Here is a 60,948-nt window from a genome sequence, read left to right as displayed (position 1 = left end):
GACTGAGAACACACATGATGTGTTACGAAAGGTAGCCTGTGAGTTATAACCCCTTTGTTTTGTCGGCGAAGGCCATCTATAGTGCACCCGGTGTAACAGGTTTCCTACTTCTTTCTTTTCCCTTTTTTTTTCTTTTGCTTTTTGAGTTATAATTAATCTTTTAATTGCTAAAAAAATATTCTAAAATATTCTATAAAATCTCAAACATCCAAATTGTTCTTTCATTTTGTTATTTCTCTACCCATTACCCTAGTCATGAACACTAGAGGCAATCCCTTTATCTGCACTCAAACTCCTGCTTTGTCAGAGCTATCTTATTGGGATAAATATTTTCAAATTACAACGTACATTAATAAATTTTAATTTAAAGAGTTTAATTTGCTACAACTATTAGGAAGAGGACGGAGGAAACTCACACACATGGGTATCATAGAGACTTGAATCTAGGATCACTTGAAAGTACACCAAAAACATCGGTCAATCCAACTAACACCCTATTGATATGTAATGTTGATTAATTCACAATGCATATCTATATATGTAGAGGCTTCTCTTCTAATTGCGTGTAGATTATAATATTGATTCTTAGAGTGCAATTATCATTAGACATGAATTCATATTAAACAAGAATAGTTCTCATTCTAGGTAAACATTTAGATTTTTTTTGATAAAAATGTGATAGCATTTTATTAGATGAATAAGGAAAAAGAGTACAAAAGACACATACTATAAAAGGAGAGATTTTCTATTTAAACCTCACATTTCTCTTAATTCACCCCAATTATTAAATCATTAAGTTGTAAGTTTTATTATTGTGTAAAAAGACAAAAAAGGTCATCCAACTTATTACTTAAACCTAGTACATCTATACACACACCCCACCATTCTTCATATTAAGTTTTAGAAAAATACAAACTCATCTACATCGTAATTGCCAAAGACGTATAACAATGACGAGCATGCCTCTTTAAAATCTGCGTGGGAGCTGATGGAAAGACATGTTGATAATGATCTTATTCTCTTCCATTTGTTGATTGCTTGGCTATTGATTGCTTTTGTTTGTTTTTTATTTTATTTTTTATACATGATGTTTTGATAAAGCTGTTCTCTTTCTCTAGAAAGTATTAAATTTTGGATTTGGGTTTCCATTTGTTTGTGTTTTTTTTCTGTTGGGAACAGTAATATTATTGTCACTTTTGGAATTCCAGTATGCATCTAAAATCATAATCATGCTGCTGCTGCTTCAATAGTTGGGTTATTTTTCTTATTGCTTTTCCACTCTGATAAAAGCTTCAATGTACTCTCCATTGATGGTCAATTAGATGGCCTACTCCTAGTGCAAAGTGTAGCAACCTCAAGTACTAGTTTTATCTCCTCTCACAATGAAATGCTAATGAAAATTGAATATCTCATTGTCATTATTAAATACTCAAGAGAGAAAATGATAAAATGTCTAGCAATTAGCATTTGAGCTTGCATAACGTACTTCCTCCGCTAAGGGTAGCTTGTGGGGTTTAAATAGAAAATTTCTTTTATTTCTTAGTTTTTTCAGCTTCGGGTGTATTTAATGGTAGTTTGGGAAGATAGTGGGGTTTTCTTAGAAATTGTGAAAATTTAAATTAAAAGTTGGGGTGAACTAAGAGAAGTGTGAGATTTAAATAGAAAATCTCTAAAAGGAGCCATCTCAATAGCAATATGATAGATATGGGTAAAAATTTCTCAGTGACTTGAGTTAGCTGAAAAGCTGAAATGGTATGGAGAGAATCACTCTCGAAAATAACTTTTCTATAACCCCATTCTACCGATATAGTTTCCCCAAATCTAGTTCAATGACATCAAGGACAAAACTGGCCGCTAACCGACATGACTCTCCTAAAGAGACTAAGAACAACCAACAAACTCAACTAAGTTTCTGATTTTATTGACCAAAAAAAGACAAAGATTCTAAAACAACGTCGGTAATCTTTATCTGGGGCATGACATAGAGAGCGCCACCTAATTGCTCTAACGTGCCATTCAACAATCACGACTAAGCAACATCTCAAAGAGCATAGATATGCCAAAGAAAGATCATATCGTCATAGATTAACTAGAAGTCAAAGAACCCCCCGTATCTGAAGCGCTCACTCTCTTAGTCTGCTAGGGGTTTTGGAGTAAACATATAGAATTTTGATATACAATATGTATCAAACTAACAAACAAAAGTCGTTAAAAAAACAAACAAACAAAATTATTAATAAAAGTCGTACACAATACGGAAACCCATGTATATATAATTGGTGCTCAATGAGTTTGGATGGAAAGGGAATAAGTTGCCTAAGTGGGGTTTGGACAGTTCTCCCTGTCTTGAAAGGGAAGTTGCCCTTTGAGCATGTGAAGTGCAATTAAGCAGCAAACATCCGTGTGGGTGGTCATGGCAGATATATACCAACTAATAAATTGGCCTTTGTTAGAGGTTAATGAATAATAATTACAAATACCTTAGTGTCTAATTCCTAATTATATCAGAAGGGGACGTGCAAGAAAGAAGAGCATGGACCATTGTCTATATGAACATTTGTAGTGGAATTGGAAAGGAAATGACCACCACATTATTATTTGACAGGAACTAGGTACTCTTGCAGGCCAGAGCCAATGCATTAAATTGAAAGCAAGCTAGCCTTTTATTAATGGATTTTGTACATGGCACACTAGCTACCTCTGAACCATTCACACCCATCGTGAGCACATATCCTTATCTTCTTCGTACGAATATATCTAATCACATTGTCCTTGAAACAACATTAAAAAACCAAACCCCCTTGAGGGTTAAATCAAGGTTTTCATGTCTTTTGGCCACCATGCCGAGTCGTCATGCTCCTATCGTCTTCCTACAGCTAGCTGTGAATGGCTGTGAACGGCTGTGGCCCCTGCATCAGTAGAGAGAGAGAGGGAGCAAAATGTTGTGCCAATAACAAAGTAGGCCTAAAAAAAATTATCTCACTTCAAGTAAGGAGGGATGATTTGAAGTGAGGCTTTTTCAACTTTGAAAAAAGAAGTATTATTAGACTAAAAATTAACGTTACGGATTTAGAATTAGTATGAATTCACATTAGTGCTTGCCTAATTTCCTAACACTTTGCTATATATGTCGTACTAATACAACACAAAGAAACACTCGACACGACACGAAACTATTGTTTTCCATTGATCCTCGCCTCCTCTCTAAAATCACTCTTCTAGACTTTCTTATGTGAAAGTGATATTAATATCTCATTTCACTAAAGCTGGTCAAAGACAAAAGCATGTGCAGAAAAGCTAGCATATATCCATACATTTTCAATTTGCACATGTACAGCTTACAGCCACCACAAACAATTTAACTCACGGCCTTTGGAAAACCTAAGAGCATTTACAGTAGGGAGATGTAAATTTGGAGTTGTAAAGTCACTTTTATATCCCTTTTACACCTTTTGGGAGTGTAAATATGTTTTTTTTTCTCTAATAGGGGATGTAAATTCGGGGTGTAGTGGATCCCGTCTTTTATGTTGATTTTTCTTCATTTTTCTTCTCTTTTCTCGGTGGGTCCTACTGCAAGGGATATAAAAATAGATGTAAATATAAATTTTATTTTACATCTCCATGGTAGTGATGTATGTTTACATCCATTTATATCTCCCTATTGGAGACGATTTCGATGACTTGTACATTTAACATACACTCCCATATACATCTCCCCACTGTAAATGCTTTAAAGACTCTTTTTTTTACTTTCCAAGCCAAAAAGGATTTGATCCCTTGCATACGCCTAAACTTTTTTGTTGATAATTGATCATAACGAAATAGGGCCCCCTACAATTCGAATTAGACGCACGTACATGGGGGAGGAGCCAGGAGGTGCATGTAAGTGTAACTGTGTAACCATCAGCAGCTTACCCAAAAAAGAAAAGAAAAAAGTAGCTTAGCTTACCCAGCTACTGTTAATTACCTGATCACTTTTCAAATTCCATAGGAGCAGGTGATGATGCCTAGCCTAGCCCTAGTTAGCCCTAGATAACCCTAGTTAATTATTTTGTATTCTCTTTGTTTTTTTCTGAAGATGAATTAATTATAAGTTATAACGGGTCTAAAAGTTGAAGGGGTTGTCAAATTCCCCATCAGTCCCCGGTTTTGTTATGGTGTATGTCCCAAACTAAGTGGCACAAACCCACACATCGTGCGCTTTCCATGTCCAGTTATCCATTAGCCCCCACTCTTGATATCTCTCTGCACACTCACTGTACGTTCAGGACTTTGCCCTGGGGATAACATTCTACCCAAGAAATAGTTGACCGGAAAAAAACAAAGAGAAAAGAACCAAAAACTCGTCCATCACCTGTCTCCAACACACTTATATTATTGCTTTTGGGTTTTTATCAATTCATCATCATCTCTCGGTCTCACTCACTCATAATATTTCATCCCCTTCTTTTTCCGAGCACGCAGGGATGCATATATATGAAGTTGCAGAGAGCGAGAGAGAGAGAGAGAGAGGGAGAGAGAGATCAGTGGCTCTGTCTGAAAAGGTAAAGTTTTGAGGAAGATATAAATGGGTATGAAGAATCTCTCTTAACAAAGATATATATTGTACAAGAAGGAGCTGTCAATTGATTTTCAAACCAAAAATCATGTTTTCATCTTGCAGTAGCAATATTAATAGTAATTCTGTAAGTCCTTTTCAACCTTACTTTCCCTTGTCTTCTTCAAATTACCACCCTCCTCCTCCTCCCCCTCCTCCTTTTCCTTGTGTGAACCAAGAGGCTTGTAGTGGAGACATTTTCCTTCACCACAATATTCAAGGGTACCCCATCTCTGGTCAATTTCCACTTCATAACAATGCCTTAATGGCACCTCCTCTTCCTCAAAGCTTGACCCATTTGGGAGTTTCATCAAACACTGTACCTCCTAGCATAAACGCTGATGATCATCATCACTACCATAATTACTATGGTGCCATTAACAATGATAATATTTTTCCTCATTTCCTTCATTCTTCTAGAGAAGATATAGTAGCGCCGCCGATGAAGAAAGATCGGCACAGCAAGATCTTCACTGCTCAGGGCTTGAGGGACCGGAGGGTTAGACTGTCCATCAATGTTGCCCGTCAATTCTTTGACCTCCAAGACCTGCTAGGGTTTGACAAGGCAAGTAAAACCCTAGAATGGCTTCTCACCAAGTCAAGAAGGGCCATCAAACAGCTTGGGACTCGGAACAAACACTTGACCTGCAGTACTAGTACTGGGCGTTCCAAGAGTTTGACTTCGAGTTCAGAGTGTGATGACGATGACGTCGATTCAGACACAAACGAGGTGGAAAACGTAGTAAGCAAAGAAAAAGAGGTGATGTTGATGATGAAGAAAAAGATGAAAGAATCTGAATCTGCTAATGTTTATGGCACGAAAGACTCGAGGGCAAGGGCAAGAGCAAGGGCAAGGGAAAGGACAAGAGAGAAATTAATGTGCACTGGGAGCAGGCCTCAGATGTTGAACCAATTGAAGTTATTCAATGAGCTTGATCACCATCAATCTAACAATAATTGTAAAACAATGTCATCATCTTCAGCAAAGGCCAATATTGGAGATCATCCTGAGAATCAGGAACTGGGCTCCCTCCTAGCTAATCAATTAGCTCATCATCATGAGGACGATCCGTCTGTTCATGTCATCAAAAGAAACAAGTTGAAGCAGTATTCATCAGTTTATTCCAATTATAATCAGCAAAAGTATCTCAATGTGGTGTCAGCAGAAAATACAGATCAGAGTTCCAACAGCCACATCCAATTTCCCAATGCATTTCAAAATTGGGACACCAACGGCGCCTTCCCATGCCCTAACATTCATTGTGCCATTACCAGCATCAATCTTTCTACCGGTATATATCTTTATATTGTCCAAAAGTATAAACCCTTTTGCTCTTTTTGTTCCTGATTTTAGATTTAATAATCATGATCTCAAATCTGTAGGAAATTAAATCTATGGCAAAACTTGGGGGGCAATTTGTTGCGAATTTATCATCGACTACATTGAATTATCGTCCAGATTTTTAACATTGGAGTGTAAGCTATATTTCTGTTCATGTATTTCTTTGTATGCTCATTATCTATAGATCTATATTGAGCCACCTGATCCACTGTGTTTACAGTTGGCCAGGAGTTACAAGAATGATCGAATTGAAGATGGTTTTACTTAACAATGCATGAGTAGTACTACTACTGGATCAAAGTTATATATACCACTTCAATTATGCATTCACTTATCATAACCACAAATGATGATCAGCATTTTTCACTTCTAATGGTAACATATTTTTCTGTTAAATTCATTGGCTTGGCTAACTTAGCCAGATACAACATATATAGGACACAATTTAAGCAGGGATATGTATATATGCTATATACAAAACAATCAGAACTCACTAGTAGGTCTGTCTTTCTGTCCAAGGGGAGATGTACACACACACACATCCATTGATCAAGGCTTTCTTAAACCATTAAGAAGCTGAGAAATTCAAGTTCATTCAAATTTCATCTTTGGATCAGGAAAGGACTAATGTCTTACCAGTTGTTTAAATTTGGAAAGGTTACTGATTTAATTTCCTTCTTCCTAGCTTCGTTATGTTACAGTATTCCAAGTTCTTGGTAAGTGAAAGGTTGTCCTATATAACATTGTGAAGCTGTGATGAGTTTATTAGGAAGTCTAGATCTCCATCAGAGGATGAGTTTTATCATAAATGTGGGGAGATTCTCCAATAAGTATTTTTTGTTAATGATTGATTACATACTTCTAATCTTGGCCGTTGAATTGCAATAATTAAATGTGTTGATAGATTAAAAGTATGTAACCAATCCTTGACTTAAATACTTAGTGGAGAATCTTCCCATAAATGTGATCGATCATATGACTTCTATCGATCGTTTCATAAGTTGATCAAGATGCCTTAGACTGATATATGTCATACCATATAAGGAGGAGATAAAACTAAGTGGGATAAGCCTGGAAATATGACTAAATATATATAAGCTTCTGCTAATGTGTGAACAGAAAGAGTCATCAAAGATAATGGTAAACCGTATGAGTTTCACTGACACTCAGAAGTTGAGATTTGTAACAAGAAGAGTATCAACATGTGTCCGGTAGACAGAGATAATTGAAATCTTCTAATGCAACTGCCCTACCCTAGCTTTCCCCATGGCCTCCTTCCCCAATTTACTCAACTTTTGTTCTACCTACCCCCAGAATTTTTAAGAAGTATGTCCTTATTTAATTTTTTTAGAGTCTACAGAGAGAGAGAGAGAGAGAGAGAGAGAGAGAGAGAGAGAGCAAGAAAAGAGGGTCGGTCTCGAGCAAATCTTTGCAAGTCATTTGAAAGAAAATGGATTGACGAAGCACTTGGAATTTTGTTTCAAAGAGAAGATATGAAAAAAAATCAAGGACACTTCCAGAACAATAAAAGTTAGAACAGTCAATTCTGATTTCAAAGCCACATCAAACTTTGAAACTTTAACAGACATAGGAAATGTACATTAAATTGGAGTCAAATTACGTCACCTGCAGATTGAAGAAGACTTGCATGGTCATGATTATTACCTCTCAAGTAGTAAATGAGCTGTTGGGTCGAGACAACAGAAGATAAAGTTCAAATCTTTTTATCGTTGTAATTAACAGGGAAGAAAAAAAAACCCAACAACATGCAAGAACTGGATCATCAATTAAAACAATAACAGAGAGATCTAGATTTGGAGACTTTCCAGGCTCGGAAAGTGTATAAAATGATTCAAGTTATGAAACTGAAGCTGACAACAGCATGCACCTTATAGAAAAAGGAAGAAAGAAACAGATGGATAAATTAAAAAAAAGGAGCCTCATGTTGCATAAACAGCCTTTGGAGAGAGAGAGAGAGAGAGTGCAAACATACATACCCACGGTGAAGTTGAAGAGCTACCTGTAACAGTGGAAGTGACGGCGGTGATGTTAACTTCTTCTCTTTCTCTCTTTCTTCTATATTTGTTCATTACATTTGTGCAGTGAGATATTTGTGTGCACTGTGAGAATAAAGAGGATCTTTACTTTCTACTTACAGACTGACGGAAGGTGTGGCTTATATTGGCCATGGCATGACGTATAATATAGATCCTGTACTGGTAATTTTCTATACGTATATAATACTGGAGACTGAGAGCTCCAGACAGTGACTGACTACTTGTACCTAATTATATAAAATATGGTGTACCAAATGGATGAACAGTGACTGATTTGTGTATTAATATTAATATAATTGCCGACTTTGTCAGGGAGGACATACCCCATATCCAATATAATACCCAACAGAATCTACTTCTTTTTAATTCCCCAAATGCCTAAAACAAGAAATAAAATTATTTAATACAATATTCAAGTATGGTGCCCTAGTACCTCTATACCTATTCTGTATATAGATAGAGATTGGCATAGGTCAGTCCTGAGTAATTTTCTTTATGCATGCATCAATAATAAGGATTGGGAAACCACACCCACCACCCAGAAGCTTTCAGTTTCATTTTGATCATGCCTCAATAATTATTGATGGCTGGGAATTATTTTCGTCCATCATGATAGCCCCTTATCATTTTCAAATCTTGCCTCTGTATTGTCAATGAGATCTAGCCCGGTGAAAAAAGGGTTTTAATTTACAAACTAGTGGTCTCAGAAATCGTGATATATTGACAGTATGTGTGAGAAAACCTCCTTTCATAATCAGTGATGGACCCATGAATCTTACCTCATAGGTCACAGTATAAAAGTTCAACAAAAAAAATATTTAGTGACGGCAGCACTATTGGCAGCAACGGCAATGGAGGAGATGGGGTTATGGAAACTGTTTTTATTTTTATTTTTAAAAGACCTTCGTTTTGGCCAGCTCGTTTGGGCTTCTTCCTTTAACATGAACCCTTTCTTTAGGCCAAATATCAAACAGGTGGAGGGCATTTCATGGGGTCGCACAGTTAGCTCAAGAGGACCTTCAAGCTTATTTCCATAGAGTCCATAGGGTCATTTGACCCCATTGACCCCACTGAACCCACTGCAGGTTCATCCCTACCCATAATACCACTTGTATGAAAAAAATAATATCATACCTTCACAGTATTACCATAGAAAACTATTGTTAGAACTTCAAAAAAGTTATCATACACTCCTCTATGAATTGAAGAAATGAATGCATGATGGCTTTATCAAAGTCACCATAAAAACTTCCTTATTTTGCCTCTTATGAGAAATTTATAATAAATCTGATTTCTTGCATTGAATTTATATATAAACCCTAAAACTTATAAATTGATGAAGAAAAAAAACCCAAAAAAGGCTAGCTGTAATTTTTTTTTAAAAAAATTTGAATGATGTGTGAAATACCATCATTATCCTTACATTATGATTTTTAGAAAGAAAAAAACCACTTATGGGATTGTTGTAATTTTTAGGTTTTTCAAGAGTTGTATGGTATATTTAGCCCATTTGAAAAGTTATATGGTTTTTTTTTTCCTTCTAAGATTTGGATATTATAGAGTTTTTCTATATTTTGGGCTCTATTTATAGGCTTACATGTGAAAAACCCTTTATTCGATAAATTTTCATATATATATGCATCCCCCATTTTGTTCAATCTAGGTCCGAAATTTCCCCCAAGTCCCCCTCATTATATAGGAAATATTTTTACTCACAACTTTAACTCAAGACGCATGCTCATCACCATTCTTAATACTTGACACGTGTCCATATACATAATCATGGTTTACTTTTTATTTTGATTTATGTAACTATGATTATGCTTATAGATATGTGTCAAGTGTTGAAAAAGGTGACCTTGGGTTAAAGTGGTGAGTAAAAATACTCCCTTATTATATAAGTTCCTTATGGGTTAACAATTTGATTGGTGCTAGTTGGTCTACAATCATTAGTCTCAATTGATATTATTCGCGCATTGTACTTAGTATTTTTCAAGAATAATACACATTTTTTAAAAATATTTTGTAGTAATACACTTATACAAATATAAAAAGTCAAAAGTAAAATACAAACCGAATTTTTCACCCTGTGACTTTAAGAAGAGTTTGAAAATATTACGACCAATCCCATATTTTACTGACTATGGTAATTACACAAGGGGCTTCATAAAAACAAGGGCTAGTACCAAAACCTAGCCCAAACAAGCAAACATGAACAAGTTTTAAGTCCAACTGAATCAGAATGAGCCCTTTTCGAGCCCAAATAGGCTCGTTGCTGAAACCCAATTGGCCCGACAAAAATTATTAATAAATAAAAAAGAATTAAAGCTAAGAGCGAAAGAAAAAGGGGACAAGACTCTCTTTCTCCTATTTATAATTTGTAGCGGAAGTCTGTAGACTCTATACAATACAATACACATTGCTTGCTGAGAAAGAAGAACAAGGAGGAGGAGAAGAGAAAGGAAAAATGGAGGCACCGAAGACAATAGAGCACCAAATCGGAGGAGTCCAAAATGATGCGCTTCGATTTGGACTTCAAGGCGTCAAGAGCGACCTCGTTGGCTCTCACCCTCTCGAATCTGCTTACGAATCGGTATTTCCTCTCTCTTTCTTGGGGTTTTGTTGCAGCGTGTTTAGTATTGAAGATATGTGGTCAGTTTTGGAGATTTGTGTTTAATTATTCGTTGGGTTTAGGCAAAGATGAAGCAGGAGCAGATTAATAGGAAAGTCTTGGGATACACTTATGGAAGTGCGTTTCCACTGAAGATGGATCTCGAAAGGCAAATCCTTTCTCGGTATGAAATTCTGACTGCTGTTATGAATTGTTGTAATGGATTACTCTAAATTGTTATGATTTACAGTAGAAGAAAATGTGTGTGCTATGTTGGCAAGTTGGGTTTTTTTTTTAAAATATATAATACCATGGTTTCTAACGCCCAGTTATGCTAAAACCCAGTTGAATTAATAGTTTTTTTGGGGGTCCTTTGTGTGATTTTTGGTTGTTGGTTATGTATAAGGGTTCTTGAGTAAGAAATTTCTTCCTTAGAAGTTTGTTAGTATTTTTGTTTTTGTTTTTGTAGGTGGTACTCTCTTTATACAGTTTGTGTGATTATTGGTTGTTGGTTATTTATAACGATTGTTGAGTAGGAAAGTTTTACTTTAGAAATTGGTTATCGGTTGTCTTTGTAGGTGTTGCTCTCGTTATACAGATTGCGCTCTTAGGTAGTGCCCTGTCTGCATCTTTATATCTCACTAATCAGCTGAAAATTTAATTCTATTAGGGATGAGCCGACAATTTCCATCTCTGCATTTAACATATCTGTTTTATTGAGGTGAATTTGAACTGGATGAATGATGTTTGCCATGCTCGATAGCATTCAAGCAATACCATATAGATAAGGAAATCACCTACTTGTTATAAGTTTGGGGTGTTTTTATATATTCATTGTGATTACTTAGTTTTATTGTTTATCCATACTGAGTATGAGTCAAAGATCTTATAGAATCGTTTGATTTGAAGTTTGAGTTTGTTCTGAAGTCCATATACTGCAAACATATCTGGAGGCTATAGCATCAATCAAATCTTTGTTTGTGTTACATGCAGTAATGCACCATCAAACATTGAGTGTTTATTTACTTCTACTTCAATAAATGTATTAACTCGGAGTTGCATTTGAGCCTTCGTTTTGTATTTTTTTCTTTGAACAATTACAGATTTCAGAGGCCTGCTGGAGCAATTCCTTCATCAATGCTGGGTTTGGAGGCTATGACTGGAAGGTTAGATGATTTTGGCTTTGAGGATTATCTGAATGGTAAGAAAACACTCTTCATAAACCAACTTAATGGTATTAGTTTTGTAAGTTCTAACTGTTCAGTGTTATCTCTTTGAAAAGTTTGTTTAAATTCGTCTAATGTTTTCATAAGTTGGAGTCTTAACAATTAGGGATCAGTAAGTAATAAATTGAAAATTTTTCTTGAGTAAAAAATGTCAAATTTCTGCCCTAAACTAGTGAATCTTTTTATCTCTAGAACTGGATTATGTGGTTTTAATTTCATACTGCCCTAGTCTGATTTCCCCAGAGTTCAGTTGGTAGACATATGTTTTGAATTTTCATTTTAGGGTATGCATATAAAAGCTAGATTCTAAGAAGGGGTATGCATATAGAATCCAAGAATCTTGGACCAAGATTATAAGAAGGTTAAATCTTCTTAATAAAATATGGGACGGGAGCACTTCAGTTTATTGCAAATTTCTTAAGCCAATCACATTTTCTTGAACAATGCCTAAGAGAAGTTTGGTGCTTCGCTGTTTTGCCCCATTAACCTTTTGGTTGTGTTGGTTTTTATATGTTTCATTGTGCTAATTGCAGACCCTCGCGAATCTGAAACCCTCCGGCCTGTAGACACACATCATGCAATGGAAGTTCGCCTCGGGCTGTCAAAGGGTCCAGTCGCCCCAAGTTTTATGTGATCCTAGTACGTCATTGCCGAAAGAAGAAGGATTAGTAACCTTGTGATTGTTATTCATGGATTTATACTTCTGTGTCAATGTTGTTTTTAAAATGTGATTGGCAGTCACCCTGTGAGTTCAAAACTAGTTCATGGATATGTGGTGTTACAGATACTTTGTAGTAGTCTTGGGTATCGTTATCTAATTACATTCTCGTATTTGATATTTTGATTTTATTTTGAAAATTTAGCTTGATATCTTTATCTCTCGTGTAGCATGTGTTCTTAAATGAGGCAGTTTGCTTATGGATACAATATCAGCACTGAAAATTTTAGGCTAACTTTGGATTCACTTTGTTGTTGGAAACAAGCTTTCTTCACATTTACACAATGTGAAACTTGGTTAATATAAACAGTATAATTTTTAAAAAAATAAAAGTATAGTTTAAATTATACAAGGAGGGAATTCAAACCTGTGTAAGGGACTGACAATGAGGGACTAACTCATTGTCACGATGAACGGGTCTAACCCACGTCTGAAAAAGTATATTTTTTTTAGATAAATGTGATCATGTACATAAAACATGCAATCATCAAATGATTAAAATTATATTCCAAAATTTTGGAAGAAAAAATGTAGTGGGTATCTTTGATGGGTCATCATCAAAATACGTATAGCCGTGCGGCTATACTAATTTTAAAAAATTAAAAAACCTGCGTATAGCTGTGCGGCTATACTATTTATATAATACAAAAAAATTGACCCTCTTTGCGATCAGGGTCACGAGTCAAAATACGTATAGCCGCGCGGCTATACTATTTAAAATAAAAATAAAAAACCAATTATCGCCGTGCGGCTATACTATATAATATAAAAAGTTGACCCGCCTGGAGAATATACGATTTAAGAAAAATATAGTGAACCGAGTATAGCCGGCCGGCTATATTATTCATATAAAACGATGATTAGCGGTCTCGTGTCAAAATAGTACAGCCGAGCGGCTATACAATATATATAAAGATGGCCCTCCTTGCGATTGGCTCTACGTGTTAAAATCAAATATGGCCGCTCGGCTATAAACCCTTTTTAAGAATTTTGTAAGAAACATTAATATATGAGGAGAGAATTCAAATATGTGTAAGCGACTAACTCATTGTGACACGATGAACGGGTCTAATCCATGTCTGCAAAAGTATTTTCCTTTTTAGATGAATGTGATCATGTACATAAAACATTTAGGCAATCATTGAGCTTGTCCAATATAGATCCCTACATTTTCTATTTCCTAAACATATACCAATCACTCTATAAATCTATGTATAAAACCCAATTTCAAATTTAAATGACTAGTAGGATATAAGAGGTTGTAGTATTTCTATGTTTTTACATCATTGCCACCAAACTTCATATTTTATTTATAATTTATTTCAAGCATTTCATTAACTACCATAATTGTAATTAATATACTCTCTATTAATAGCATATCAACCACCCCATTTCTTTTAGTTATCATTCCCTTTCACATCTCGCCCCCTAAAATTACAAAAAATAAAAATAAAAAATTTGTAAATTACATATCCAATAATGTACCTATGAAATATAATATAAATATATACATATAAAATATAGGTATATTATTTACCCAAAAAAAAAAAACAAAGTCAGTTACTTTGTAATTGCGTATATTTTTCATAATTAAAAATAGGTACACAATAATTTAAATAAAATATAGGTACATTATTTACCCACATGTAAATTATTTTACAATATACCTGTAAATGTGTATAGGTACATTATTTGGAATAGATAATTATGTACACTTTTCATACTAGGTAAATTATGTTTTTCATAAAACAAACAAGTAATAGGTACATTATTTTTTCAACATAATTAGTATGTACAGTTTTATTCATAAACAATTATAAAGTGGATTATTAGTCATGTATAATTCATAAAAAGAAAATAACATAAACATTTTATTAAACAAACCGATTACCTAAATTTTAATTTATTGTTAAATTTTTTTAAAATGTTTCAAAATTAATTCCTACATCTATTACAACCATTTGGAGATTTTCCAAATTCAACATCTGTCATTATATACAATCAAATTAAAAACTGTTTTCATATTGATTCCTACATTAATATACAAAATGCAATGATGCCTTAGTTGAGGGTATTTTTGGAATCTGAAAAGTACAATAAATCAGATTTTATGCTTAATTAGGTAGCTTGCTGAGTTGGATTCTAGTTATGAGTTTTTACTTATACAAATTGGGTATTATTTATAGGAACAAAAAGTGAAGGGTTTTAGGTATAGCAAATTGAATTTGAAGGGTGTAAGTCAAATTTCAAATGATTAAAATGATATTCCAAAACTTTGAAAGAACGAATCTAGTGGGTATCGTTGATGGGTCATCGTCAATGACCATGTGTCTAGTGCCTAATGGCAGGAGCAACCACAATTGTTGTTCTTACTTTCATAATGATAATATACAAAATATAAAAAATCTGAAAACGAAAGGGAAATTGGCACTCTTCTTCTACTCCTTTTTAAAAACGTGGGTCTCTCTGTCTCAGCGTTCTGCATTTTTGTGAACAAACCCCCCTGCTTTTCTCTCCACACCCCAAAAACCCACTCTCCATACCCCAAAAACCCTCGGTCCAAGACTGAAAATTCCCATATGGACATTCGCCGACCTCCGCGCACGGTCAGCGACCCGAAGGTCCGACAAGTGGGGTTCTTCTCCTCGCCCGAGCCCATCGCCGCCTCCTCTCCTCCGGTCTCTCACATCTCCCCCTCCGGTAACTCACTCTCTCCGGTTATGATCCCCCCGCCACGTCACTCCGATGCTCCCCGTCCGGTTCCCTTTCCTGCGGTCCCCGCCTCTCCGGTCCGCCGAGACTCCATACCCGCCGGGAGTTACAACAACTCTTCTGATTTCTTCCCCGCCTCGCCTCCTACGGCGTCGTCCTCGTACGGAATGGTGATGGGCAGTGGTGAGTTCCTGAACGACGTCGTTATGTCGCCGGGTCGAGCACTCAGGGGCAATTCGGTAAGAGCGGCTGCGGGCATAACGACGTCGTCTTCGTTTCCTGGCGGAGGCTTCGATCTGACGGCTGCCGTGAAGGCGAGTAGTGTTCCCGCGAGTGGCTTAACGACGGTCTCCGTGGTCAAGATGCCCATTGCTGGTATTTCTGGTAATTTTCCTATTACCATTTGTTTTGATTTCACCAGAAATGTAATTTAATTTAGTTTTATTTTATTTAAGCAATTTACTATACCAAAAATTGAAAAAACGCAGAGAAAGGTAGAGGTGCATCAGTGGAAGCGCAGAGCGAGCGAGATGGGAATTCGAAGCCTCTCAAAGAGAAAACCACGAAAGCCGAAAGGCGGGCTCTTCAAGAAGCTCAAAGAGCAGCTAAGGCCGCAGCAAAAGGTACACTCTTTCTAGGCTTTTATTACATTTCGTGAATCACAAACAATTTTTAATAGTAATGTAATTGAATTCAATGAATTTTATTTTCTTATAGTGATTATGAATGTCTACCTTGCATTGTGTTATTAGCTGACGGAAGTAAAACACCTTCTGTTGCTGCTACTGTTACTGCTTCTACTTCGGCAGCAGCGAATGTGAAACCGTCCAAGGCCACGAAACTCGTGTCACAAACATCTGTGGCGGCTTCCGAGAAGAAGGGTGGTGGTGAACGCCTGCCGGAGAAAGAAAGAAAGAAGGAAGTTCCTCATCCACGAATGCAATATGATGATACCAGTCGTGTAGAGAAGGCGAAAAGGCGTTCAGTGGTCAAGCAAACTGAGGCCAGGAATAGGGTTGAGCTGTTCAGGCATTTGCCTCAATACGAGCATGGAACCCAGCTTCCTGATCTCGAGTCTAAGTTTTTCCAACTTGACCCCGTGCACCCTGCTGTTTATAAGGTACATTATATCAGCTTGTTATGGTGTGATTATGACAGAGATCAAACTGTGAAATTATGGTTCTGTCTAATTTTTACTTTCTGTATTAATGTCAGGTTGGGTTACAGTATTTATCAGGAGATATATCTGGTGGGAATGCTCGTTGTATAGCCATGCTTCTAGCATTTCAAGAGGCCATTAAAGACTATTCAACACCACCTGAGAAAAACCTCAGTAGAGGATTTGACAGCAAAAATAAGTAGTTATGTTTCATTTTTTATCGAGTGCAGGCCGCTTTCAGTCACCATGGGGAATGCAATTCGGTTTCTGAAGAGCCGAATTGCCAAGTTACCTTTGTCTATGTCTGAGTCAGAAGCAAAAGCATCTCTCCAGTCAGATATTGAACGGTTCATAACGGAGAAGATCATACTTGCAGATAAGGTGATTGTAAAGCATGCAGTTAGCAAAATCAGGGATGGTGATGTTCTTCTAACGTATGGGTCATCCTCTGCAGTTGAAATGTTACTGTTACATGCCCATGAGCTTGGCAAACAGTTTCGTGTTGTGGTGGTAGATTCTCGTCCAAAGCTTGAAGGCCAGCGTTTACTTCGTAGGTTGGTGGGAAAGGGCCTCAGCTGTACTTACACTCATATAAATGCTGCTTCCTATATCATGCACGAAGTTACTCGAGTTTTTCTTGGTGCTTCTTCAGTGCTGTCTAATGGAACAGTTTACTCAAGGGTTGGGACTGCCTGTGTTGCTATGGTAGCTCATGCATTCCGTGTACCCGTGTTAGTATGTTGTGAGGCATATAAATTTCATGAAAGGGTACAGCTTGATTCTATATGCTCCAACGAGCTTGGTATGCACTCCTAGCATCAAAAAAATTTATGGTCATTCTGACAGTTTTTGATAAGTCTCCTGCTCTTCTTGCTTGAATTCTCGGGTAATTGTTCCACATCTTGCAGGTGATCCAGATGCCATTTCAAAGATTCCTGGCAGGGAGGAAATCTATTTGGATGGTCAAGCTAATTGTGAAAATCTTCAACCCCTAAATCTGATGTAAAGCGTTTATCATTTTAGTGATGTGCTTGTTATTGGCAGTTATGACTTATTTTGACCTGTTATTGATTTCCCCTTACTAACTGTGCAGTCCTGTTTTGACTTCTTAATGGCAGTTATGACGCACTTCCTTCAGATTATGTTTCAATGATAATCACGGATTATGGCATGGTAAATCAATTTTTTCTTCAATTATTGTTGTAAGACCTAAAGAGCAGACAGTGTTTCACAATTCTTTATGTTCCAAATTTTGAACTTGCGTTCTAGTTCTTTATCATATGCCTGATGGCTCATGAGATTTCTTTTGTGGATTATCAGTTTCACCACTTTATCTGGGAAAAAGACTTGATTATTTTGTGGTTATTTTAGGTTCCACCCACAAGTGTGCCTGTCATTGTGCGCGAATACCGAAGAGAACACTTATGGATGTGATCATGAAAATGCCTCCTCAGAAGTGGATCGTGATTCGTGAGGCTTCTCCAAAAATTTTTGTGCATGCTGAAATCAGTGATTCAGTGTCAGCAGCATTTAACAAACGATAAGAGTCTAAGACTAGAGCCAGAAGTTTCTTTTTAGCTTTTGATCTCTCACTGGATTGAGACAATTTCTTTTTTCTTCTTTGGCCATAGATTGAGATACAAGTTAGACGCTTAAGTTCTTGTGACAGAAGTTTTGTATGCTGTACTTGCGTGTATATGCACCATGCTTTGCTTTCGCTGGGATTATTATGGGATGCATACTCATGGCTTCCATCTTTTATTCATCTGTCTTATTTTTTATTTTTTATTTATTAATGGTTTGGGATCTGTCTTCCTTTCGCTAGCCACCAGATCATGATTTAAAAACAAAAGCCCAACTCCCAAATCTGCGAGGGTAGAATTGTTTAATGCGGGCAATGAAGTGCCACCGTGCGGAGACATGTCAATCGATCATTATTCTTGTACAATTTTACAGGGCAAAACAGAAAAATATAAAGGCTATTGCAAGAAGCTTTTTCTAAGAAGAAAAAGGAACGCCCAGGTTGATTTTTTCTTTTTGGTCAATAAGTTGATGTTCATAAGCCAGAATATTCTATGGACCAAAGAACAAAGAGGCCACTTAGCTTAGTGGAAATGTTTGTTTGAACAGGGCACGTTCTAGGTGCAGATGAACACAATGGAACCCGCCAAGGCATGAATAATGAAGACGCATTGGGAAAAGAAAGATGATGTGAATTAAAATGAAGAACAAACAATGAGAAAGGAACGGAGCTTTCTTCAACTCTAATTGAACAAAGGGAATTGTTACTTTAATACATTAATCTTTTGACAATAACAAAATCCTGCAATCCATATATAGAGTAAAATTAGGTCTGCTTGTGAACTATAAGACAGTACAATTGTGCTTACTCTATTGATCCTCTGAGAACGTCGCTTCTATTATTATTGGTGGGAGTAATAACAGCAAGAATCACAAAACCTCCCAGCACAACGACCAATATTCCGAGAGAATTCACCAGCAAAGCCTCAGTTGAATAGCGTGAGATTATGTGGTTGGTTTGAAGGAATGTGGCTTTTTCTAAAATACCAGTAGTTACAGTAACAACAGCAAGGGCGTAAGTATAAATACCAACAAACACATGCCATGGCAGTAAGGTAGCTCTGCTATTTTTTGAGCCACCTGGGTACCAATATGTTACAAAACCAGCAGCCCACTGTGCAAAAGAAAATGGGGGTGAAAACCAGATAAAAGTAATTGTAGATAGAAGCTATCTTCTAAGGTTAAAAAAGAAGAAGAAATAGTAACTATGACGGTACCTGGAGGGTGAAGAGGAATAGGCAAGCTAGACCCAACCATGAATGCAGGCTGTAGAAATTGTCAATGCCCTTATCATTGTGGAACTTCAAAGCAGCCCATACGCCAATAATACTTAAACAAAAGGCAAGGAATTGTAGCGTAAGATGAACAAGTTTTTTGAAGCTTTTTGTTCCTGAAACTGTCTTGTATGCTAGCATGGCTGCATCATTGTAGAGATGGTTTTAATTCATAATCATTTTCGGTAAACATATAGGTAGTCCATACAAGCAAAGGAAATAAAGCTATATGCTATCAAGAACAAGATGCACTAAAAATCTACATAATGCTCTCTCATAACTCTTAGAAAAAGCAGGAAAAGAAAAATATCTAAATACATCTAAAACCCACCAAGAATAGTTCTAACATTCAACTATAGTTACGGAAACTCTTGTAAGTTCAAAGGCAATTGACTAAGAAAGTCTGTGAATCAAATTCTTCAAGTGTAAAAGGTCACTTAGAAACTATATGTGACCTTCACTAACAGTTCGAAACTCATTCTTATAATCCTTAGCATGCTTTACTAAACTCATTGTACTGGCGTATATAATCATCTAAGGCAGTCACGTCAATTTTAAGTCAAGATTACTGGGAGAGAGAGGAATTATGAAGAAATCAGTAACTAGATACTGGGCCAAGCGCCATAAGAACAGAAAATTTACCTTCTCCATTTAAGAGTATCAGTCCAATCACCATCAACACAGGATGGACCTACAAGTGACAAAACAACCATAAGTTCATGGAACACTAAAAAGTTAAACAATTTAGATAGAGAGTAATGCTCTATCCATTTGTCATATGGGAATGAACCAAATGCTTAATTTACAAAGAGGAATTTCTCCTAGATCAAAGAAGCATCAATTTCCAGCTCAAGATGATAATGAACTACATAAATTCTAACGTAACAAGTTAAAGATACAAAGTTGTAAAGAACAGAAACATTTTTGCATATATTGACAGTAATATGAGCATTATGACAAAGTAAGTGATATAACCAGTACCCAGAAGAAGTGAGCTAAATAACCCATCAACCATTTCCGCCCAAAAAATAAGCTTCAAAATGAATTCCCAATAGATATAATGACAATATATGAAAAATCAAAATTAAAACTTTAAGGAAAAGAAATTGAAAGAAGAAGAGGATTGGGAAGAAACGGACATTGAAAATGAGATCTTTGTTGTCTGAGATGAGAGCCAACCCTCCGCGGAAACGTATGGTCCAGATGAGCACTAGAGCAGCCACTATCACTCCTATCACTCTCACTGCCCTGAAGATCTGGAAGCGGACCACTGGAATCGCCCCCATTACTTCTTCTTCCTTCAGCTCTGAAATCTTTCAGAGATAGAAAATTTAGGGTTCTGGGAAGAAAACAAAAAGGGTTCCTCTAGATTTTTGGGATTTGGATCTGTTTTACTCTGCGGGCTGCTTCTTTAGGGACGACGGTGAGGGCGGACGAAAGAATTTCAGGCTTTCAACTTTTTCAACTGATTGACCAACCCAAAAAAAAACAAATAAACTGTAAAACTAGGAGGTGACGCGTGGCACTATTAGTCCACGTCGGACCATACTGCTTTCCTCGTTTATTTAGACTGCTCTCTTGGTTTCCCTGTGTGTCCATTTTGTTGAGTTTCTTTATGATGATTTTATTGGCACTCCATTATTTATTTTTGGGAGTGCATCCACACTATACTATATTTTAAACACACCCAAAAAGTTGAATTTTGGGTGTGTTTCTAAAATAGGGCTTGGGTTTTTTTTATAAATACTGTCTATTTTATTTTTGTATTTATTTTTTGCATCCTATACTAATTTTAAACATTAATAACCTATTTTATTTTTGTACATAATTACTGTTAAGATAAAAAATATTTAAATAAAAATTAAATTTGCTCACTACACCCCACATATGTTCCTGCAACCCTAGTTAGACTTTTTTTTTTTAATCAAACCATCATATTCTTACAACCCTAATGAGGTTTGTAAGCTTATATTAGTGAAAAAATATCTTGTATTTATTCATGAAGGGTGAGCCTGAAGTTAGAGAGGCTTTGAATGAGGTATGAGTTTATTTTTTGGCGTTTTTGAAGTTTAAGATTTCATGATGGTCGCTAGTTGCGTTCTTTACACCAGTACCGAACGCGATAGGCAAATTCTTGGGATCCCACTGAAACATTGCACTTATTTCAGCTGTGTTTGACCGGCCATTAACTTAAGATGCGGTGGAGATCCATCATAACATAGAACGGTATTCGGTGGTTTATTACCGAATTTTTACCTACAATTCAGCGAGAACGAACCAAAATATATTTATTTTTTCAGTAACTTATTGTCGACTACAAATTTAATGCAAGCTATTTTGACCTTACTCCTATTGAATGAACAAAAACAAGGTGGCACCCCTACTGAAAGAAACAATGTTAGAACATAATGTGTAATGGATTTGCACCATTCTTTTGTTGGATGACCATGCCTGATATAGGGCATATTATCACCACATGTTATAATGTGGTTTTAATTCTTCTAAGCATGCGTTAATGTCTTATATTTTTTCTATTCTCAGTTCAATCAAGTGAAACCAAGCTACATGAGATTGCCATTGGTTTTGTTGATGATGATCACTATGTCCAGGTATGAATTCATTTGTTTACTCTACATAGTGTAATTTTATATGCTATGCGTATATTAATGAATTCTTGTTTTGTAGGTTCATTTGTCTCCAGATCATCCTATTCCACCAGTTTCTAGAATGTGGCATGAACAAAGTGATATATGCAATGTAACACATTTGTACTCAAGGTATCAAGAGCGTGTGGATGCGTTTCAACAACTTTTGGGAGTGGAGAATGTAACTACTACAGATACAGTCATCCTAATTGACTGACGAAAATGCGCCCACTATAGAATTGAGATTATAAATATAATAATTCTATTTATTTTCTTATATATATATTTTTTTTGGTGGGACAAACTTCATAAGGATCTGAATGAGTTCTAAAGTTCCAAAGTTCCCTGAGTTCTAATACAAACATGCAATAACTAATCAAAACAACAAAAGTTATATGAGTTCTAATAGAGGCATGCTAGCAAGTCAGTTAGCCATGACGACGTTGATATGTCATGGTAGACCGTATGTTTGTACCCTCTAAAATCTGCTGCAAGGTCTTAATTGCTTGATAAACTTAGGAAGGTCTTGTACACAATGCAACTGTTTCTCCTAATGCCACGTGTGAAACCCCGTATTTATAAAATTATATAGGTTGAAGATTTAATATTTTGCCATTTAATTTATATTATATATATATGTTGTTATATTCATTATATATATGTGTGCAACTTTCACTATTAGTTTTTATATATATATATATATATATATATATATATATATATATAAGAACCCATATTATTTGCATGGTAGTGTGCACGTTGAGTGATAGATTTGAATAAATCTATCTTATCATGAATTTTATTTTATTGAAACCTTAGGAAGTAAGTCTTAAAGGATATTTGGTAAGAAGCATGAGGTGTTGGATCAAGAGTTTGATAGCTAGAGTTGGTGCTACCATTCTTGCTAGGTGGCGGGACATTGCAAGATTAAAGATAACTTCAAAGTTGTTGTTATCCTATATTGTTGCCGCTAAGAGTATTAACCAATGATAGAAGGATAGTTGCCGACTTTATTCTAGTATAAATAGGAAGCTTACAAGTTGTTTTACTACTACTTCCAAATATAACAAACATGTAGAGAGAGAGAGAGAGAGAGAGAGAGAGAGAGAGAGAGAGAGAGAGAGAGAGAGAGAGAGAGAGAGAGAGATGATGATGATGATGATGATGAAATTCTTGGAGGAGATATAGGGCTTAGCTTGTATTTTCTTAAATTGGAGCAATGCTTTGGAATCGAGGTAGGGATTTCTTGAGAAGCCTTTACGGAGATTGATTTAATTAGATTTCGTGAGCTCTATAATTGTATAATGTTCTTGATATGATATATTTACGTATTGTGAACTATTTAAATAATATTGGCATAATTATATCATGTCATAGTAATTGGTTGGAGTTGTTGGGTTGAGAAAATAATGATGGAAAAGAGGGTAATGAGAATGATCTTTTGTGTAGTTGAGTCTAACCATTGTAGGAACCAAGTCTAGGCGAGCCCGTGTGCACAGTAGATTAGGAAATCGACGGTATAATTGTCGATTGGGTGATATGGGCTTGGAGATCAATGGTGTAGACAAGATGACTAGCAAAAGGGGAATTACGGGATGATTGAGATGGGTGTTAGTTCATATAAATGGGCATTCGGGACCAAGTGGTATAAGCATGGTATGGGACGTGCTGGTCTGCTTGTCTAGTTATATGAATTAACGGGAATAGATGAAGAACATTCATGCATTATTATTAATAATGTGATATTTGGTTGCATGATTGCATGTCACTTAATTTAGTTATTTCAATCTACTGTGGTAAGGTCCCATGTCCCTACTGAGCTGTGGTTGCTTATCCCTCACCCTGTTTAACTTTTCAGATGAATTAGTGGACAAGACGAGGACTAAATCGATTGAGGCTGAATTAGATGAGAGTAATAGGGTTTTATTTATTTCCTGTAAAGTTGTAAGCTATTTTTATAAGAGAAGTTTAATTTTAAACCCATCTTTCGGCTTTCTTTTTATTTTATTTACTCACGCATTTCCACCTACCCCCGGGTCCGGGGCGTGACACCACGAGCGGCCTAGTAAAGGACAACATACGCTCGTCATGCTCTTGTAATGAATTTGAATTTAATGCCTTAGTAAAAATGACAAAATTGAAAAGTGGAAGTCATAACAAATTTATAATTTTACCTCTGTGAGTCCTCTTCATATCTAAAAAACAATATTAAGTACAAACTCAGTAACAAATTCGATAGATGATCATTGAAACAAGAAACGAATTCAGTAGACTACCACTGAAAAACGGAAACAAATTTGATGTACTACCACTGAGAAACTGAGACAGATTTAGTGAACTACCACTGAAAAACGAAACATATTCAGTGGACAACCACTGTAAAACAGAAACAAATTTGGTGGACTCCCACTGAAACAAGGTAAGTTAATAAATAGGGTCCATGAGGGTAATTTAAGAAGAAAAATGGAGTGTAGTGAGTAATTTTAAATTTTACTAAGATTCAGTGGGATATAAAGAAAATGTGGGGTGCAAAGAGCAACTTTTATCTGTTTTTTTTATTTTTTATTTTTATTTTATAAATGAAAGATTTAACTCCTCATGGATCTTCCTGTAACCATTAACCAACATGATTATGATATAATTATTTGATTGCTTTTTGAAAAACTTGAATTTTAATCTAGAAAGACATTATTCCACATTTTCCCAAATTGGGCGAGTGCACCCCATTATTCCACACCATAAAAAGTAAACTATCTGCAGTGGAAGAGCAACTGAGAAAAGGCAAAGTTCCAAATTCCAATCATTAAAGTTCATATTTATACTACAATAAGAGACATTTATATATATATATATATATATGTACATTGCTCAAATTCATTATCTTGGAAGCCTAAGAAGCAATTACAAGAACTGATCAATCTAGATAGACACAAACCTGTTGATTAAAATACCAAATATCTAGAGTTGATTGATCACTATACTATTTTGGATGTAAATCTAACTGTTATTATCTTCACTTTTTATTATGGTTTCTGGTGTGAGACTAGAGTGTGAAATTGAGGGAGTGGAAGCTGAAATTGGGTTTCTGCTTCTTAGCTCCACATTTTTCTGGCCAATTGATGCCCCACTGATTCCTTCGTAGTCTCAGGTCCATAGACCAACACTCCAATATCAGATCCACCTGTCTCATCTGGAAACTTTGCAAAGATATCCGCTGAATTCAACAAATGTTAGAAACATATCCTAGTCTTGTATGCCAGAACAAGGAATTTTTAAGGGTTTGGAACTTGGAAAAGATTTCATGGATAAAAAAAGAATCCAAGTACCTTCAAAGTTAGGCCTGCCTCCAAAATGGATTTCATGTTCCTCAAGAGCATCACTTGCTTGTGTTGACCCTTTTTCTAAGCTTTGCTTTGTTTTTGGGGGGTAGGACGAATCTGTTTCTTTAGCCTTCTCCATCTTATAACAAGTGCTACAAAGATGCTGCAAATTAATGCCAGAATGAAGGAAGATATGATAAGAAGATCTGCAACCCAAGATGGAGTCTTCTCCTTGGTGGGATTTTTCTGGGAGGGAACAAAAATGTGGTTGAACATAATGAGAAAGATGAGAAACAGGATAGCGGAAATTCCAGCTATGGCAGCCATCCAAAGTGAGTTTTCGAGTTCACTGATTGAAAAATTCAAGAACTTTGTGCCAAAGTTCACTGTTTGCACTTGAGAAAACTCGTTTACTAGTTCTCTTACTGTTGCATCAGACTGCTCTTCTTGGGTCACAAAGACTTTAACTTTCAGAAGGCATTTTTCTGCTGGCTGGCCAAATATTAGAGGTGAGATTGAGTTCAACAGACAAATGTCTCAACATATATAAGCTGCATTCTTGGTAGGAATTTGTTTATGCCGCCGTTTTGGGACGAAGCAAGTTCCTGTATGATGCTCAGAACTGGGGTTATTCCAATTCCTCCAGAAACAAGAAGTAGACTATCATATCTGCACAAGATTTCAAATTCATGTTCACCAGATTTTGAGATGCTAATTGATCATCACTAGCAGTTTAACAATATATATTCTATAATGAAAAGTTAATTTTTTATGCACCTTAGGAAGTCCATAGAGACAGGTCCATAAGGGCCTTCTACTGCAATAGGTATGTACTTCGTCTGATCGCCATCCGACTCTTGCCTAGTTTGGATCATATGGGAGAGAGAACTTGTCCACGATCCTTCGGATTTGATCATTATAGATATTGTGTTGTCATCAACCCTAGAGCTGGAAGTAATGCTAAATGAGTGCCACTCATATTTGGATATACTTGGTACCTTCACAAATATAATGCTTGTTGGTGTATACTTGGGCCCTGCAATTAGTGGAATGTGATGTTTCATATGATTTCTCCAATTTTAGAAAACTTCGGGTTAGTAAACAAGGTCTAGAAAAATTACCTGGATCTTTTGGTAGAATAAGCTCTATAGCTTTGGAGGGGAAGATTCGTGCTGAAAGAATGCATGTTTCGCGTCTGGATTGTATGATCAGAAGGAGCTTGTCAAGGCCAAACAGAAAAATTCCAGGGAAAAGGAAAACCATGTAGAAGTGACGGTCTCCAGCATGAAACAAGAAGAATACCAGAAAAACCATGTAGAGATGGTGTGTGTAGTAAAATATTTCAAACTGTTTTCTCCTTATTTGAGGAAGTGATGTGATCCAAATCACTAACCCTGTGACCAGACAGATCTCCCCAGCAAGGTACATCCGCCCGCTTTTCTGCCATTCCCATATCTGCGATTGAATGAATTGCACCAAAAAGATCAGCAAAACTAAATAATGCCAATACCAAAATAATACGGCAGAGTTAACACCGAACAGAAAACCAGATGATTGAAATGATCCAAATGAAAAAGGACAAGGATTTACCTCCTCCTGGATAAAGTGGCTGAACCCCCAAATGAACAAAGTGCTTGTACCATGGAAAGTGGCAAAAAATATCATTGCAGTCCCAAGCCATATATGGTATCTTACAAAAGCTTCAAACTGGATGCCAAGCAACTGAAACAAGGCCAGACCTCGTAATATAGGGAAAAGAAGAAAAGCCAGGCAGACTTCTGCAAGCAAACCAAACCGAGTTTCCACCTTTAGGTACTTGAGTTGCCATCTGAGATACAGTTTAAGCGTCAATCATGATGAAGTTCTTGTTCCAAAAGTTCGAAATAGAAAACTTTCGGATTTAGAACTCACTAATTAAGCATTAGTGATTTAGCAGACTTCAAGTTCTTGAAATCATTTGAGATGCGTGCATAAAAATTCCAAGCTAAGAACAGGATAAAGAGGAAGACTGCTAGTATTTCTAGAGTGGACAAAACACCAAGAAGGGTGTTCACTACCAATGGATTTGAGAAGCCAGCAGTCAATTTCCAACCTTTTCCGCTATCAAAATTAAAGCACACAAGCAGAAGTTAAACTGGCATCTTGAGTGATCATAACCCAATGACATAATAACATGCACTACCTTCTTATTGACTCCCTTGGCTTCAAATTCAAGTAGAATGATCCTATAATAGCCAAAGCAATAGGAGGAAATGTATACACAGCAAACTTAAGACCTGCAAAATATTCAGTATAGTGTTTGTCTGCAAAATATTCAGTATAGTGTTTGTCTTTCCCCCCATTGGATATAGCAGAAAGCAAAACCTATAAATCCAAATGAATCTCAATTATGTACCATAATATCCAAACAGTATAGCCCTTGCTTTATCTTCAGCCGCCTTCCATTTTCTTGTCCATAGCTGGTGGTAACTCCATGTGAATAACCAAGTGATGAGAGAAAGATACTCTCTTATGAGAGCATATAATTCCCATGTTGAGGTGTTCCACTTTCTTGCCGGAAATTGGTGTTCACCAGTGTGATGTCTAAAGAGCGAGACTTTCCGCTGAAGTTTTAATTTCACTTCGATGCATGGAAAAGGGTGCAGATCCTAGAAGAACAAAATATTCTAGATGCAAAGCTACTGAAATCAGTTAACATGCCTGAAAGCCAATAACTGATTTGTATTTCAATAACCTACCCCGCCCAATCAAAAAGTTGTCCAGTCATGTTAAATCTTGACCAGTGGGTTAGTCAGCCATGCGTCAACTATCTTAGAAGTCCGTACCTGATACAATTTTGAAGCAGGAAAATTTCCAATCATGGTCTGCAAAGTTGCCTTGGGGAGATACAATAGTTGCCTTGGGAAGAATCCCCATCAAACCATAAACCCTGAAAACTCTACTTTCTTAAGGAACAAATCATCCGAGTCAAAGAGTAATTGTTAAAAATAAATAATTAGATAAATCAAAGCTGCGCCTTTTTCAGAAACAATTAGCGTACCAGTTAAGTGCAAGTGCTGCACATTGTCCTTACAGACAAAAATATATATATCTCTAGCTAATCAACCCATATGCTGGATGTAGAATGTAATAATATAAACAAGGCAGAATGCCCCATTCGCACAAGCACTCGTCTTTTATTCTACGAAAGTACTACCTGCACGACCATTTGCAGAGGATGCATGCAAGAATACCTGCCCAGGCCGCCTAGATCACCCCAGGCCGCCTAGAGCCGCCTAGATCCGCCCAGGCCGCCTAGCTCGTCTTTTATTCTACGCAAGTACTACCACTAAGAAGTCAGAATTGTAACTACTAAGAAGAATACCCGCACGACCATTTGCAGAGGATGCATGCAAGAATACCTGCCCAGGCCGCCTAGACCCGCCCAGGCCGCCTAGAACCGCCCAGCCCGCCTAGATCACCCCAGGCCGCCTAGGCGCCGCCTAGCTCCCTTATAGCACCAGAGTTGTTATCTTAGTGGAAATTTCAAGAGCTGAATGACATTTGATGGCCGCCCAGGCCGCCTAGACCCGCCCAGGCCGCCTAGAACCGCCCAGCCCGCCTAGGCGCCGCCTAGATCACCCCAGGCCGCCTAGTGCCCCCTAGGCGCTGCCTAGATCCGCCCAGGCCGCCTAGCTCCCTTATAACATCAGACTTGTTATCTTAGTGGAGATTTCAATAGCTGAATGACATTTGATGGTTTTCATAGAGAGAGTCCAATCCAATCCAATCAACGCAGCAGCCGAAACGAAAGAAAAAAAAATCGAAGCTTGAGTTAAGAGAGAGAGAGAGAGAGAGAGAGAGAGAGAGAGGCTCTGTGAAGTTTGTAAGCGAAATGGCTGTGTGACTGCGAGTGCAAGCGTCGAGTTCGTCTCGAATGAATTTAAAGAGTATAGCCAATTGGCTACACCTTTAAAATATTCGGATGTATCCAGAGAGTGGAGCCGCATGGCTGTACCATTAAAGTAATATATTTAAATAATATAGCCGAAAATATACAATTTTTTCATGTTATTTTAGGGTTTTGAGCTAAAATACCACTTTTGCAAATTAGGATAGAGGTATTTCTTCAATTATTTTATTACAAATTTATAAATAAACCCAATTCTAGACATGTATTTATAAAAAAACCCAAGCACTATTTAAACATAGAAACACACCCAAAATCAATAATTGTATATTTTTTGGGTGTGTTTATAAATGAGTTTTGAGTGTGTGTAATGATGGGCTTTGGGTGTGTTTATTAAGTGTTTTGGGTGTTTGGTTTTTTTATAATTTCAGCTCCCATTTTGGGTGTTTTAGTGAAACTCCCTTATTTTATTTATACTAGTGATGTTGGAGAATGAGAATTTAAATCCTTTCTAATACCTCTCATTCTAATGATTTCCAGCTACTAGCTCATTAGGCAAGAATAAAAAATGGATTTTATTTATAAGAAATAATACGGGTTAAACCCATAAATACAACAACAAAAAATACAGATCCACCAACATTTTGGGGATAAAAGAATCTTGAATTTCATGGTATAATAGAAACACATTCGGTGGATAGCTATTGTAAAACAGAAACAAATTCGATGGACTCCCACTGAAACAAGGTAAGTTAAGAACTGAGGTTTATGAGGGTAATCTAGGAAAACAAATGGGATATAGTGAGTAATTTTAAATTTTACTAAAATTCAGTAGGGTGTAAAGAGAATGTGGAGTGCAAAGAGCAAATTTGGGGGTGCTAATAAAATCACCCTTTCTTTTAATCTTTAGTTATTACAACTACATCCAAATTTTTATTAAAAATTTAAAACTTCTTTTTTTGTTTTTGTTTTTGTGAAAAAAATTTAAAAGTACTTGGAAGTGACTTGTGGAAAACACTTCTTAGGGTTAGTCAGAATTTCATATGGTGAGAAGTACTTTACATGTGCTTGCTTTATAAAATCATTTAAACCACTTAAAAGTGATTCTCTATAAAAGTGATTTTTGATACATCTAAAATCATTCTCAAACAAGCCATAGGCTAGAATTACTGATGTTAAGAAAATACCGGGTAAAGCCTCTCGACTATACTATTTTTTTTAAAAAAAATAATGGAAAAACATGTATAGCCACCATGCTATACTAATTAGCACCCTGGACATAAATTTGTTTTTGTAAAGCTATATAAACATAATATTTTAAACGTAATTACATTATTTAGTAGTTATGTTTTAAGTTATTATTTACTTAGTGAATCATTAGTATTTAAGTATTTTATTAAAAAAAAAAAAACCAATTACTATTTATTAAGTAATATATTTATGAATTTAATTAAAACATTTAATACTAATTATTCACAAAATAAATGATGATTAAAACATAATTACTAATGAAAGTAATTAAATAAGGCTAAAATTTTATTGAATTTCTAAATTTAAAATTTAAAATAAAAATTTACTAACCTGAAGATACTAAGCTTATACTTATTATTTAAAAAAATCTCTCTCGATGAACTTTCGTCGACATAGGTCTATCTCGCCCAATTCTACTGGATTAGACCTCTCTCTACGACATTTCGTCGGCATAGGAAACTTTCCTCAGAGAGGTCTAATTCGCAAATAGTTTCCGCACAGACTGCGTACTAAATGCCGTCGCGATTGGTACTCTTTATGTATTTATTTTTAAAATATAAAATTAGTTTCTTTACTTTTATTTTTTGCCCAACTTCCTTAATTTAATATATATACTAGGCAGGATGCGCTAATTGGTTTTCTTTTTTTCTCTTTTTTATTTTACTTTTAGAATAAAAAAAAGATAATATGGGCAGTTATGTTCCATAAAAGTTGAATCTATTATTTTGTTTTGTTTTTAATTTTAATTTTTTTAATATAAAAAAGTGAATTTACCATATTATTCGCATTTAATTAATAATTTTAATTCTTAATGTTTGAATTAACCATGGGCATTTTCTAGTATTTTGAATGTTTCACAATTATCTGCCGTTTGCTTTATATATATATATATAGATTAAGTAATATCTTAGCCTTTTTTAATTACTTCAATTAGTAATTATATTATTATTCGAATATAGACGTGCCGTTATGCTTTTTAAATATTCGAATATATTTAGGAAATATGACACGGGGCACTTGAAAGATAAGCAACGTCATTATATCACTTCTCATACTTGTGCAACACATAAACAAGGCATAAATTTATCTCAACCCTAAGCGCACACAGAGGAACAAATCTAGAACATAAACACATACCATGTCTAATTGATTCATTATCTCAAGGCTCATCTTTGCTATAGAGAAATCCAGATTCTTGTTGTTATATTTAAAAAGTATAGCCGCTCAGATATACTCGCAAAATAGAATATTTTAAAAGTTCAGCCGCTCTGCAATACTCTTTAAACATAACATTTAAAAGTATAGCCGTTCGGCTATAATCCATTAACAGAATATTTGAAACGACATGTTCGTTTCCACTGACTTCTACTCTTTTTTGTATCTATTTTTGACATTTGGTCCATGTAGTTTTCTTCATTTTTCTGTGCTCAATCCAATCATATATAGAACACAAAATTTGCGTAATGGGTAGAAAACTTAAAGGTCAAAAAATGGACATATGGCAAAACTGAAAAACAAAGGAAGTGCATAATTTGTTTCTGTCTAAAAAGCAATAAAATGGTAATACCTTGGTGATACAGTAGCGATATAGTGGTGATAAAAGGGTGCTAGAAATTGTTGTTACAGAAGCTTCAAACTGGATGCCAAGCAACCGAAATAAGGCCAGACCTCTTAATATAGGGAAAAGAAGAAAAAGCAGCAAACCAAACCGAGTTTCCACCTTTGGGTACTTGAGTTGCCATCTGAGATACAGTTTAAGCGTCAATCATGATGAAGTTCTTGTTTCTAAATGTTCGAAATAGAAAACTTTCGGATTTAAAACTCACAAATCATTTGAGTTTCCACCTTTAGCAGGCTTCAAGTTCTTGAAATCATTTGAGATGCGTGCATAAAAATTCCAAGCTAAGAACAGGATAAAGAGGAAGACTGCTAGTATTTCTAGAGTGGACAAAACACCCAGAAGGGTGTTCACTACCAATGAAATTGAGAAGCCAGCAGTCAATTTCCAACCTTTTCTGCTATCAAAATTAAAGCACACAAGCAGAAGTTAAAATGGCATCTTGAGTGATCATAACCCAATGACATAATAACATGCACTACCTTCTTATTGACTCCCTTGGCTTCAAATTCAAGTAGAATGATCCTATAATAGCCAAAGCAATAGGAGGAAATGTATACACAGCAAAATTAAGACCTGCAAAATATTCAGTATAGTGTTTGTCTTTCCCCCCATTGGATATAGCAGAAAGCAAAACCTATAAATCCAAATGAAATCTCAATTATGTACCATAATATCCAAACAGTGTAGCCCTTGCTTTGTCTTCAGCCACCTTCCATTTTCTTGTCCACAGCTGGTGGTAACTCCATGTGAATAACCAAGTGATGAGAGAAAGATACTCTCTTACGAGAGCATATAATTCCCATGTTGAGGTGTTTCACTTTCTTGCCTGAAATTGGTGTTCACCAGTGTGATGTCTAAAGAGCGAGACTTTCCGCTGAAGTTTTAATTTCACTTCGATGCGTCGAAAAGAGTGCAGATCCTAGAAGAACAAAATATTCTAGATGCAAAGCTACTGAAATCAGTTAACATGCCTGAAAGCCAATAACTGACTTGTATTTCAATAACCTACCCCGCCCAATCAAAATGTTGTCCAGTCATGTTAAATCTTGACCAGTGGGTAAGTCAGCCAGTGGGTTAGTCAGCCATGCGTCAACTATACCAGTGGGTTAGTCAGCCATGCGTCAACTATCTTAGAAGTCCGTACCTGATACAATTTTGAAGCAGGAAAATTTCCAATCATGGTCTGCAAAGTTGCCCTGGGGAGATACAATAGTTGCTGCACGCTGAATATTCCTCTTTTGCTTATCGAGTCAGCAAGTTCAACATTCATGCATGGCATCATCCATAAGGAAGAATCCCCATCAAACCATAAACCCTGAAAAGAACCCAAAAGATATGAGAAGAGGCTAGGAGGTGAAAACTCTACTTCTTAAGGAACAAATCTGTTGAGAATTAACCTACTCACTGAGCTTAATAAGAAACTGCAGATGACAATCCTGCAGATTGTTCCTGAGAAGAATGAAGAATTGAAGAACTTTCCCTTTTGGGAAGTAGCCGTTAGCTACTCTAGCTATTTTGGGATAATTTCTACAGCTGTTTTTTTGTCTGTTTCTTAGCTGTACTGTGTTAACAGACTCTAGCCTAGGTGTAAGAATCGTAGCCTCCAATCATTATGAATGGTAGGAGATGAGTCCTTGTATCCTAAAATTTAGGATCCTGATTTTGGCACCTTATGTCATGCATATGAGAGCAGGTTTTTGCTCAGACCTGAATATAGAAAAATACAGAACATTTTCTCATTCTCTCTGGTTTTTCTTCTCTCTTCTGCATAAACGTTTTTCAATATACCAAAAACCAACCTGTATCAGAGCTCCTCGTCAATCCGAGAGGGGCGTGAGTGTGAGAGAGAGAGCTTTCCTGAAAAATTCCCAAAAGGGATAAAGGTTGCTCTTTTATTGTTTGGTTCACTAAGACTCACTAGGAAAATGGTGGGATCAGGTTCTTCAGGTGGAGATCTACGAACTCCACAGTTTGATGGTGCAAACTATGATTTTTGGGCTGTCAAAATGGAGACCATCCTCATAGCACATGATCTATGGGATGTAGTTGAGGTCGGAGTACAACCTCAGCCAGTTATTGAGGAGGAAGAAGACTCTGGAGGTGAAGGAAGTGAAGCTGAGCAAATTCCAGCGAAGCACCTACTATCTCCAGAGAAGACAGAATCAAAAATGCCAAGGCACTGAGTCTCATTCAAGGAGCCTTAACTGATGAGCTCTTCCCTCGCATCAGAAATGAAAAGACTGCAAAAGGAGCTTGGGATGTCTTGAGGAGAGAGTTCAGAGGAGATAAAAAGGTAAGAACTGTAAAACTTCAAGCTGTTAGAGCAGATTTTGAGTATATGAGAATGACTGATGGTGAAAGCTTAGATAGCTATTTGGCTAGATTTTTTGGAACTGTGAATAATCTGAAATCTCTTGGTGAAGATGTGACTAAAACAAGAATTGTGCAAAAACTTTTGATGAGTCTAAGTAGAAGATATAAATCCATTGTGTCTATTATTGAAGAAACTCGAGACCTTGATGTTCTTAGAGTTGAAGAGGTCATTGCCTCTGTCAAAGTTTATGATAAAAGGGAAGACTTGCATGATGAAAGAGATAAAGTGGCTGGAACTGAGAGAGCTTTTAGTAGCCTCAAGGTTGGAAATAACCAAGTTCATGGCTCTAATAAGGGCTCACAGAGTAGACCAAATCAAAAGTGGCAGGGACAAGACAAAAAGGGATCAAATTGGTCTCAAAATAACAATGGCTCAAGCTGGAATAACAATGCTGGAGGAAATTGGAACAATAGTTTCAATTATCAGAACAAGCAAGATAGCAGCAGTCAAGGAAGTGTGAAACCACAATGCCAAGTCTGTCAAAGTATCATTTTGGTGTGTGCAGGCACAAAGGCAAACCTAGATGTGGAAAATGTAATAGGTTTGGTCATACTGCAAAAGACTGTGAAGGCAACAAGCAGGTGGCTAACTGTGCAAAGGAGGAAGAGGTAATCACAGGCACCATGTTCTATGCTTGCCACTCTGCAAGTGTGAAAAATGGAAGTGTATGGTTTGTGGACAGCGCCTGCAGCAACCACATGACTTCTCAAGAGTCTGTGTTAATAAACATTGACAGGACTGTGACGTGCAAAGTTAAAATGGGCACTGGAGATCTTGTACAAGCAACTGGAAAAGGCACTCTAGTAGTTGAAACTCAACATGGGAGAAGGTATATACATGAAGTGTTGCTTGTTCCGGGCTTGGATGAGAATCTATTGAGTGTAGGCCAAATGATGGAGCATGGTTACTATGTCCTATTTGGGGGTAACATGACAGTTATTTTTGATGATGGCAGCCTCAACAATGTTGTAGCTAAAGTGGTCATGGGAGGAAATAGATGCTTCCCTCTCTCACTAGAATCTATGACACCTGCAGCTACAAAAGCATCAGTGATTGAAGATTCTTGGATTTGGCATAGAAGACTTGGTTGTGAGTGAAGGTTGTGTTTCAGGAAAACATCACAGAGAGAAGTTTGACAAAGAGGGAGCATGGAGAGCAAGCTGTCCACTGGAATTAGTGCACACAGACTTGTGTGGACCAATGCAAAATGAGTCAATTGGTGGAAATGGTACTTCATCACATTCATTGATGATTTTTCAAGAATGTGCTGGGTATACTTTCTCAGAAACAAATCTGATTCCTTTAATGTGTTCAAGAAATTCAAAGCCTTTGTTGAATTGCAAAGTGGATTTAGTTTGAAAAAACTAAGGAGTGATAAAGGTGGTGAATATACCTCACATGAGTTTCAAGAATTCTGTGCAAGCATGGGAATGGAGAGGCAATTAACCATTGCCTACTCTCCTCAGCAAAATGGAGTTGCTGAGAGGAGAAATAGAACAATATGTGAGATGGCAAGATCCATGATGACAGAGAAAGGAATCCCTGTGATTTTTTGGGCAGAAGTGTAAGTACAGTGTGTATCTCCAAAACAGATGTTTTACAACATCTGTGCTAAGTAAAACACCATTTGAAGCATTCACAGGAAGAAAGCCAGGAATCAAGCATCTGAAAGTGTTTGGTTGTATCTGTTATACTCATGTTCCATCACCCTTGAGGCAGAAGTTTGATGACAAGGCTAGAAAGGGAGTTTTTATGGGATATGGAAGCTGTGAAAAGGGTTACAGAGTGTATGACTTGCAATCTAAGAAAATTGTGCTATCAAGGAGTGTAATTTTCAATGAGGACAAGGCATGGAATTGGAAGAGTGATCAAGAGGAATATGTTCCAATACCATTCAACCTTGGAGGAAATGAAACAGAAACTGAATTTGGTGAAGAACAAACTGAAACAACTCAGTTTGATAATGGTGGCAGCTCTCACTCAAACACAACTGTTGGTGTTTCAGTAGGAAATAACAATCAAGCTTCTACACCTAGCTCTACTCCAGTGAAGTTGAGAACTCTGGAAGACATATATGCAAGATGCCACATGTGTATCATTGAACCAGAGAACTATCAAGAAGCAGCTGGTGATTTAGCTTGGCAAGAAGCTATGAATGCTGAGTTGGAAATGATAGAGAAGAACAATACCTGGGAATTGGTTGAGAGACCAGCAGATAAACCTGTTATAGGTGTGAAGTGGGTGTTTAAAACCAAGCTTAATTTGGATGGAACAGTTCAAAAACATAAGGCCAGACTTGTAGCAAAAGGGTATGCACAGAAACCTGGAATTGACTACAATGAAACCTTTGCACCAGTTGCAAGGTTAGACACAATTCGAACTCTCATTGCTCTTGCAGCACAAAAGGGATGGAAGTTGTTTCAGTTAGATGTCAAGTCAGCATTCCTAAATGGTGTGCTTGATGAGGAAGTATATGTAGAGCAGCCTGAGGGTTTTGAACTGAAAAATGCAAGTCACAAGGTTTACAAGCTGAAAAAAGCCTTGTATGGACTTAAGCAGGCTCCTAGAGCCTAGTACAGTGAGATTGATGCATATTTATCTATGTGCAAGTTCAAAAGAAGCATTAGTGAAGCTACTCTGTACACTAGATCTGATAATGAAGGAGGTTTAATCATTGTCTCAATCTATGTTGATGACATTGTTTATACTGGAAACAGTGAGAGGATGCTTGCTGAGTTTAAAAGGGAGATGATGCAGAGATATGAAATGTCAGACCTTGGACTCCTTCATCACTTCTTGGGCATGGGAATACTACAAACTGATCAAGGGGTTTTCATTCATCAAAGCAAGTATGCCAAATCCTTGCTTGTGAAGTTTGGGCTTGAAGATTGCAAACCAGTATCCATTCCATTGCCTACTGGTGAGAGACTCAAGAAAGTGGATGGAAGTGACTTAGCTGATGAAGGACTATACAGAAAGATAGTAGGAAGTCTACTATACTTAACAGCAACTAGACCAGATTTGATGTATGCTGCCAGTTTGCTGTCAAGGTTTATGACTAGTCCTACAAAGAAGCATATGGGAGTTGCAAGAAGGGTCCTAAGATATGTGCAAGGAACTCTCAACTATGGCATTAAGTATGTGAAGGATAAGTCTGCAATTCTCATTGGATTCTGTGATGCAGATTGGGCAGGTAGTGAGGATGATAGCAGGAGCACTTCTGGCTATGCATTCAGCTTTGAAGTGGAGCATTCTCTTGGGCCTCTGTGAAACAAAATACAGTGGCACTATCAACAGCTGAAGTGAGTATGTCTCGATCGAGGCAACAAAGGCTATATGGTTAAGGTTTGTCCTTGATGATTTTGGTGAAATGCAAACTGAGGCAACACCTCTTTTCTGTGACAATATGTCAGCAATTTCTATGGCCAAGAATCCAGTTTTTCATCAAAGGACTAGACACATAAACAGGAGGTATCATTTCATAAGGGAGGCTCTACAAGAAGAAGTGATTGACATGAAATTCTGCAGAAGTGAAGAACAACTTGCAGATATTTTTACAAAGGCACTGCCTAAAGACAGATTTAATCAACTAAGGTTGAAACTTGGAGTTAAGCCAGTAAGCAGCTTAGGAGAGGCTGTTGAGAATTAAGCTACTCACTGAGCTTAATAAGAAACTGCAGATGACAATCCTGCAGATTGTTCCTGAGAAGAATGAAGAATTGAAGAACTTTCCCTTTTGGGAAGTAGCCGTTAGCTACTCTAGCTATTTTGGGATAATTTCTACAGCTGGTTTTTTTGTCTGTTTCTTAGTTGTACTGTGTTAATAGACTCTAGCCTAGGTGTAAGAGTCGTAGCCTTCAATCATTATGAATGGTAGGAGATGAGTCCTTGTACCCTAAAATTTAGGATCCGATTTTGGCACCTTATGTCATGTATATGCGAGCAGGTTTTTGCTCAGACCTGAATATAGAAAAATACAGAACATTTTCTCATTCTCTTTGGTTTTTCTTCTCTCTTCTGCATAAACGTTTTTCAATATACCAAAAACCAACAAAATCATCCGAGTCAAAGAGTAATTGTTAAAAATAACTAATTAGATAAATCAAAGCTGCGCCTTTTTCAGAAACAATTAGCGTACCAGTTAAGTGCAAGTGCTGCATATTGTCCTTACAGACAAAAATATATGTATCTCTAGCTAATCAACCCATATGCTGGATGTAGAATGTAATAATATAAACAAGGCAGAATGCCCAATTCGCACAAGCACTCGTCTTTCATTCTACGCAAGCACTACCCGCACGACCATTTGCGAGAGGATGCATGCAAACATACTGCCAGCCGCCTAGGCGCCGCTTAGATCACCCAGCCGCCTAGAGCCGCTTAGATCCACCAGGGCGCCTAGCTCGTCTTTTATTCTACGCAAGTACTACCACTAAGAAGTCAGAATTGTAATTATTATGAAGAATACCCGCACGACCATTTGCGAGGATGCATGCAAGAATACCGCCAGCCGCTTAGACCGCCAGCCGCCTAGAACCGCCAGCCGCCTAGATCACCCCGCCGCCTAGCTCCCTTATAGCACCGAGTTGTTATCTTAGTGGAGATTTCAACGGTGAATGACATTTGATGGCTGCCGGGCCGCCTAGACCCGCCTAGCCGACCTAGGCGCCGCCTAGATCACCCAGCCGCTAGAGCGCCTAGGCGCTTAGATCTGCCAGCCGCTTAGCTCCTTATAACATCGAGTTGTTATCTTAGTGGAGATTTCAATAGCTGAATGACATTTGATGGTTTTCATAGAGAGTCCAATCCAATCCAATCAATGCAGAAGAAACGAAAGAAAAAAATCGAAGCTTGAGTTGAGAGAGAGAGAGAGAGAGCTCTGTGAAGTTTGTAAGCTAAATGGTGTGTGATCGAGTGCAAGCGTCCAGTTCATTTCGAATGAATTTAAAGAGTATAGCCAATTGGCTACACCTTTAAAATATTCGGATGTCTTCAAAGAGTGGAGCCGCATGGTTGTACTATGAAGGATTAGTCAATCAAATAATAGATAGTAAATGGGTCGGTTTGAAAATAAATGAATTGCTAGTTGTAGAATATTACTCTCGTCAGACTTAACCATAACTAAAATAACAAGGGTTCGGGCAATTTTGCCCCCTTCATTTTGGCTTAAGTAAAGGGACCCGGGGTAAGTAAGGTAAGGCCGAAAATATACAATTTTGTCATGTTATTTTAGGGTTTAGGGCTGAAATACCACTTTTGCAAATTAGGATAGAGTTATTTCTTCAATTATTTTATTTATACCAGTGATGTTGGAGAATGAGAATTTAAATCCTTTCCAATAACTCCCATTCTAATAATTTCCAGCTACTAGACCATTAAGCAAGAATAAAAAATGGGTTAAACCCATAAATACAACAACAACAAATACGGATCCACCAACATTTTGGGGATAAAAGAATCTTGAATTCATGGTATAATAGAAACACATTCGGTGGATAGATACTGTAAAACAGAAACAAATTCGATGGACTCCCACTGAAACAAGGTAACTTAAGAACTGAGGTTTATGAGGGTAATCTAGGAAAACAAATGGGGTATAGTGAGTAATTTTAAATTTTACTAAAATTTAGTAGGGTGTAAAGAGAATGTGGAGTGCAAAGAGCAAATTTGGGGGTGCTAATAAAATCACCCTTTCTTTTAATCTTTAGTTATTACAACTACATCCAAATTTTTATTAAAAATTTAAAACTTCTTTTTTTGTTTTTTTGTCAAAAAAATTTAAAAGTACTTGGAAGTGACTTGTGGAAAACACTTCTTAGGGTTCGTTTGGGAGTCAGAATTTCTTATGGGGAGAAGTACCTTACATGTGCTTGCTTTATAAAATCATTTAAACAACTTAAAGTGATTCTCTATAAAAGTGATTTTTGATACATCTAAAATCATTCTCAAACAAGCCATAGGCTAGAATTACTTATGTTAAGAACATACCGGGTAAAGCCTCTCGACTATACTATTTTTTTTAAAAAAATAATGGAAAAACATGTATAGCCACTAGGCTATACTAATTTTTAAATAAAATGAGAAAAAAAACGAGTATAGCCGCTTGGAAGTACTATTTCTAAAATAAATTTGGAAAAAACCGATCGGCTATACTATTTTTTGAAAAATATGAACCACCGTTCTAACCTTTCTAAGAGAGCGGATTCATCTTCATAGGAATCTTTGGATCTACCATATGAACCACCTTTGGCTACGATATTTTCTCTTATTCTTCCTTCTTTTTGTATAAAATTTGTATTTTATAACTATTGTGCACGAATTGTAATAATTTGAGAAAATTTTGATAAATCACATCAACATGTCATGTGGATATGTACACAAGCAATAAAATAACTTCTCAAGTGAGTCAGCGAAATACTAGAGTATTTTCATGATCACACATTTATTGATTCAATTTAGCACCCTGGACATAAATTTGTTTTGGTAAAGCTCTATAAACATAATATTTTAAACTTATAGCCACACGACTATACCCTTGAAATATCATAATCTGAATTTCTCTTTTTTAATTACATTATTTAGTAGTTATGTTTTAAGTTATTATTTACTTAGTGAATCTTTAGTATTTAAGTATTTTATTAAAGAAAAAAAATTAAAAAACCAATTACTATTTATTAAGTAATATATTTATGAATTTAATTAAAACATTTAATATTAATTATTCACAAAATGAATGATGATTAAAACATAATTACTAATGAAAGTAATTAAATAAGGCTAAGATTTTATTGAATTAATAAATTGAAAATTGAAAATATAAATTTACTGACCTAAAGATACTAAGCTTATACTTATTATTTTAAAAAATCTCTCTCGATGAACTTTCGTCGACATAGGTCTATCTCGGCCCAATTCTGCCGGATTAGACCTCTCCGACATTTCGGGCATAGAAACTTTCCTCGGAGAGGTTTAATTCGCAAATAGTTGCGGCATAAACTGTGTCGATGAAATGCTGTCGAGATTGGTACTCTTTATGTATTTATTTTTAAAATATAAAATTAGTTTCTTTACTTTTATTTTTTGCCCCACTTCCTTAATTTAATATATATACTAGCCAGCATGCACTAATTGGTTTTCTTTTCTCTTTTTTATTTTATTTTTAGAATTAAAAAAAAAGATAATATGGGTAGTTATGTTCCATAAAAGCTGGATCTATTATTTTATTTTGTTTTTAATTTTAATTTTTTTAATATAAAAAAAGTGAATTTACCATATCACCCTCATTTAATTAATAATTTCAATTCTTTATGTTTGAATTAACCAATGACATTTTCTAGTATTTTGAATGTTTCACAATTATCTGCCTTTTGTTATATATATATATATATATATATATAGCTTCCATTGAGGGATCTCTCAAATAAGCTTATTTGATGGACAACCCTTGTAGGGCCCATTCCGGATTGTATTTCATTAATCCAAACCGTTTATTTTGTAGATCCACATTTAAAGATCATCTCTACAAAAAATCACTTGAATCCGATATCATTTCACCATTCAATTGAATAATTGAAATTTTAGTACTTTCTTGAAGTATCGTGTTCATTGATTTTGTAGGACACAATTGGATGTCGAAACGGTTTCCGATTTGTCTAATTTTTTATAAGGATGATCTATGAATGAAAACTTAAAAAATAGATGATTTGGATTATTGGAAAAAAACCCTAAAGGGCGTCCCTCAAATAAAATTATTTGAGGTATCCCTCAATAGAAGGGGACTGATATATATAAAGTAATATCTTAGCCTTTTTTAATTACTTCAATTAGTAATTATATTATTATTCGAATATAGACGTGCCGCTATACTTCTTAAATATTCGAATATATTTAGGAAATATGACACGGGGCACTTGAAAGATAAGCAATGCCATTATATCACTTCTCATACTTGTGCAACACATAAACAAGGCATAAATTTATCTCAACCCTAAGCACACACAGAGGAACAAAGCTAGAACGTAAAAACATACCATATCTAATTGATTCATTATCTCAAGGCTCATATTTGCTATAGAGAAATCCAGATTTTTATTGTTATATTTAAAGAGTATAGCCGCTCGGATATACTCGTAAAATATAATATTTTAACAGTCCAGCCGCTCGGCTATACTCTATAAACAGAACATTTAAAAGTATAGCCGCTCGGCTATAAGACATAAACAGAATATTTTAAAAGAGAGTATAGCCGCCTGGCTATACTGCATAAATAAAATATTTTTTGAAGAGAGTATCGCCTCTCGGCTATTCCGTTTTCTAAAACGTTCATAAAACAATTCGAGACCCTTCCTTGATATGTAGTTGAAGCGATGAATGTCCATATCAATCTCAAAGTAGTTAGGACCCGGCATGTGAGAGAGCTTGATAAAGTCAAACATGGTTTTTATGTGTCATCTTCTTAACACTCAGCAACATAAATGTTGAATGTTTACCTTGTAAAAAATGTGCTGGGGGCATGAAAGAACTGGTTTGTCATTATATACATATACAAGCTTCTTCTCAGCAGAACTCGACCGATATCCTGAGGAGTTACCACCCCAGCCAAGATCTTTAGTCTTTCTCTAAAAGGAACAGTGGAGTCCTTTGCAATTCCTTTTAACTTTTTCTATCTCCTCTTCAACCATTTTCTAGAAGCAATCAATTCTTTCATCATGAGACTTTCAGTAATTTATGGCTTAAACGCTAGGCCAGTTAACCAACTTAACACTTGGAAATTATTTGAATCAAAAGGATGACACACGGAGGTCTCTATGTTTAATAAGTATGGTGGCACTATCAGAAAGCACCTTGGTTAGAAGCGACTGTTAACTTGAAGCACTACACTAGTTATTCAATCAATTTGTAGATGAAAATTTGTGCAATCATCATAAAAATCAAATGTCTAATTCAAACCTTCACAAACAAAGTGGGATGTGTCTTTCCCAATCCCATAGATAAGCCACTTATCTATATTAAGCCCCAAATCTTTAGTTCTGAATCACTAGAACATAAACATGACTAGAAAAAAGAAAGATAGTACAACCACCTCAAGAACAACTCAACAAAACCTTAGTCCCTATTATCTATCTTAAGCCCCAAATCTTTAGTTCTTACTCATGTTTAATTAATTAGTACCTTTCTCTTAAGTAGTTGGTATTTGCAAAGTAAATGGGAGCATCAATCTCAAGTATGAGAATTCCAAGAACATTGTTTGCATTGGGACACTGCTCAACATTTCAGTAAACCCTGAAATTTGGCCTTGCCACAAACAAGAGTACCCTGATCACAAATATTGCAACCTACACAGAAGAAAAAAGAAATATTAGTTATAATGCGTAGTTTTAAGTTGTTAGATCTGGAGTTACCATCACACACAATAATGATACGTACCGCTAAGACTATTCCAATTTCAACGTTGCCAAAAACGACGCCGATAAAGGCACTTATGTAGACAACAAAGTGAAACTTGTCAACCTTCCAATTGCGGTTTTATAGTCTATGACAACAGGCAAAGCCCGACTATATGTTTCAGTGTCTGTATATTCCTAAGTCTGATTCAGTCAGATTTCCAACTACTCATCCAACTTAGGCCGAACCAGATTCCTAACAATTACGTACTACTTTTACAGGGTAAAATCTCTATTGCTCCCTCTAGTAATAATTTTTCGACCACAACTTTCTCTTTTTAGGATGCAAAACACATAATCAAAAGCCAATTTTCGTATAGCGGCAATCATAAATTGAAGTGAGTTCATAATTTAGCCAAAGTCGGAAAAAAAAAAAAACAAAGGACCCATCTATGGCCTAGGCCGATTTTTTCAACAGCCTAACTGAACAAAAGCACAGTTGATAGGTTTTGAGCTCTAATTATGAACATCATTACCGAATTTAACATTACAAAACAAAATCCACCACCTGTTCTAGATTTCTATGGGTCATAGATTTTCCAAAATAAGGAAAATATAAAGATAATTTAGTTAAAACTGCAAGTAATCTCAATGCATTCCACTAAAAAGCTGGAAGCAGAGTAATTGGAGACTGAGCTTAGTGAAAAGAAAAACCTCGGGTTGAAGAAACTATCCCACTAGCCAGAGTCTGCGGCTTTAGGCTCAACTGGAACCAAGCTTAAGTTTTTCTTTAGTTTCCTATCTTACTTGCTTTTTTTTTTTTCATTTCTTGGAAGGCGCCATGAGAGCTCAAACGAGCTATTGCCCACCTCTTTTTTGGCCGTGAACTTAAAGACTTTGATGGGAAGTGATTTAGTGAAGCGAGCCAGGCAGGGAGGGAAATATAAGGGTCGTATAGCCATTTTTGAACTGTTTTTATAGTATAGCCGAACGGCTGTACTGGCACTTTTTTTTCCCCCCTCCCGATTGTCGTTTGTCATCCCTTTGAAGGAGTGTACAACAGCACTCGAGAAGCATGTACTTACAGACGCCGCATCTCATAAATTAGACACAGAAGAATCAGAGGTAATCTCCATGCCTGTTTATACATTCCATTTGCAATGGGAAATTGGACTGAGGTGATGATCCATTTATTAAAGCTATACTCTCTTCTTCTTCTTTCTCTCTGGAACTTAAAGCTTTACTCCATTTATTTCCTTATCCATAATGGGTTGGCAGTTTTTGATTGGTCCTGCATATTTTATATGAAGAAGCGTGAAATATCTGGCTCAGGAAATGAAATTCTGACGAAAGACATCATTCTTGATCAGATATCAGAGTGTTCATCCTATGGGATAAGCAGAAGAGACACCATAGAGGCTGATGGTGAGACGCTTGAGTTGTGGGAAACCACTGACCAGGATGCCAGCATTGATTTGATGGTTGGCAAGGGCCAGAAGGCGGACGCTGTACCAATTGACCGCAGTCAGACTGAGGCAGTAAAGGAACACAAGAATTATCCTCTTTTTAGCCCAAAAAAAAAAAAAAAAAAAAAGTAAAATAAATTGAATTAGACTTGGCTCCTCCTTTATCTGTTCTTTTTTTTTTATAAATGAAAGATTTAACTCCTCATGGATCTTCCTGTAACCATTAACCAACATGATTATGATATAATTATTTGATTGCTTTTTGAAAAACTTGAATTTTAATCTAGAAAGACATTATTCCACATTTTCCCAAATTGGGCGAGTGCACCCCATTATTCCACACCATAAAAAGTAAACTATCTGCAGTGGAAGAGCAACTGAGAAAAGGCAAAGTTCCAAATTCCAATCATTAAAGTTCATATTTATACTACAATAAGAGACATTTATATATATATATATATATATGTACATTGCTCAAATTCATTATCTTGGAAGCCTAAGAAGCAATTACAAGAACTGATCAATCTAGATAGACACAAACCTGTTGATTAAAATACCAAATATCTAGAGTTGATTGATCACTATACTATTTTGGATGTAAATCTAACTGTTATTATCTTCACTTTTTATTATGGTTTCTGGTGTGAGACTAGAGTGTGAAATTCAGGGAGTGGAAGCTGAAATTGGGTTTCTGCTTCTTAGCTCCACATTTTTCTGGCAAATTGATGCCCCACTGATTCCTTCGTAGTCTCAGGTCCATAGACCAACACTCCAATATCAGATCCACCTGTCTCATCTGGAAACTTTGCAAAGATATCCGCTGAATTCAACAAATGTTAGAAACATATCCTAGTCTTGTATGCCAGAACAAGGAATTTTTAAGGGTTTGGAACTTGGAAAAGATTTCATGGATAAAAAAAGAATCCAAGTACCTTCAAAGTTAGGCCTGCCTCCAAAATGGATTTCATGTTCCTCAAGAGCATCACTTGCTTGTGTTGACCCTTTTTCTAAGCTTTGCTTTGTTTTTGGGGGGTAGGACGAATCTGTTTCTTTAGCCTTCTCCATCTTATAACAAGTGCTACAAAGATGCTGCAAATTAATGCCAGAATGAAGGAAGATATGATAAGAAGATCTGCAACCCAAGATGGAGTCTTCTCCTTGGTGGGATTTTTCTGGGAGGGAACAAAAATGTGGTTGAACATAATGAGAAAGATGAGAAACAGGATAGCGGAAATTCCAGCTATGGCAGCCATCCAAAGTGAGTTTTCGAGTTCACTGATTGAAAAATTCAAGAACTTTGTGCCAAAGTTCACTGTTTGCACTTGAGAAAACTCGTTTACTAGTTCTCTTACTGTTGCATCAGACTGCTCTTCTTGGGTCACAAAGACTTTAACTTTCAGAAGGCATTTTTCTGCTGGCTGGCCAAATATTAGAGGTGAGATTGAGTTCAACAGACAAATGTCTTGGGACTTCTTCACAACATATATGAGCTGCATTCTTGGTAGGAATTTGTTTATGCCGCCGTTTTGGGACGAAGCAAGTTCCTGTATGATGCTCAGAACTGGGGTTATTCCAATTCCTCCAGAAACAAGAAGTAGACTATCATATCTGCACAAGATTTCAAATTCATGTTCACCAGATTTTGAGATGCTAATTGATCATCACTAGCAGTTTAACAATATATATTCTATAATGAAAAGTTAATGTTTTTATGCACCTTAGGAAGTCCATAGAGACAGGTCCATAAGGGCCTTCTACTGCAATAGGTATGTACTTCGTCTGATCGCCATCCGACTCTTGCCTAGTTTGGATCATATGGGAGAGAGAACTTGTCCACGATCCTTCGGATTTGATCATGATAGATATTGTGTTGTCATCAACCCTAGAGCTGGAAGTAATGCTAAATGAGTGCCACTCATATTTGGATATACTTGGTACCTTCACAAATATAATGCTTGTTGGTGTATACTTGGGCCCTGCAATTAGTGGAATGTGATGTTTCATATGATTTCTCCAATTTTAGAAATCTTCGGGTTAGTAAACAAGGTCTAGAAAAATTACCTGGATCTTTTGGTAGAATAAGCTCTATAGCTTTGGAGGGGAAGATTCGTGCTGAAAGAATGCATGTTTCGCGTCTTGATTGTATGATCAGAAGGAGCTTGTCAAGGCCAAACAGAAAAATTCCAGGGAAAAGGAAAACCATGTAGAAGTGACGGTCTCCAGCATGAAACAAGAAGAATACCAGAAAAACCATGTAGAGATGGTGTGTGTAGTAAAATATTTCAAACTGTTTTCTCCTTATTTGAGGAAGTGATGTAATCCAAATCACTAACCCTGTGACCAGACAGATCTCCCCAGCAAGGTACATCCGCCCGCTTTTCTGCCATTCCCATATCTGCGATTGAATGAATTGCACCAAAAAGATCAGCAAAACTAAATAATGCCAATACCAAAATAATACGGCAGAGTTAACACCGAACAGAAAACCAGATGATTGAAATGATCCAAATGAAAAAGGACTAGGATTTACCTCCTCCTGGATAAAGTGGCTGAACCCCCAAATGAACAAAGTGCTTGTACCATGGAAAGTGGCAAAAAATATCATTGCAGTCCCAAGCCATATATGGTATCTTACAAAAGCTTCAAACTGGATGCCAAGCAACTGAAACAAGGCCAGACCTCTTAATATAGGGAAAAGAAGAAAAGCCAGGCAGACTTCTGCAAGCAAACCAAACCGAGTTTCCACCTTTAGGTACTTGAGTTGCCATCTGAGATACAGTTTAAGCGTCAATCATGATGAAGTTCTTGTTCCAAAAGTTCGAAATAGAAAACTTTCGGATTTAGAACTCACGAATTAAGCATTAGTGATTTAGCAGGCTTCAAGTTCTTGAAATCATTTGAGATGCGTGCATAAAAATTCCAAGCTAAGAACAGGATAAAGAGGAAGACTGCTAGTATTTCTAGAGTGGACAAAACACCAAGAAGGGTGTTCACTACCAATGGATTTGAGAAGCCAGCAGTCAATTTCCAACCTTTTCCGCTATCAAAATTAAAGCACACAAGCAGAAGTTAAACTGGCATCTTGAGTGATCATAACCCAATGACATAATAACATGCACTACCTTCTTATTGACTCCCTTGGCTTCAAATTCAAGTAGAATGATCCTATAATAGCCAAAGCAATAGGAGGAAATGTATACACAGCGAACTTAAGACCTGCAAAATATTCAGTATAGTGTTTGTCTGCAAAATATTCAGTATAGTGTTTGTCTTTCCCCCCATTGGATATAGCAGAAAGCAAAACCTATAAATCCAAATGAATCTCAATTATGTACCATAATATCCAAACAGTATAGCCCTTGCTTTATCTTCAGCCACCTTCCATTTTCTTGTCCATAGCTGGTGGTAACTCCATGTGAATAACCAAGTGATGAGAGAAAGATACTCTCTTATGAGAGCATATAATTCCCATGTTGAGGTGTTCCACTTTCTTGCCGGAAATTGGTGTTCACCAGTGTGATGTCTAAAGAGCGAGACTTTCCGCTGAAGTTTTAATTTCACTTCGTTGCATGGAAAAGGGTGCAGATCCTAGAAGAACAAAATATTCTAGATGCAAAGCTACTGAAATCAGTTAACATGCCTGAAAGCAAATAACTGATTTGTATTTCAATAACCTACCCCGCCCAATCAAAAAGTTGTCCAGTCATGTTAAATCTTGACCAGTGGGTTAGTCAGCCATGCGTCAACTATCTTAGAAGTCCGTACCTGATACAATTTTGAAGCAGGAAGATTTCCAATCATGGTCTGCAAAGTTGCCTTGGGGAGATACAATAGTTGCCTTGGGAAGAATCCCCATCAAACCATAAACCCTGAAAAGAACCCCATCAAACCATAAACCCTGAAAACTCTACTTTCTTAAGGAACAAATCATCCGAGTCAAAGAGTAATTGTTAAAAATAAATAATTAGATAAATCAAAGCTGCGTCTTTTTCAGAAACAATTAGCGTACCAGTTAAGTGCAAGTGCTGCACGTTGTCCTTACAGACAAAAATATATATATCTCTAGCTAATCAACCCATATGCTGGATGTAGAATGTAATAATATAAACAAGGCAGAATGCCCCATTCGCACAAGCACTCGTCTTTTATTCTACGAAAGTACTACCTGCACGACCATTTGCAGAGGATGCATGCAAGAATACCTGCCCAGGCCGCCTAGATCACCCCAGGCCGCCTAGAGCTGCCTAGATCCGCCCAGGCCGCCTAGCTCGTCTTTTATTCTACGCAAGTACTACCACTAAGAAGTCAGAATTGTAACTACTAAGAAGAATACCCGCACGACCATTTGCAGAGGATGCATGCAAGAATACCTGCCCAGGCCGCCTAGACCCGCCCAGCCCGCCTAGAACCGCCCAGCCCGCCTAGATCACCCCAGGCCGCCTAGGCGCCGCCTAGCTCCCTTATAGCACCAGAGTTGTTATCTTAGTGGAAATTTCAAGAGCTGAATGACATTTGATGGCCGCCCAGGCCGCCTAGACCCGCCCAGGCCGCCTAGAACCGCCCAGCCCGCCTAGGCGCCGCCTAGATCACCCCAGGCCGCCTAGAACCGCCCTAGGCGCCGCCTAGATCACCCCAGGCCGCCTAGTGCCCCCTAGGCGCTGCCTAGATCCGCCCAGGCCGCCTAGCTCCCTTATAACATCAGACTTGTTATCTTAGTGGAGATTTCAATAGCTGAATGACATTTGATGGTTTTCATAGAGAGAGTCCAATCCAATCCAATCAACGCAGCAGCCGAAACGAAAGAAAAAAAAATCGAAGCTTGAGTTAGAGAGAGAGAGAGAGAGAGAGAGAGAGAGAGAGCTCTGTGAAGTTTGTAAGCGAAATGGCTGTGTGACTGCGAGTGCAAGCGTCGAGTTCGTCTCGAATGAATTTAAAGAGTATAGCCAATTGGCTACACCTTTAAAATATTCGGATGTATTCAGAGAGTGGAGCCGCATGGCTGTACCATTAAAGTAATATATTTAAATAGTATAGCCGAAAATATACAATTTTGTCATGTTATTTTAGGGTTTTGAGCTAAAATACCACTTTTGCAAATTAGGATAGAGGTATTTCTTCAATTATTTTATTACAAATTTATAAATAAACCCAATTCTAGACATGTATTTATAAAAAAACCCAAGCACTATTTAAACATAGGAACACACCCAAAATCAATAATTGTATATTTTTTGGGTGTGTTTATAAATGAGTTTTGAGTGTGTGTAATGATGGGCATTGGGTGTGTTTATAAAGTGTTTTGGGTGTTAGGTTTTTTTTATAATTTCAGCTCCCATTTTGGGTGTTTTAGTGAAACTCCCTTATTTTATTTATACTAGTGATGTTGGAGAATAAGAATTTAAATCCTTTATAATACCTCTTATTCTAATGATTTCCAGCTACTAGCTCATTAGGCAAGAATAAAAAATGGATTTTATTTATAAGAAATAATACGGGTTAAACCCATAAATACAACAACAAAAAATACGGATCCACCAACATTTTGGGGATAAAAGAATCTTGAATTTCATGGTATAATAGAAACACATTCGGTGGATAGCTACTGTAAAACATAAACAAATTCGATGGACTCCCACTGAAACAAGGTAAGTTAAGAACTGAGGTTTATGAGGGTAATCTAGGAAAACAAATGGGATATAGTGAGTAATTTTAAATTTTACTAAAATTCAGTAGGGTGTAAAGAGAATGTGGAGTGCAAAGAGCAAATTTGGGGGTGCTAATAAAATCACCCTTTCTTTTAATCTTTAGTTATTACAACTACATCCAAATTTTTATTAAAAATTTAAAACTTCTTTTTTTGTTTTTTTGTCAAAAAAATTTAAAAGTACTTGGAAGTGACTTGTGGAAAACACTTCTTAGGGTTCGTCTGGGAGTCAGAATTTCTTATGGTGAGAAGTACCTTACATGTGCTTGCTTTATAAAATCATTTAAACCACTTAAAGTGATTATCTATAAAAGTGATTTTTGATACATCTAAAATCATTCTCAAACAAGCCATAGGCTAGAATTACTGATGTTAAGAAAATACCGGGTAAAGCCTCTCGACTATACTTTTTTTAAAAAAATAATGGAAAAACATGTATAGCCACCAGGCTATACTAATTAGCGCCCTGGACATAAATTTGTTTTTGTAAAGCTATATAAACATAATATTTTAAACGTAATTACATTATTTAGTAGTTATGTTTTAAGTTATTATTTACTTAGTGAATCATTAGTATTTAAGTATTTTATTTTAAAAAAATTAAAAAACCAATTACTATTTATTAAGTAATATATTTATGAATTTAATTAAAACATTTAATACTAATTATTCACAAAAAAATGATGATTAAAACATAATTACTAATGAAAGTAATTAAATAAGGCTAAAATTTTATTGAATTTCTAAATTTAAAATTTAAAATAAAAATTTACTAACCTGAAGATACTAAGCTTATACTTATTATTTAAAAAAATCTCTCTCGATGAACTTTCGTCGACATAGGTCTATCTCGGCCCAATTCTACTAGATTAGACCTCTCTCTACGACATTTCGTCGACATAGGAAACTTACCTCAGGAGAGGTCTAATTCGCAATAGTTTCCGACACTGACGAAATGCTGTCGCGATTGGTACTCTTTATGTATTTATTTTTAAAATATAAAATTAATTTCTTTACTTTTATTTTTTGCCCAACTTCCTTAATTTAATATATATACTAGGCAGGATGCGCTAATTGGTTTTCTTTTTTTCTCTTTTTTATTTTATTTTTAGAATAAAAAAAAAGATAATATGGGCAGTTATGTTCCATAAAAGTTGAATCTATTATTTTGTTTTGTTTTTAATTTTAATTTTTTTAATATAAAAAAGTGAATTTACCATATTATCCGCATTTAATTAATAATTTTAATTCTTAATGTTTGAATTAACCATGGGCATTTTCTAGTATTTTGAATATTTCACAATTATCTGCCGTTTGCTTTATATATATATATATATATATATATAGATTAAGTAATATCTTAGCCTTTTTTAATTACTTCAATTAGTAATTATATTATTATTCGAATATAGACGTGCCGTTATACTTTTTAAATATTCGAATATATTTAGGAAATATGACACGGGGCACTTGAAAGATAAGCAACGTCATTATATCACTTCTCATACTTGTGCAACACATAAACAAGGCATAAATTTATCTCAACCCTAAGCGCACACAGAGGAACAAATCTAGAACATAAACACATACCATGTCTAATTGATTCATTATCTCAAGGCTCATCTTTGCTATAGAGAAATCCAGATTTTTGTTGTTATATTTAAAAAGTATAGCCGCTCAGATATACTCGCAAAATAGAATATTTTAAAAGTTCAGCCGCTCTGCAATACTCTTTAAACATAACATTTAAAAGTATAGCCGTTCGGCTATAATCCATGAATATAATATTTGAAACGACATGTTCGTTTCCACTGACTTCTACTCTTTTTTGTATCTATTTTTGACATTTGGTCCATGTAGTTTTCTTCATTTTTCTGTGCTCAATCCAATCATATATAGAACACAAAATTTGCGTAATGGGTAGAAAACTTAAAGGTCAAAAAATGGACATATGGCAAAACTGAAAAACAAAGGAAGTGCATAATTTGTTTCTGTCTAAAAAGCAATAAAATGGTAATACCTTGGTGATACAGTAGCGATATAGTGGTGGTAAAAGGGTGCTAGAAATTGTTGTTACAGAAGCTTCAAACTGGATGCCAAGCAACCGAAATAAGGCCAGACCTCTTAATATAGGGAAAAGAAGAAAAAGCAGCAAACCAAACCGAGTTTCCACCTTTAGGTACTTGAGTTGCCATCTGAGATACAGTTTAAGCGTCAATCATGATGAAGTTCTTGTTCCAAAAGTTCGAAATAGAAAACTTTCGGATTTAGAACTCACGAATTAAGCATTAGTGATTTAGCAGGCTTCAAGTTCTTGAAATCATTTGAGATGCGTGCATAAAAATTCCAAGCTAAGAACAGGATAAAGAGGAAGACTGCTAGTATTTCTAGAGTGGACAAAACACCCAGAAGGGTGCTCACTACCAATGAAATTGAGAAGCCAGCAGTCAATTTCCAACCTTTTCTGCTATCAAAATTAAAGCACACAAGCAGAAGTTAAATTGGCATCTTGAGTGATCATAACCCAATGACATAATAACATGCACTACCTTCTTATTGACTCCCTTGGCTTCAAATTCAAGTAGAATGATCCTATAATAGCCAAAGCAATAGGAGGAAATGTATACACAGCAAAATAAGACCTGCAAAATATTCAGTATAGTGTTTGTCTTTCCCCCCATTGGATATAGCAGAAAGCAAAACCTATAAATCCAAATGAAATCTCAATTATGTACCATAATATCCAAACAGTGTATCCCTTGCTTTGTCTTCAGCCACCTTCCATTTTCTTGTCCATAGCTGGTGGTAACTCCATGTGAATAACCAAGTGATGAGAGAAAGATACTCTCTTACGAGAGCATATGATTCCCATGTTGAGGTGTTCCACTTTCTTGCCGGAAATTGGTGTTCACCAGTGTGATGTCTAAAGAGCGAGACTTTCCGCTGAAGTTTTAATTTCACTTCAATGCGTGGAAAAGGGTGCAGATCCTAGAAGAACAAAATATTCTAGATGCAAAGCTACTGAAATCAGTTAACATGCCTGAAAGCCAATAACTGACTTGTATTTCAATAACCTACCCCGCCCAATCAAAAAGTTGTCCAGTCATGTTAAATCTTGACCAGTGGGTTAGTCAGCCATGCGTCAACTATCTTAGAAGTCCGTACCTGATACAATTTTGAAGCAGGAAAATTTCCAATCATGGTCTGCAAAGTTGCCTTGGGGAGATACAATAGTTGCTGCACGCTGAATATTCCTCTTTTGCTTATCGAGTCAGCAAGTTCAACATTCATGCATGGCATCATCCATAAGGAAGAATCCCCATCAAACCGTAAACCCTGAAAACTCTACTTTCTTAAGGAACAAATCATCCGAGTCAAAGAGTAATTGTTAAAAATAAATAATTAGATAAATCAAAGCTGCGTCTTTTTCAGAAACAATTAGCGTACCCGTTAAGTGCAAGTGCTGCATATTGTCCTTACAGACAAAAACATATATATCTCTAGCTAATCAACCCATATGCTGGATGTAGAATGTAATAATATAAACAAGGCAGAATGCCCAATTCGCACAAGCACTCGTCTTTTATTCTACGCAAGTACTACCTGCACGACCATTTGCAGAGGATGCATGCAAGAATACCTGCCCAGGCCGCCTAGGCGCCGCCTAGATCACCCCAGGCCGCCTAGAGCCGCCTAGATCCGCCCAGGCCGCCTAGCTCGTCTTTTATTCTACGCAAGTACTACCACTAAGAAGTCAGAATTGTAACTACTAAGAAGAATACCCGCACGACCATTTGCAGAGGATGCATGCAAGAATACCTGCCCAGGCCGCCTAGAACCGCCCAGCCCGCCTAGATCACCCCAGGCAGCCTAGGCGCCGCCTAGCTCCCTTATAGCACCAGAGTTGTTATCTTAGTGGAGATTTCAACAGTTGAATGACATTTGATGGCTGCCCAGCCCGCCTAGGCAACGCCTAGACCCGCCCAGGCCACCTAGAACCGCCCAGGCCGCCTAGGCGCCGCCTAGATCACCCCAGGCCGCCTAGAGCCGCCTAGGCGCTGCCTAGATCCGCCCAGGCCGCCTAGCTCCCTTATAACATCAGACTTGTTATCTTAGTGGAGATTTCAATAGCTGAATGACATTTGATGGTTTTCATAGAGAGAGTCCAATCCAATCTAATCAATGCAGCAGCCGAAACGAAAGAAAAAAAAATCGAAGCTTGTGTTGTGAGAGAGAGAGAGAGAGAGAGAGAGAGAGCTCTGTGAAGTTTGTAAGCTAAATGGCTGTGTGACTGCGAGTGCAAGCGTCGAGTTCGTTTTGAATGAATTTAAAGAGTATAGCCAATTGGCTATACCTTTAAAATATTCGGATGTATTCAAAGCGTAGAGCCGCATGGCTGTACCATTAAAGTAATATATTTAAATAGTATAGCCGAAAATATACAATTTTGTCATGTTATTTTAGGGTTTAGGGCTAAAATACCACTTTTGCAAATGGGAGTTTCACTAAAACACCCAAAATGGGGGTTGAAATTATTAAAAAACCCAAGCACTATTTAAACATATAAACACACCCAAAACCCATCATTACACACACTCAAAACTCATTTATAAACACACCCAAAAAGTTGACTTTGAGGTTAATTTTGGGTGTGTTTCTATGTTTAAATAGTGCTTGGGTTTTTTTATAAATACATGTCTAGGATTGGGTTTATTTATAAATTTGTATTTGCAAATTAGGTTAGAGTTATTTCTTCAATTATTTTATTTATACCAGTGATGTTGGAGAATGAGAATTTAAATCCTTTCCAATACCTCTCATTCTAATGATTTCCAGCTACTAGCCCATTAGGCAAGAATAAAAAAATGGATTTTATTTATAAGAAATAATACGGGTTAAACCCATAAATACAACAACAAAAAATACGGATCCACCAACATTTTGGGGATAAAAGAATCTTGAATTTCATGGTATAAAATTGTTTGTGTGAAAATTTACTTTCTAAAATGTATCCATCGGAATTATGAACTAAATCCAATGACAACCTTTTTCTCACTGCACTTGACAACCTTGCCCTTCTGCTATGAGATATATCAGTTCGTGTTGTATTCTCTGCAGATGAAAAATTGAATACAAAACAGTCTAATAAGACAACGAAGAAAAGAGTTTTGAAGTAAATTGAAGGTATCAGTGGTCGTCATATGGCATTGATATATATATATATATATAAAAACTATTCTAAATGAGATTTCAAACAAGGTGTTAGATGAGAAATAGCATCTCAAGTCGTCTTCGATCTGTAAAGAGATACTATCATACATCGAAAGGGCACATAGGTATATTGAACACAAGAATAAGGGAAGAAACCATTCTTATGTACACTGGCATTACATATAGACTGAAAATTTTAATGGCTTGAATAAAGACAAATTGTCACAAGTAAATTAGACACGATGATCTGGAGATAAAGATCCTCCTCAAATGTTCCAAGCAGAAGCTTCCTAAAGATGAAATCTGAATATGACAAACATTTCAGTGGAACAAAAGGTTTAACATAATAAAACTATTCTTTCATTTCCAACCATTACAATTGACCACCAAATTGAAATACAATCTTAGTCATGCACTAATATTCACCCAAAATAATGGAAAATCTGATTCAGGATATTCTTAATGGTCATCCAAATACCTATTATAGAAGACTAAGAGATTTAACTTATGGAGATAACCCATTAGAAAAACAAAAAGGAAGGTAAATTCCGAGTTCATTCAATTGATGTCATTCCTGAGCATTTTACCTTGACATGCTGCTCTATCCATAACCGAACATACTCTGCTGCATTATTTGTTAATTCCTGCAACTGGACAGATATAGAAGTTAAACCATATAGGCGCAACCAATATGAGGGGGAAAGAACTTTGTCCTGCATCTTCCTACAGTGATGCATGTTCCACTTCAGGGTATTAATGCATTAGCTACAAGGCCTTTTAGCAATCACATTATTAGACTTAATTTAATGACAACTATAATACATTTGAAGATTTACAACCAAATTCTATTAGGGCACGTGTCACATGTAAAATAAGATGCCTTATCCACAACACTTTAAGCTCTGCTTATTGTATCGCAAGTTTTGCCAATTCAAGTTGAAAACTATGCAACTTTGCATCTAGAAAAATGTGTGACCAATTTATTAATAAAAAAATTTAAAAATAAAAAACTCAAAAGTATTGTTAAGCACCAAATCAAGTTTAACTCAAGCTTCTTACTATTCTCTACAACAAAAAATTTAAAAATGAAATATAAAAGAAAAAAGCACACTCCAATAGAGAGATTACAGCAAAACAAATTGTCATGAGCTTACATTTGCTCTTTGTCTAGACCTTTATGGGGGATATGTTAGGATTTTGGCTCGTCAAATATGTCCTAGTTGGTTTAGGATTGTTTTAGGAAAATTAGAGGTATACCAATTCTTGTCCTAGAGGGATTAGGAAAGAATTTCAGTTTTCCTTATTCAATTTAGGTTTGAATTTCTAGAAGTCTATTAGGATTTGGATAAGTGTAATTTCCTAATCCATTTAGGAATAGGAATTCAATTAGCCTTGGGACATGTAAGCCAACTCTATATCTATAAATAGGGTGCAGGCTTATTTTACAAGGGAAAAACAGCCAGAGACAACCGAGAGTTTTGAGATTAGTTCTAGGGTTGCCAAAGTTCTGTAATCTCTATTATTAATCAAAGAAGCGGTGATTTCTCTACCTAGAGAAATCACAACTAGACGTAGGCAAAAGTTCTGCCGAACTAGTATAATTCTTGTGTGTTTCTAAGTTTTCTAATATTTGCTAGTTTAGTCTATTGTCGTTGGTTACATTAAAGAGCAAGATCTAGTGTCCGGGTAATTTAACAATTGGTATCAGAGCCAGGTTAAGGGATTCTACGATGTCTAAAGGGAAGATGAATGCGAATCTAGGACCTGCGTTAAAGCCCTTTGACGGCAAGGATGACTTTGCGAACTGGCAAAGGATGATGAAGAACGTCTTGATACAGCAAGATTTGGATGATGCACTCGGCGGTGAGAAGCCAGCAAGCATGACAGACACAGCACGGACTAAGGTTCTCAAGAAAACCAAGAGTTCCATCGAGATCCATCTCACAAGATTAGTTTAGTCACACATCACCAAAAAGATGACCGCCCAAGAAGCATGGAAAAAGTTGAAGAATGTTTATATGGGCAAAACCATGTCCAATAAACTTTTTCTAAAGGATGAACTATTCGGACTTCGACTGGAAGAAAGAGGTGATACTGAAGATCACGTATGCAGGTTCCAGAATTGCATAACTAATCTTCAAAAGGTCGAAGAAACTTACAAAGATGATGATATGGCTATCATCTTGCTGAGGTCTCTACCTTCGTCTTTCAAGCACTTTCGAACAACTATAATGTCTGGAAAAGAGTCCCTGAAGCTTGAAGACATAATTCAAGCTCTTCAGTCATATGCTAACTAGATGATATAACTGAAAGCTCTCAAGGCCTTTATGCCAAAGGCAAAGAGAGGGGGCAAAAGACAAAGGAAGAGAAAACAGCAACAGAGGTAGGTCAAAATCCAAGAAGAAAAAGGAAAAGAAGGAAGGTTGCTTCGAATGTGGTTCAGCCGATCATTGGAAGAGGAACTGCAAGATTTGGAAAGAGAAGAAAGCCAAGAAGGAAGGAAGCTCAGGTTCAGCTAGTGCGTCACCGAGCATGAGAGTGATAGGGAGCTTCTTTCAGTAACATCAGGCTCCAAGGCTTTCATAAATTGGATTTTGGATACCGGATGCACTTTTCATATGTGTGCAGTAAGAGAATGGTTCGATACTTACAAAGAAGTCAGCAGCGGGGAAGTTTTAATGGGGGACGATTCTTCATGTCCTGTAAAAGGAATCGGCACTGTTCGAATTAGAATGTTTAATGAGATGATACGAGTGAACGTTAGATATGTCCTTAGACTAAAAGAATTTGATTTCTTTGGGCACTTTAGATAAGGCCGGTTATGGGTACAAGTCTAAAAAAGGAATACTCAAGGTAGCCAAAGGATCACTAGTGGTAATGCGAGGTGACCTACAACCCAATAAGCTGTATAAGTTAATTGGGACCACTATCGGGGAGCAACTGTTTCTGTAAATCAAGGTATAGAAGACAAGACTGAACTCTGGCATCATAGGCTCGGGCACATAAGCCAGAAAGGGTTGCAAGAATTACACAAGCAAGGCCTGTTGGAAGGCGTGTCATCTTGCAAACTGGACTTTTGTGAATATTGTGTTCTTGGACAGCAAAGAAAGGTATCATTCACGAGTAGTAGTACAGATAACCGAAGCAAAGAGCAACTCAGCTATATTCACTCAGATGTTTGGGGCCCTGCACCAACCAAATCAAATGGTGGAGCCAGGTATTTTGTTACTTTCATGGATGATTTTTCTAGGAAGGTTTGGGTTTATTTCATGAAGTAGAAATTCGAGGTTTTTGCAAAGTTCATGGAATGGAAAACAGAAACTAAGAATCAAACTGGAAGAAAGATCAAGTACTTGAGAAGTGACAATGGAGGTGAATATACAAGTAATGAGTTTACCGATTACAACAAGCAAGAAGGCATCATAAGGCACTACACAGTAAAGAAGAATCCCCAACAAAATGGAGTTGCTGAGAGGATGAACCGAACTCTTATGGAGAGAGAGAGAGAGAGAGAGAGAGAGAGAGAGGAGCATGCGATTTCATGTAGGATTGCCTGATAGTTTTTGGGTAGAGGCTGTTAATCATGCAAGTTATTTGATTAACAAATCACCATATACAGTTCTCAGTTTTAAGAGTGCAGAAAAGGTATGGTCTAAGAAGCCAGTGGACTATTCTAAGCTCAGGGTATTCGGCTGTAGTGCTTACGCACATATTCCAAGTGATGAAAGGTCCAAGCTCAAACCAAAGTCTACACATTGCATATTCTTAGGTTTTGAGAAAGGAGTGAAGGGTTTCAAGCTTTGGGATATTAACAACAGGAAAAAGGTTGTCAGTCGAGAAGTTGTCTTTGATGAGACAACCATGCCTCTGAATAAAGTCGAGAGCAGTAGGGAGAAGAAAGATGATGTTGAAATTTGACTAAGTATGAAAAATGGTTTTTCGGAATAACCATTTTCTCAAGATAATTGTTGGCGGCTTTTATTCCTTACATATCAAATAAGAAAACTTGATTTTATGGGATTTTATTATGAAGTATATATTGACTTATGAGCCATCATTTTTAGCCTAAATCGTATTTTGCACTAAAACTGATTTTTCATATTTTGGCATTTTTGAAGTTTTGGATTTCATGATGGTCACTGGTTGCGTTCAGCACACTAGAACCGAACGTGATGGGTAAATTCGATGGGATGCCATCGAAACATTGCACTTATTTCGATTGTGTTTAACAGGCCGTTAACTTAATATGCAATGGAGATCCACCGTAACATGTAGGCCTGGGCACGGATCGGTTCGGAACGGTAGAAGGCTCTTCCGTTAACCAAACTAAAGACTTCGGTAGACCATTTTCTCTTCCGTTAACCAAACCAAAGACTTCGGTAGACTTCAGATCGGTTAATCTAATATTTGGTTCGGATTGGTTCGGTACGCCGGTAGTACAGTAATAAAAACATACTAATAAAAATACAATTTATAATACTTTCACATAACATAAGTTCTTGAACAAATACACCAAATTATCATTGTAAAATATAAAAATCCAATAGTCTAATTCATCCAAGTATGAAATCAAATAACTTAGTCACTATATCATTCAATATATACTCAAGATGTAATGGGAGCCACTTGTGTTTGTTGTTTGAACATTTAAGTGTTATTTTACTGAATTCTCTACATTTATGTAAATGATTTTGACATTTTTTTTCGCAAAGGGTTCTTTTGTTTTTCATGCTGAATCCAACCATATAAAGAAAATAAAATTTGGATCAACGGTTGGAAAGTTATAGGTAAAAAAGGGGACAAAGGT

At 36.5% G+C, this 60,948-nt stretch overlaps 5 protein-coding genes, 2 long non-coding RNA genes and 2 pseudogenes across 10 annotated transcripts; 5 read left to right on the top strand and 4 right to left on the bottom strand.

Moving 5' to 3' along the window:
- The first annotated feature begins 4,223 nt into the window (after positions 1–4,223).
- Positions 4,224–6,265, top strand: LOC148918134 (uncharacterized). The gene is made up of 2 exons (XM_089049615.1): positions 4,224–5,889; positions 5,981–6,265. Exons 1-2 carry the CDS (start codon positions 4,647–4,649, stop codon positions 5,986–5,988), a joined length of 1,251 nt encoding a protein of 416 aa, XP_088905741.1. The 5' UTR covers positions 4,224–4,646; the 3' UTR covers positions 5,989–6,265.
- A 4,109-nt stretch (positions 6,266–10,374) lies between these two features.
- LOC103329661 (Proteasome maturation factor UMP1) lies at positions 10,375–12,709 on the top strand. The gene is made up of 4 exons (XM_008232159.3): positions 10,375–10,589; positions 10,691–10,791; positions 11,711–11,808; positions 12,367–12,709. The coding sequence occupies exons 1-4, from the start codon at positions 10,464–10,466 to the stop codon at positions 12,465–12,467; spliced, it is 426 nt and encodes a 141-aa protein (XP_008230381.1). The 5' UTR covers positions 10,375–10,463; the 3' UTR covers positions 12,468–12,709.
- A 2,275-nt stretch (positions 12,710–14,984) lies between these two features.
- Positions 14,985–18,185, top strand: LOC103329704 (NagB/RpiA/CoA transferase-like superfamily protein). Its single transcript, XM_089049974.1, is given in 8 exon segments — positions 14,985–15,647; positions 15,752–15,886; positions 16,016–16,383; positions 16,479–16,601; positions 16,603–17,224; positions 17,331–17,424; positions 17,541–17,595; positions 17,794–18,185. Coding segments are annotated over 8 exon segments (1,977 nt in total). The 5' UTR covers positions 14,985–15,130; the 3' UTR covers positions 17,857–18,185.
- A 473-nt stretch (positions 18,186–18,658) lies between these two features.
- On the bottom strand, positions 18,659–20,712 carry CYB-1 (cytochrome B561-1). Its single transcript, XM_008232158.2, has 4 exons — positions 20,417–20,712; positions 19,920–19,968; positions 19,221–19,420; positions 18,659–19,117 (listed from the first exon to the last, which is right to left on the bottom strand). The coding sequence occupies exons 1-4, from the start codon at positions 20,561–20,563 to the stop codon at positions 18,809–18,811; spliced, it is 705 nt and encodes a 234-aa protein (XP_008230380.1). The 5' UTR covers positions 20,564–20,712; the 3' UTR covers positions 18,659–18,808.
- Positions 20,713–24,699: 3,987 nt separating this feature from the next.
- On the bottom strand, positions 24,700–28,103 carry LOC107880933 (ferric reduction oxidase 8, mitochondrial-like; annotated as a pseudogene). The gene is made up of 9 exons (XR_016126129.1): positions 28,068–28,103; positions 27,638–27,890; positions 27,425–27,518; positions 27,154–27,342; positions 26,833–27,070; positions 26,364–26,697; positions 26,020–26,278; positions 25,249–25,911; positions 24,700–25,136 (listed from the first exon to the last, which is right to left on the bottom strand). The product of XR_016126129.1 is annotated as a ferric reduction oxidase 8, mitochondrial-like (transcript).
- Positions 28,104–32,264: 4,161 nt separating this feature from the next.
- LOC148918133 (uncharacterized) lies at positions 32,265–33,134 on the bottom strand. Its single transcript, XR_016126429.1, has 3 exons — positions 32,670–33,134; positions 32,483–32,576; positions 32,265–32,397 (listed from the first exon to the last, which is right to left on the bottom strand). It is a non-coding gene; the product is annotated as an uncharacterized LOC148918133 (long non-coding RNA).
- A 794-nt stretch (positions 33,135–33,928) lies between these two features.
- On the top strand, positions 33,929–35,474 carry LOC148918132 (uncharacterized). Its single transcript, XM_089050494.1, has 3 exons — positions 33,929–34,179; positions 34,233–34,985; positions 35,114–35,474. Exons 1-3 carry the CDS (start codon positions 33,929–33,931, stop codon positions 35,472–35,474), a joined length of 1,365 nt encoding a protein of 454 aa, XP_088906620.1.
- A 9,335-nt stretch (positions 35,475–44,809) lies between these two features.
- On the top strand, positions 44,810–45,388 carry LOC148918131 (uncharacterized). 2 transcript variants are annotated; one of them, XR_016126420.1, is made up of 2 exons: positions 44,810–44,885; positions 45,131–45,388. It is a non-coding gene; the product is annotated as an uncharacterized LOC148918131 (long non-coding RNA). The 2 variants fall into 2 exon arrangements; XR_016126421.1 differs by having other exon boundaries at positions 44,815–44,885; positions 45,071–45,388.
- Positions 45,389–45,627: 239 nt separating this feature from the next.
- LOC103329659 (ferric reduction oxidase 8, mitochondrial-like) lies at positions 45,628–49,027 on the bottom strand (annotated as a pseudogene). The gene is made up of 9 exons (XR_513921.3): positions 48,992–49,027; positions 48,562–48,814; positions 48,349–48,469; positions 48,078–48,266; positions 47,757–47,994; positions 47,288–47,621; positions 46,944–47,202; positions 46,159–46,834; positions 45,628–46,046 (listed from the first exon to the last, which is right to left on the bottom strand). The product of XR_513921.3 is annotated as a ferric reduction oxidase 8, mitochondrial-like (transcript).
- Positions 49,028–60,948: the final 11,921 nt, after the last annotated feature.

This window comes from Prunus mume, linkage group LG4 (assembly GCF_029339155.1).
Source record: "Prunus mume cultivar Tortuosa linkage group LG4, ASM2933915v1, whole genome shotgun sequence".
Taxonomy (NCBI): domain Eukaryota; kingdom Viridiplantae; phylum Streptophyta; class Magnoliopsida; order Rosales; family Rosaceae; genus Prunus; species Prunus mume.
Note: the sequence above shows the minus strand (reverse complement) of the source record. Positions and strands in the feature narration are given on the sequence as shown.

What these genes read in the sequence shown, in the direction of transcription:
- LOC148918134 (XM_089049615.1), top strand. Translation starts at nt 4,647, where the DNA reads ATGTTTTCATCTTGCAGTAGCAATATTAATAGTAATTCTGTAAGTCCT.
- LOC103329661 (XM_008232159.3), top strand. Translation starts at nt 10,464, where the DNA reads ATGGAGGCACCGAAGACAATAGAGCACCAAATCGGAGGAGTCCAAAAT. An exon ending in GAAAGGCAAATCCTTTCTCG is followed by an intron (nt 10,792 to 11,710) that starts GTATGAAATTCT and finishes GAACAATTACAG; the next exon opens with ATTTCAGAGGCCTGCTGGAG. An exon ending in CTTTGAGGATTATCTGAATG is followed by an intron (nt 11,809 to 12,366) that starts GTAAGAAAACAC and finishes TGCTAATTGCAG; the next exon opens with ACCCTCGCGAATCTGAAACC.
- CYB-1 (XM_008232158.2), bottom strand. Translation starts at nt 20,563, where the DNA reads ATGGGGGCGATTCCAGTGGTCCGCTTCCAGATCTTCAGGGCAGTGAGA. An exon ending in ACAAAGATCTCATTTTCAAT is followed by an intron (nt 19,969 to 20,416) that starts GTCCGTTTCTTC and finishes TGTCACTTGTAG; the next exon opens with GTCCATCCTGTGTTGATGGT. An exon ending in GATACTCTTAAATGGAGAAG is followed by an intron (nt 19,421 to 19,919) that starts GTAAATTTTCTG and finishes ACAATGATGCAG; the next exon opens with CCATGCTAGCATACAAGACA.
- LOC148918132 (XM_089050494.1), top strand. Translation starts at nt 33,929, where the DNA reads ATGGTGGGATCAGGTTCTTCAGGTGGAGATCTACGAACTCCACAGTTT. An exon ending in ACAGAATCAAAAATGCCAAG is followed by an intron (nt 34,180 to 34,232) that starts GCACTGAGTCTC and finishes CCCTCGCATCAG; the next exon opens with AAATGAAAAGACTGCAAAAG. An exon ending in ACTGTGCAAAGGAGGAAGAG is followed by an intron (nt 34,986 to 35,113) that starts GTAATCACAGGC and finishes AAACATTGACAG; the next exon opens with GACTGTGACGTGCAAAGTTA.